Here is a 71837-nt window from a genome sequence, read left to right on the forward strand (position 1 = left end):
TTAATGGCACTATTAAAATCGGAATTTCCTTCAGGGCCTTGAACATTGGGATGTCTCAGTATTGTCCACTCTACACAGAATATAAATCTCACTTCTGAGTTGGCTACTAGGGTGAGAGCACAGTGAACTGGAAATTAAAAGCCTTGACTAAACAGTGACTCAACAGAAGCTACACGCAATTTGTCTTCCTCCAAATGTCCATTGCTATCGAAACAGACCAGTGGAACAGCTCTTGAGCGCTTGCTAATCCCTCTACAACTGTCCACGTTAAACACACTGTGTACCTGGAGGCGGGAATGCCTGGGCATCCTCAGAGGACTTGGCAGGCCTATTTTCTTCTCTCTTTTCTGAGTGAGATTTACGCTGACATCTGCTCTGATTGTTCTCGCAGTTTCATCCATCACGAGAGAAGCCCATGAAAGGGTACAAAAAGGCTTCTCGGCTACAGAGATTCCTGTTTGTGATTTCTTCCCTCTGGAAAGGAAAAATCCCACTTGGAAGACATAAAGCCCTACAAACGTTAAGCAGAGGGCACGGCTCCTTAGGCCAGTTTCCAGACAGGCTCTCAAGTCACCCAGGAGGCTGCATGGAAGGCTCCTGCAAAGCTGGCGAGCGGCAGTAGGTTCTCGGCTCATTGCTTGCTGAAGTGCAGGCTCTGCTCCTGAACCGCGGGCCCCATTCAGGTTTAGACCGACCAAAATGCCTCTTCTCAGAGACACCTTTAAAAACTGCAAGTTAGGTGGCCACAGTGGCTCACATCTTTAATGCCAGCACTCGAAAACAGAGGCAGTAGGATTTCTGTGAGTTTGAAGCCAACCCGGTCATACGGAGCTCCAGGCTGGTCAGGGCTACGTAGCTTTGAGAACCCATCTCAATGAGGCAAATTAGGGGCAAGGGGATGGCTTAGGAGGTAAAGATGCCCACCTGGTGACCACCCACAGGCTGGGAGAAATGGCTCCTACAAATTGTTCTCTGGCCTCTACACAGATGCCCTGCTCTCCACACAAATACAATAGGAATAAACCTGCCCACCTGTCCAGAGCAGTGGTCTGTGCCAGGTGCTGACACAAGCGTTATTGAGCAAGCTGAGAATCAATTGAATCAAAATGTTTAAGGGTAGCCTGAAAAACACAGTGAGACGCCCTTCTCAAAACAAAACAGAAACATCTCAAAGCTGCCAGATCAGTGGTTCTCAACCTTCCTAACGCTGTGACCCTTTAGACAGTTCCTCATGCTGTGGTGACCCTCAACCATAAAATTATTTTGTTGCTACTTCATAACTGTAATTTTGCTACTCTTATGAATCATAATGTAAATTTCTGATATTCGACATTCTCCCCCAAAAGAGGTGAAGACCCACAGGTTGAAAACCACTGTTCTGGATGCATGTGCACTTTTCCACTGAGTTATTTTGTGCTAAAACCTGTCAGAATACCTCAGTGAACCAAGGCAAAGGCTTGTGGTTTCTTCTCATAGAAAAGCAATGAGGCTATACTGGTGCCTTTAATCCCAGCACTTAGGAGGCAGAGGCAGGTAGACCTCTGTGAGTTCAAGACCACCTTGGTCTACAAAATCAGTCCAGGACAGTCAGAACTACACAGAGAAAAACCATGTCTAAAAAAAAAAAAAAGAAAAGGAAGGCAGGTAGGCAAGCAATGTGATCACACAGTCCTTTTTTCTCTCCTATGAAACACTGCAGTCCCAGCACTCAGAAAACAAGTGAAGGCAGGCAGATTAGAGTTCAAAGTCACTCTCAACTAACCGGGAACTCAAGGGCAGCCTGAGCTACCGCAGACCCTACTTTAACCAACAAATAACAGAGAAATCTGAAACAAGGCACTGTGGTGCCAGGCTGAAGGAATTTAGTGAGATCTTGTTTCAACCCCCATCATCAAAACACAGCAAAACAACCCCAAACCAGACAAACTGGAACTGAAACTCTTCTATCGTCGTCATCGTCATCATCATCATCATCATCATCATCATCATCATCATGTTGTTGTTGTTGCTGTTGTTTTTGAGGCAAGGTTTCTTTGTGTAGCCTTGACTGTCCTGGTCTCACTCTGTAGGCTAGGCTGACCTCGAACTCAAAGATCTGACTGCCTCTGCCTCCCAGGGTGCTGGGATTACAGATGTGTGCCACTTCTGGGACTGAAATTCTTAAATCCAATACTATGAAAATTTCATTTTTAACCTTGCACTGTAGTTACTGTTGAAGAGTGTATCAGTTATTATGAGAGGGTCTGATGCTAATTTGATGGTGTCTATGATAGGAAGATGGACCATCACCGGCAATGCCATAAGCTTGGCTGCAGTCACCCCAGGCTCAGTAGTTCCAGAGGCAGAACTGATAGCCCTGGGCTTGGGGGAGGAGGGCTATGATTGTGGACTGGAAGTAGATGCTGCAAGGAGAGAGGGGAAGAACAGCAGGTGTTTTGAAAGCTGACTCCTCAACTAGTTAATCTTGGTTCATTAATGTGGGTAAAGACACTTCTACTCTTTGTGGAATGAATAGAAGGCAGCGGGGAACTTCATTCATTGTGAAAATGTCTTTGATTTTTCTCCTGTGTGGAATCCTCCCCTTGGGCTGTCTGAATGAGGCTCGGTGTGGGAAAGGGCAGGATGAGGGATCCCCATTTTCTGCCAGGCTCTCCCACTTCCTGTCTGGCTCAAGGCTGTCTTTATTGTCCCTTATCTTGCATACCCAGGCGAGCAGTTGGGTCAGGTCTGAGATGTCAGTGTACTGGTTATGAGCCACTGCTTTCTATATTTCCTATAGCGCCTAAGCCAAGACACAGAACTTCCAGAATCCAGTCTGATTCTCTTCAGTTTTTTTTTTTTTTTTAATATTTATTTATTTTAGTCTTACCCACATTCCTGTTTTCGCTGCATGTATGCATGTGTACTGCATGCCTAAGGAGCCTAAAGAGGTGTCAGGTCACCTGGATCAGGTGTCAGTGAGCTGCCAGGCGAGTGCTGGAACCAAACCCAGGTCCTCTGCAAGAGCAGCAAGTGCTCTTAAGAGAGAGAGAGAGAGAGAGAGAGAGAGAGAGAGAGACAGAGAGAGAGAGACAGAGAGAGACAGAGACAGAGAAAGACAGAGACACAGAGAGAGACAGAGACAGAGACACACAGAGAGAGACAGAGACAGACACACACACACACAGAGAGAGAGAGAGAGAGAGAGAGAGACAGACAGACAGACAGACAGACAGACAGACAGACAGACACTGGATATTGTCATGTCGCTCAGATTGGCTTTAACCTCTGGATCCTCCTGTCTCAGTCTCCCAAGTGCTGGGACTGTAGAACTGTACCATCATACCCAGCTCAGACTTTGTAAATATAATGGCCTTAGTGAGCTATATTCCACAATGTGCCCATTTGACGAGGTGAGCTTCACAGTGGATGACTCTTTCCTTGCAACACTGGTTTGCCCCTGCATCGGCTCCTCTCCTGGAGCAGCACTGTGGGGAGGGGAACCCAGAACTGACCAGAGCTGAGCCCAGGAACTTTTCTGATTGGACCACCTGCTGGGAAGGTCGCGAGCACTTGCCCATCATACCAGGAAGTAGGGTTTCTGCAGTGCTTGAAACTGCAGCCACCACAGGCTCGGGAGGGGGGGTAGGGAAGCAGTGCCAACATCTCTGCCAATATGCCAAACATTGAAGTGGTTTTCAGAAAAAGCCCAAATTTCCCCAGATGTCTAATTCCAGCCTTGTTTCCTGTGCCAGTTTAGCACTCAGAGAACAGTATTTAAGCAAACAGCAACTGTCATGTATGCCTTCACCCAGCAGCTACTGACTGCACTCTGGAAAGGAGAACAGCACTGTTCTCCAAGCTGCTAGGGATAAGAACTGGTCCCAGTGTCCCTGCTTGCAGAGGCAGTGCAAGAAATCTGTTGCGAAGACACATGATCACCAAGGAACAGGCAAGTGAGCAAGATGTTCTTTCTTTTTTTTTTGGTTTTTCGAGACAGGGTTTCTCTGTGTAGCCTTGGCCATCCTGGACTCACTTTGAAGACCAGGCTGGCCTCGGACTCACAGCGATCCGCCTGCCTCTGCCTCCTGAGTGCTGGGATTAAAGGCGTGCGCCACCACGCCCGGCACAAGATGATCTTTCAAAGTCTACATTTCAGGTTTGCTGCAGAATTGAGGAGGTACTGCACACATTACAGCCTCCCACATCACCAACATCTCACACCACAGCTTTTCTTTTCTTTTCTTTTTTTGAGACAGTGTTTCTCTTTTGTTATCTGGGCTGTCCTGGACTCTGTTTGTAGACCAGGCTGGCCTGGAGCTCAGTGGGATCTGCCTGCCTCTGCCTCCCGTGTGCTGGGATTAGAGGCGTGCGCCACCACACCTGGTGCTCACAACACAGTTTTTCACAGTTGTGGGCTCTGTGTAGATACACTGTAATCATTACTTCATAGTATAGTTTGTTTGTTTTTGTTTTTAAAGATTTATTTGTTATGTAGTGTTCTACCTGCATGTACACCTGCTGTCCAGAAGAGGGCACCAGATCTCACTGTAGATGGTTGTAAGCCAAGCTATGGTTGCTGGGAATTGAACTCAGGACCTTTGGAAGAGCAGTCAGTGTTCTTAAGCTTTGAGTCCATCTCTTCAACCCCTAAGGTTAATTCTTGATGTCGGACCCTCAATAGGTTGAACAATTTTGTTTTGTTATGATTTTTTTTGCTTGTGGTGTGTGTGTGTGTGTATGCATTACTCATATGTGACTGTAAATGTGTGCATGGAGGCCAGAAATTGGTGGTAAATTAACAGCTGAGCGGGAGCTTTTAAAAGCAGAGAGAATTGCGCTGCAAGCTGTATAGAAAGTAGTGTCCATGAGGCTTTTCCTTTCCAACGCTCTGTCCAGGGTGTCCAGAGTGCTTGAATACAGCACAGGACCCCAATTGTCACAAGCACACCATGTCAGAAAAACAAGTGAACACATTCCTATCTTCCCACAATATCAAAACTCACTGAAGAACAATAAAATCCCAAGGTACATCGGCTCTGCTGCTAATGATTTTGCTGAGATTCCTCATTGCCAGCTGAAAGAAACACAAACTCTTTTTTTCCCCAATTTTAATTACAGAGATCAATTCTCATATCACACATTGCATACACTGCACACAGTAAACATCTCTCTCTGTGTGTATATGTGTAGGTTATGGAATGGCTACAAAGGGTTAAAGTAGCCACAGTAGCAGGAGCTGCAGAGGCCTGGAGAGGTAGAAGCTGGGGTTGTGGGAGCGGTGTGGAAGGAAACTACAGAGGGCTAAGGGAAGCAGATAACAAACCCGTTAGAGATATGTTAGGGCAGCTGCTGCCTCAGGGTCAAGACAAGTTGCAGGAGTCCAGAGTGGGACCATGGAGGTCACAGAGGTAAAGGAAAGGTCAGACCCAGACGGCGGAATGAGCAGAAGGAATCCCAGCAGTTTGTGCCAACTGTGTAGACTGAGCCCAGCTAAGTCCCTGGTGGGGCAGTAGGGAGCCACACACCAGGTGACAGGTGAATGGGTCATATAGGAAGTATTAAATGCACTTTTTTTGTGTTTGTTTGCTTATTTATTATTTATTTATTCTTTCGAGACAGGGATTCTCTATTTAGCCCTGGCTGTCCAGCAACTCATATGGCTGAGCTCCACCTGTCTCTGTCTCCTGAGTGCTGGGATTAAAGGCGTGTCACATGTCCTATTCATGGGTCCAGGTGAGGGTCTTACATCTTTTCCATAAGCTATTATGCTCGATAAGTTCTTGGGCCTGCTTCCATCCTTTTTTCCTCACGTATATAACATGTGTGTACATGTAAATACGTGTATTCATGTGTGTGAGCACAGCCATGTGCCTGTCATAATAAATTCATCAAGGTCCGAGAACCTTCAATGTGCGTCCTCCTCGCTTCCCCCTTGTTTAAAGACAGCCTTACATTTCCTGCCATATATTACAGGTGTCTGTGTTGGGGTCACTATTGCTGCAATGAACCACCATGACCAGAAAGCAAGTGGGGGAGAAAAAGGTTGATTTGGCGTACAGTTCCACAGTACTGTTCATTACTGAAGGAAGTCAGGACAGGAACCCAAACAGGGCACGGACCTGGAGGCAGGGGCTGATGCAGAGGGGCCACAGTGGTGTGTTGCTTACTGGCTTGTTTCACATGACCTGCTCAACTTTCTTTTTTATAGAACCCAGGACCAGCCGGGAGTGGTGGTGCACGCCTTTAATCCCAGCGCTTGGGAAGCAGAGGCACGTGGATCACTGTGAGTTCAAGGCTGGCCTGGTCTACAAAGTGCCTCCAGGACAAGGCCAACACAGAGAGAACCCTGTCTCAAAAAAACAAAAAACAAACAAAAGAACCCAGGACCACCAGCTCAAGGATGGCACCACCCACCACGGGCTGGGCCCTCTGCCATTGACCACTAAGAAAATGACTTACAGCTGGATCTCATGGAGGCATTTATTTGAATGACGTTCCTTTTTCTCTGACAACTCTGGATTGTGTCAAGTTGACACACAAAACCAGCCATTACACCAGGCCAGCTGGCCTGTGAGCGCCCAGCGGGTCTCCTGTCTCAACTCCCAGCTCACCATAGGAACACTGGCATTATGCACAAATACGTCTGGTTTTATGTGGGTTCCAGGGACCCAAACCGAGTTCCTCACACTCACACAGCGAGCACTCTAACCAGCGAGCTACCTTCCTAGTCCCTGATACGATTTGACTATGGTCATATGCTTCCCGCAGTTCCAGCTTAATTGATAAAGTTGGAGAGTGGTACCCGTTCTGCGTGTAGGAAGAAGTCACTCATCAGAAGGCGCCTCATGGAGGTGCTGGGCTGGACAGATGGCACTGATTACCTGCCCACCAAGAAGCAGAATCCACCTGATTCTACATCTGCCCTCAAAATGGAGCCAACAGCTGCTTATGAAACGGAGTCTCTGGGGGCAAGGCATAGCCTGAAAAAACAACAACAACAACAAAACAACTAAACACTATTTTGCATAATATGAAGTTATTTAGGGCAGGGCACAGCGTCCCACTCAACACCAGGGATGCAGGGATTCACACTGAACCCAGCTCTAGCAGTATAAAGAACAGAACTTATCAACTAATGTTTGCCGTTTTCTGTTACTTATTTGTGGGTTGGTACTTTCTTACGGGAATCATACACTTTACACTGACATGACTTATTTGCACCAAGGAAACACACACGAAACGTAATTTTTTCCAATGTCGCGCCCTGAGCTATCTGTTGTCCTCCCGTTATCTATCTCACTTAACACCCACATCACCCTTTTAATATAAGTCTCCTTATCTTCATTTCATGCATGAGAAACTGAGGTTCAAAGGCTAAGGAATCTGTTTCATATCATGTGGCAAATACGTTGAGCAGCCAGCTTCCCACAGAGGATGAACCCAACAACCGTTTTGGACAATCTGAACTTCTGAATGCCGGGACAGACCACCAAGCCCAGTTTATTTGATTCCGGCTTCATGCATGCCAACACTTTACAAATTAAGCTATATCCCCAGTCAGGATTTTGGAGAACGATGTCATGTAGCCCAGGCTGGCCCCAAACCCAAATTCAGCGCACAGGCAAGGCTGTCCTTGAATTCCTGATCCTTGGGCCTATGCCTCTCAAGTGCTGGGATCACAGGGAACTGCCACGGCTCGCTCCCAGGTTTCCTCTTAGAGTTTGAACTAGGGGTGCCTCGGTGAAAAGGCACTGACCGGGATGGCAGAGGCAGGGAAGAATGATGGGTAGAAGGCTGTGATAACAATCTAGAGTCGCTAGAGCAACTCCGGCAGATTCCAGCCACATGTGCCACAAACTTTTGTTAGTCCTCTCTAAAACGGGCTGATAAATTGAGAATTAAAAACCTCCAGTTTCTTTCAAACTCAAATCCTTCCTGATGGTTTTAAATGTTAGTGCATGCCAGGGATTTACATAGGAAGGTCCTGGGTACCATTGACATAGGACTGTCTGTAAGAATGTTTTCTAAACAAATCATACTGAGACAAACCCATCATTTCTACAATTTTCTGTATACCTTGTCTAAGAAAATGATTTGGGTATTGCTGTTGCGGTAGTGGCTAATATTATCACAACCAACTAGGAATACTATATTCAAAACAAGTGAAATGACTTAAACCTATTTTGCCAAGAAATATTATGAAAATATACTTTATGAAGCATAAAATGCATTGTCACCAAATTAATTTGTTTTCTAAGCTCAAATTTAATTTAAAGAGAGAGAGTTCTCTAGCTGCTTCCAACAACAGCAGACTGTAAAGAGATTTTTGCATCGAGAACACAGGAATTAAATATAGTAATGTTCAAGCAAGTAACCAACACAATAGCTATTCTGTTGCTTGTTGCTTTTAGAAAGTATTTTTTAACAACTTCCTGATGAATTGGCTCTTGCTGTCCTATCAAATATATATATATATTCTATGTATAATTTTATATACTATAATATATCATGTTACATACATATGACTAGGACCTGCTAGATACTTTCCTGGGTTTCTCATAACTGGCCTTCATTTTTACAGACAGGAGGTTGGAGATTCTATTCCTGGCTTTGCTCAAAGGGCCTTTTCCTTAGATAACACACAGGGCAGAGCATCTTCCTGAACTAAGGCTTTCATCTAGCCACTGGTGTTATTAAAGCCTCAGGGATCCCATTGCTGATAGCCCAGCATGGACACAGGTCCTGGGACTCCTATTGTTTCAGGCAGGCAAATGCATTAGCTTATTTTACAGTCACTAATCTTTCATATCTGGCACCTGCTACTAGGAACCCTTCGCTCCTTTTGCCAGCTCACCACTGCCAGCACCTCCTTCCATTCCATACTGAATTCACTTCCTTCAGGATGTTTTCCTTGCACAGTAGCTACTTAGCAGATAAATAACTCTTGTTTTTTGAGCTTTTAATCACATCGAGTGCTTAAAAAAAAAAAAATAAACGATCAAAGTCTAGGGATAAACAGCTTACAGAGATTTTTATTCTTTAAGAACCACCCAGGGTGACTTTGTCAGAAACAGAACTCAAATTTGCAGGCGGCTCCGTGTTTTCACTTACATCTAGCTTAGAACCAGAGCAAATGACTCTTTATGGTGACCTCTAGCGGGCACGGTGCAGTCCTACAAAATTACGAAAAGTGGAGGGGAAAGTAAAACCTTTCCCGAGGTACTCCGTGGTCAGAGGACCACATCACACTTCTTCAACCTCCTTATTTATTTATTTTTCTTCCAGTGTTAGTTTTGTATCTAACAGCGTCTCCCTAACATACAACTCACCTGTTTCTTGCCTTTGAAGGGCTGGGCTGCCGGTGTCGGATGTGTGAACTGCTGTTTAAAATAATGCCTGCCAAGTCGAACCCCATTCCCTTGGCTTTGCACAGTGTAGTTGGCTCCACCAAGCCTTAAAACCGTCTCTGCGTTTCGAGGGCCGGTGCAGCAGTTGCATGGGGGTGCAACGGGGAGGGGAGGAGTGGACACCGTGGTAGCACGAAAAGTAGAACGCAAAATCAAGGCGATGAGACATTCTGGTTTTGCTAGTGAAAGAAGATTCTCTCTCCAGACTGCCACCCCACTCCACGGGAGGCACCAAGAGAGCTTGTGTAGGCGCCTTCTCGGGACCCAATGCTGGGAAAGAGGAGGCTAAGGCGGGTCCGCAGGGCTTTGGCATCGCGCGAGGGGTGGGGGGCTGGGTGCACCGCCGCCTTCGGAGCGCACGGCACGTGGGGCGCCCCACACGCGGAGAGGAAGCGCAAAGTCGGCAGGTAAAGCCGTGATTGGGGTGCTTGCTTTGAGATAGCCCTTCGGGCCGCCTTAGAAGCCGACCAGGGTTCCGAACAGTCTGTGGCAAAGGCTCTTCCTGATGCCGTCTGCTCCTTACTTCAAACCCTGCACCTTGGTCCTCACCTCTGCACCCTTCCTTCCCTCCTGTCTCCTCCCTTTGGGAATTGTTTAAAGGCGCCTAGGGGAGGTGTGCCGGTCATCCCGATGGCCCTGGGGCTTCCCGCAGCTCGCATCACGCCCCGCGCACCCCTCCCGGCCACTGCGGGCGGGGGCGCACGGCGTCACGAGGCGGAGAGCCCGAGGTCTGGGGCGGGGCGCCGGGGAATCCCAGCCCGAGCGAGCCGGGAGGTGCAGGCGCGGGCGGGCAGGAGGTGCACGCGGAGGGAGCGGAGCGCGCGGAGCCCGCGGGCGAGGAGGAGGACAGCGAGGGAGGACGGTGAGGGAGGCCCCGCCCCCGCCTCCCAGAGCCTGCTCCCCGCCGCCGCCGTGCCAGCTCACTTTGCCTTTCGCCTCTGGACGGCGGCCGGCCGGACTGCGAGCGCTGGGGACTCTGGAGCCCTACCCACGGCGCCTCGGCTACCGCGCGCCCTCCGGGAGACCGGCGCCACCTGGATCTGCGGCCACCCACCCGGACTCCGAAGGGCGAACCCGGGAGCGAGGGGCGGCGGCGCTGACACCGCGGGGGACGCAGGCGGCGCGGGGCGCGAGCCCCGGGGGAGCGCGGGCCCCGACGGCGCGGCCACCCTGTGCGCTAGGCAGGCAGGCCCCCGGGGCGGCCAGCCATGACCTTCGGGCGCGGCGGGGCGGCCTCGGTGGTGCTGAACGTGGGCGGCGCCCGGTACTCGCTGTCCCGAGAGCTTCTCAAGGACTTCCCGCTGCGCCGCGTGAGCCGGCTGCACGGCTGCCGCTCGGAGCGCGACGTGCTCGAGGTGTGCGACGACTACGACCGGGAGCGCAACGAGTACTTCTTCGACCGGCACTCAGAGGCCTTCGGCTTCATCCTGCTGTACGTGCGCGGCCACGGGAAGCTGCGCTTCGCGCCGCGGATGTGCGAGCTCTCCTTCTACAACGAGATGATCTACTGGGGCTTGGAGGGCGCGCACCTGGAGTACTGCTGCCAGCGCCGCCTAGACGACCGTATGTCCGACACTCACACCTTCCACGCAGCAGAGGAGCTGGGCCGCGAGCAGGCTCGCCCCGCCGGGTCCGAGGCGGCTCCCTCCCGGCGCTGGCTGGAGCGCATGCGGCGGACCTTCGAAGAGCCCACGTCGTCGCTGGCCGCGCAGATTCTGGCCAGCGTGTCCGTGGTGTTCGTGATCGTGTCCATGGTGGTGCTGTGCGCCAGCACGCTACCCGACTGGCGCACGGCGACCGCCGACAACCGCAGCCTGGATGACCGGAGCAGGTACTCCGCCGGCCCTGGGAGGGAGCCCTCCGGGTAGGACGCACTGCTTCTCTGCCCGTCCAGTCCGTCCCGTCCCGTCTATCCGTGCAGTCCGTCCGTCCAGTCTCCGTCCTGTCTGCTTGGCGCTCCAGCCAAGCCCTTTCCTGCCCCAAGAGGCCCATGGCGCTCCAACCTAGGGGAGTGTGGGTCCCCAACCCCGCCCCTTTGCTCCAGGCACAGCTAGCTGGTGTGCTTGGGCCTCACCTTTTAGGGTAACCCCTCCCCCCCCACGCTTTGTAGTTTAGTTCAGACCAAATAGCAAACTGCTAATTAGATTTTCCCCCAAACTTCTATTGCTAATATACAATAATTTGCACGATAATTCAATTTGAGCTAAGAGCTCTTTGAAGTATGTGCCAATACTGGTGGTGTTGGCGAAGATGAAGTCTCATTCCGGTGAAATGTGGTCGGCTGCTGCCCACACCTTCTGCACACCCTGCCCCTGGCATAATGTGTGCTGAGATGGGATTGCCGTATTATAAAAAGGAGGCTAATTTAGTGATAGACTCTGATAATGGATGTCTGTGTCCTTTTCTTCTCTCCTTTGCAACCAATATGGACCTAAGCAAATTCCTGTCCTCTGTGTGGTAAAGGTTTACAGGGTCATTCAGAGGGTCTTCAGTGTGGGGGGAGAAAACAAATACAACTATTACCGTGTGTGTGTGTGTGTGTGTGTGTGTGTGTGTGTGAACAATTGGAACTTCCCCGAACCCAGAAACAGGATTCAGTAGTTGAAGTGTCTCTCTCCCTCCTCCCCCCCCAAAACCCCACCTTTCACTAGGATGGAAGGGAAATACTTTAATCTTTCCTGAGATCATGCTTACCCCTTAGTGGTGATAACACTTCCCTGTTTTTAGAACAAGTGAGTTTATTTTGCATATTTGGTGGGAGGAATAAGCAGACTAAAGTTGGACTTTTGGAGCAGACAGCCATTTTGGGCATAAAACCCAAACTGTGTATTTTCTCTTACCCTTTGTTTGATAACTCTTCTAAGATCCCCCCCCCCCATTCATTTTCTGTTTTAACTTCTTTTTTCTCCATTCACTTTCAAGTCAAGGTTTGCCCTTGTAATCTTTTTTCTGAGGGGCCTGGATATGCTAGGAACCATGGTGGTGTTGGCACAGCAGTGCATCTCTTCCACAGAATAGTCTTGCTGTCAGGAGCAAAGATTTCTGTATGAATCTTAGGAGCAAACACAAGGGACTAGTAGCTCAGAATCCATTACCGGTATGCCATCTTGGGGTGAAATCCAAGATCTATACTTTGAAAAGAAATAAATTAGGAAACTTGTTTTGTTTTGTGTGTTCCGGTTGTGTTTTCACGTCACAGATTGGAATTACTTCCTTGGGGCTCCAGTGATACAATGAAATTAACTTCTTTCTATAAACAAAGTGACTTTTTATTTTTTATTTCTTTAAAGGGGGACATTAAAAAAAATGAGTGACCAGCATTGAGATGACTCATCAACAAATGTAGAATTCCAAGGTTAGGGGCAGATTGAGCTCATTAGCAAAGGGAAGAGGAGGTTAAGTTTTCAGGGAGTTGATTACTCCTAGGCATACGCAGGAACGGGGAACTAAGTGAGTGATAATTTTTGAGGGAAGGAGAGAGTTTGGGGAGAAATATCATTCATGTAAAGCGTTAGGACGAATACTAAATTTAGGTAGAAAGAGAAACTGAAGAAAGGAAAAAAAGGGGCGAGACAGATAAAAGAGAGAGGCTGCAAAGGAAGTGAAGAAGATAGGGCAAGGCTTAATCTGAGTACACGCATCTTAAGTATGAATATAATTATCCAAGTCATACTGTTTCCTAGATACTCACATTTCAGGCAAATGAATTTTTTTTCTTAATGGCCCAGTTTTAAGCTTCTCCCCACCAGCGGGTATATGAAAGCCAGGATCTGTGATCCCAGATAAACTGGAGGATGGCTGAATAATCGGGATGCCGTTGCACTTTGCACAGGAAGCCTTCACTGGCCTGTGTCATCAGAGGGGCCTCCACTGGCATTTAATAGCCTCTCGGTCCCTGCCAGCTTGTGGCAGCTAAAATGAATCCGCATCCTTCTGATCATTTGACTAGGGATGCACTAAATAAACCCAGAGTCTAGGCAAGTGTCCCACTGCGTACTTGTATCCGCAGCCCCACAACTCCCCAGTCTGATTCATCCCATTGCAGTTTGCATCTTTTTTTTTGAGTGTCCACTTGTTCCAGCTGCTGCTGCTGTTCCAAACACTGTAACTCTTTTCTTGTAAAGAAAAAGTTGATGTAGGATGCAGAGGCACACTGGGCCTTCAAGAGTTGAATTATTCCGAGAAAGCCTTCAAGGTCACGGAGGATGGGAACAAGGCATCCTCCGAAGGCTGTGCACTGTCCAACACTGGTGGGGGGGGGGGGCATCGCTTACATAAAGTGGTTTATGCAACCTGCACAATCCTGTGTCTTGCTTGAGAACAAAAAATCGGAGAGTTTTCCAGTTAAGGGAACAGCGTGGGCATAGGCATGAAACTTGTATGTTACGTTTAGGGAGTGGGAATCTGGTGGCAGAGAGGTGGGCTAAGAGCACAGACTGAGTGAGTAAGAGAACAATTCGATTTTGCTCCCGTGGGCTACCTATTGGCTGCACTGTATCATTTGTGCTGAGAAACTTAGGCATAGAAAGTAGAGAATGTGTTGAGTATGTACTGTGATGGGAGAGGGAGGGCACTGGACACAGGAGAAATGGCTGGACATGGAGGCACACGCTGTCCTTCTATCTCTCATGGTCAGTGCAGGAGGTAGTGTGTCCGTCTCTCTCTCTCTCTCTTCTCTCTCTCTCTCTCTCTCTCTCTCTCTCTCTCTCTCTCTCTCTCTCTCTCTCACACACACACACACACACACACACACACACACACTCAGGGCCAGGGGACAGTAGCTCAGTACTAAAGCACTTGTGCAAAAGCAAGCCAGACCCTGCAAAAACAAGAGTTGGAAGAAGTCTTTGTGCAAGGGCTGTGAGCTTGTATTACTTTGTCTCGTGAGAGTAGATGCTAAGTAACAACTGTGGTCCATCCTAGGGATAATGGAAATTCCTCCAGAGCATTATAAGATAGAAGATGTAGGGCTACTCCCAGGAGCTCTGCCTGCAGGCTCCACGTGCCAGCTCACTTGTTCCCAAGACACCTGTGTGGAGCCCATCACTGTGCCTTCCTAAGCTAATGAAATACACCATTCAAGCCCAGCTCAGCTTCTGTTTGAAGCCTTTATGGGCTGCCCCAGTAAATGAGATGTTTCCTCCCAAATTTGAGAGATCATTGGTTTGTACTATTTATACTTGTCATGGGTGTCCTAAATGGCATTTTCTCCTAAACACACTGTAACTCCTGCGATAGATTTGATAAAAAGCTCTTGAAGGCAGGTAAACTCATTTATACCCCTGCCCCATTTTGTTTTGGAGTCAGTCTCCCCCCCCCCCCCCCTTTCCTGAGATAGAATTTCTCTGTGTAGCCCTGGCTGTCCTGAAACTCGCCCTGTAGAACAGGCTGGCCTCAAACTTGGGAGTCTGCCTGCTTTTGCCTTCCAAGTGCTGGGATTAAAGGCATACACCACCACTACCCAGCCTTAACCTGACAGTTTTCCTGCCTCAGCCTCCTTAGCACTGGCATTACAGCTGGAACCACCATGCCAACTCGAAACATACTTTCTTTTTTTGGTGGGGGAGTGGGGGAGAGAGTGCGTAGAGACTGGGTCTCATGGCCCAGGGTGGCTTGAGATTAAGTAAGTATCTGAGTGATTTATTCATTCTCCTACTTACCTTTACCTCTTATGTGCTGAGATTACAAGCTTGTACTACCATGCCTGGTGTGGGAGGTGGAATGTGCACACACAGATAATTGTGTGTGTGCATGCATGTGTGTGCATGTAGAGACCAAAAATTGAAGTCAAGTACCTTTTTAAAAAAAAAAAAAAGACTTATTTATTTACTATTTATACAGTACTCTGCCTGCATATATTCCTTACACCAGAAGAGGGCGCCAGATCTCATCATAGATGGTTGTGACCCACCATATAGTCGCTGGGAATTGAACTCAGGACCTTTGGAAGAACAGCTAGTGTTCTTAACCTCTGAGTCATCGCTCCAGCCCAAAGTTAGCTACCTTTTTATGTCACTGTCTATCCTATTTTTTTGAGACAGGGCCTCTCACTGAAACAAGGGCCAGTGGCTTCCATTAGGCTAGCTGACTGGCCAGTAATCTTTTCTGGACTCGCTTTGTAGACCAGGCTGGCCTCAAACTCAGAGATCCGCCTGTCTCTGCCTCTCAAGTGCTGGGATTAAAGGCGTGCGCCACCACCGCCCAGCAGGTTTTTGGTTTTGTTGTTTATTTTACATATACTTTGCCCTCATGTCTTCACCACATGCGTGTCTGGAGCCCGTGGGAGTCAGAGGAGGACATGGATTCCCTAGAACTGAAGCAGTAGATGGTTTTGAGCTACCAGGTGGGTGCTGGGAATTGAACTCATGCTCTTTAAGAAGTGCTCTTAACCACTGAGCCACCTCTGCAGCCCTTGGAGGGTTTTAAAGGAAATCTATATGTTCTGATGTGCTTGATTTACTTTACCATACATATACTAAATCTCCCCCTCTCCTGCCCAGGGACCTCCTGCAAACACCTGCTAGGCTTTGTCCCCAGCCCTTTGGGGATCAATAACAGGATACTAGAAGCCATGTCAGGCAAAAGAGTGGGCCTTTGGCCGAGGGGCATAGTTGTGGAGAAGGGAAGAGAGTAGCCCAGCTAGTGATGGGTTTCAGGACATCTCCTGTGACAGGTGCAGTAGCTTTCCATCGTGGACAAAATACCTGAGAGGAACACCTTGAAAGGAAAGATGGCTTGTCTTGGTTGATGGCGTCTAGGATTCAGCCCATGCTCTTTTGGTCCTGTCATCTTGGGCCTACAGTAGTGCAGCACACCGTGGCTGGAAGTAAGGCATGAGTCAGTGCTTGCCTCATGTCCAGGAAGCAGAGGGAGAAGGAAGAGGCCAGGGTCCCAATATCCCCCAATATCCTAATTATCCCAGTGGCCTAACTCCTTTCTCGTAGCCCCACCCCCAACCCCCAGCAGTTACCGAGCAGGTCATAGGCTGCGAGCTAGTTCTTCAGTACCTCAGGGACCTTCATTATGCAATGGTGCCCTGGACTAGGAAGGTGTGAGGTGTGACCCGGTGAAGTTGCCCTCGGGCCTACAGGCATTGCACGTCTCTGGCTTGAGGCGCTCGACCATGTTAGCCCATTCCTGAACACTGAATAGAGGTCTCTTCCATGAGGTGTGCTTCCTGTTTGGGGACATTGTGAGGAGGACTCCCCAGAGGGTTGATGAGAAGCGAATCAGAGAGCATTTTTCCATACTGCATGACTGACTGAAGTTACGAGGACTGTGACGTCATCTTGGTAAAGATCTAAAATGAATGCACTCGCGGGCTCCTGGGTAAACACACGTATTAACCAATCAGTCTTTGGGTGAGCATGTTTCTTAACGCTTTACCTGATTGACGAGGCAGTTTTGCCTTCTAGCTGTAGTCTCATTCTGACACCACCTAGACACAAAAGCAGGGAAGACTGCAAACTACAGATCACCCTGCGCTATCTAGTGGGGCCCTATGTCCAAAAAAGGGGCTGGAGAGATGGCTCGATGGTTAATAGCACTTGCTCCTCTTGACGAGGATCTGGGTTCCGTTCCCAGCACCCACACGGTGGCTCACAAACACCTGAAACTCCAGTTTCAGGGGAATCTAATGCCCTCTCTTGGCTTCTGAGGGTACTGCATGCACATGGAGCCCTGGCATGCATGTAGGAAGACCCAGGCCTTTAATCCCAGCACTTCTGTAGGTAGAGGCAGGGGGATCACTGTGAGTTCAAGGCCAGCCTGGTCTACAAGGTGAGTCCAGGACAGCCAAGGCAACACAGAGAAACCCTGTCTCAAAAAATAAGAAAAAAAAAAATGAAATGAAAAAATGACTAAACACAGGTGTCTGTTTTATAAAAATGTAGTCTTTCTTTGCTAGCTGCTGTGACTTCTGGCAGGCCCGTCGGGTATAAATTGTCTGATCTTTTTACCTGTGGACTCGTGGCTACTCGCTCCATCGGTCTCAGTAGGAGTGTTGAGTCGGCATGCAAAGCCTTATGATAATTTTGATCTGTTCTTTAGCAATTCTTTGTTACAGGGATTCGTGCAAGGATTTTGATCTTTAATTTGTATTACTTTGTTGTGGTGGGAAGAATTTGAGGAGATTGTGAAATGTTTAACTTTCTTGTGTTATTTTAAGCCCCTGTCATAAGAAAATTTAAATAATCAAAACGGAGTGCCAAGGTGATGGAAATTTAAAAATCAATTGTGTTATTTCCGTTGCCTTTGTGTTCAATATTACATAAGCCCAGTAGGCTTTGGAGTGTGTTAAACGTAAGAGCAGTGTTTGAAATTGCAGGCGAAAGGTCTACGGGCTTTTACTTGGCAGATAAGGTGGCTATTTGTAGAAGCTGGTAATTAATAGATCTCTGATAAGATTGGGTGGACCTTGGGACCTCAGTTAAACCCAGTTCTTTCACACTGGACTTTTAAGTCTGGATAGGTGTTTTGTTTTGTTTTTGTTTTTATGTTTGCTGTCAGCTTACAGCTCTGTAGAAGGTTTATTTTGTCAGTGCCTTTTTAAAAAAAATAACATTTTTTCCTCATTTTGGTAAGCAAGTCATTTTAAACGCTCTTTTTATTTATCTGTTTTTAATGGAAACTGCACCCACTGGGAGGAGTAGCATGCCCCACTCTCCTCAGGTCCCATGCAGCTTCTGGGTTCTCTGTCTGGCCGCAGATGTGCTGTACAGCTGAGATGACCATGAACTCTTGATCCTTTTGTTTGACTTCTAGTATCCCAGCATTTTTTCAGGAATGTTCATGCACTATAAATATAGACATGCACATATATGTGTGAACACATGCATAGACAAAATTGTGTATTATATAGATGTTAAAAATACATATAACCGGGGTTATTTTGTAATTTTGTTCAGTAGTTTACCTTGACAAAGTGTTTAAACTGTTTGTATGTTTGTGTGTGGGTGTGGGTGTCCAGGTGTGTGTGTCTGTGTGTAGGGTCTGTGGGTGCCCAGGTGTGTGTGTCTGTGTGTGTCTCTGGGTGTCCAGGTGTCTGTATGTGTATGTGTCTCTGGCTGTCCGGGTGTCTGTATCTGGGTGTAGGTATGGGTAAAGGCTTACATCCACAGAGGCCGGAAGCATCAGATCCCCTAGAACTGGAGTAACAGGAGCTTGTGAGCTGCCTGATGTCGCTGCAGGGAATCAAACCCGCGTCCTCTGTGAAAGCAGCGCACACCCTTAGCCTGGGGCTCCTGTTCTCGCTAATATCGGCATAGTAAGGATCCCAGTGCATGCTTAGACCAGGACTCACCTAGAGAGCATATGTCTGAGACTGCTTCATCAAGATGGTTTCAGTCAAGTGGAATGGAAAACGGCCTCTGTTTCTCCTCTCAGCAGCCACTGCCTGGGGTTCTCCCTGCTACACACTTCTCATAGGACCCTAACGTGGGAGGCAGATGTCATGGAAGAGAGTTGTATTCCCTGCTCAGTAAGAGTGGTCGAGCCAGAGGGACCTCGATGCCTGTGGCCTGAGGACAGCTTTCAGTAATAGTAATAGCTATAAGTGTGTGTGTGTGTGTGTGTGTGTGTGTGTGTGTGTGGTGTGTGCTTTCTCGCCAAAGCCTTAAGTAGATTTTAAATTTTCTTGGCTTTATTTTTCCTGGTCTTAGGTCATGTCTTATTGTCTGTCTGTCTGTCTCTCTCTCTCTCTCTCATGCACACACACAAATGGATGACTGAATGATTATATTCTACTGTGAGAATTGAACCCATTCATAGGCAAGTGACAGTCCACATGATTTTTAGGATTTAGTTATTTGTTATTATGTATACAGTGTTCTATATTCATGTACACCTGCGGGCCAGATTAGGGCATCAGATCTTATTATAGATGGTTGTGAGCCACCATGTGGTGGCTGGGAATTGAACTCAGGCCCTCTGGAAGAGCAGTCACTGCTCTTACCCTCCGAGCCATCTCTCCAGCTCCCACTGATTGGATTTTTAAATAGGAAAAAAAAAAAAAAACCCCACAAAAAGCTAGGTCTGTTAGTATATAAACTTGTAAGGTCCGGGCAGGTCCGTTGCCTCAAATAAAAACCCGAAACAATTTTTTAAATGGGCCAAAATGAGACCTTGAAGTATGGCATTCATATTTCAGTATCTGTGTATTAGGGCTTATTGAAAAGCAGCTATGGCAGTTCTCTTACATGGTGTCTGGCAGGTTGAACAGTTGTGTTGTAGTAAGTATGGCCTTCTGCAGGCCATAATGGTGCATGCCTTTAATCCCAGCATGTGGAAGACAAAGGCAGGAGGATCAGGAGGATCAGGAATTCAGATTTGAGGCCAACCTGGTGTACACGAGACTCTGTCTTAAGAAGCAACCCCCAAAAGACAGTGTGCCCCCTCAAAGCCTGGCTGATGGCAGAGGAAGCTTGCCAACCCTTGACCTTCGGGATTGATGGCCTCACTCGGATCTGAGTTCACATGTTTTGGCCATTTCAGGGTGCCTGAACCCATGGGCTTGCCCAGGAGAGGCCCGAGTCCCATCTTGGAGTTGTAAGTCTTTTAAAAACTTTTTGTCTTACCAAGTCTCCTCAGCTGCTCTTGCACTCACTCTGTTGCCACTTGGGATGCTCAGCTGGGGTAACAGGCTTGTACCCCCAGGCCTAAGCCAAGCTTTAACGCTATTATTCCTCTATGTCCAGTGGGGAGTTGTCAGGCTCTTTGCATTTCTGAGCCTGGTCTTCCTCCTTGTAGAGATCAGCACAGTGGTTGCACTACCTTTTTGGGTGCTGGAGAGAATGTTACTGACGGTTGGTTCTAGGGAGTCTGATGTTAGATGCTCCCCTTGGATCCTGCTGAAGAATCTCAACCCACAAATCCTTCTGCCCTCCCCTCCCGAACTTATTATCCAATCAGAGCTGGGAGGACTGAGAACTTCTGTTTACTTGGTAGGGGAAATCAAGTTTTCATAAGCTAACAACTTTCTTATTAATTAAGGGTTTCCTGGTTCACATTTATTCATTCATTCATTCATTCATTTGTTTGTTTTTCTCAAGACAGGCTCTCACTATATAGCCCTGGCCATCCTGGAACTCACAATGTAGACCAGGCTGGCCTCAGCCTCACAGAGATCCACTTGCCTCAGCCTCCAGAGTGCTGAGATTAAAGGTGTGCACCACCACACTTGATCTAACTCACAGTTAACTATTTATTTATTTATTTTTAACTCATTTTTGTTTTATTTTATTTTTTTATTTTTTTGTCATTTTTATTTTATGTTCGCTGGTATTTTGCCTGCATATATGTCTGTGTGAGAGTGTTAGAAGCCCTGGAGCTTGAGTTATAGACAGGTGTGAGTTGTCATGTGTGTGCTGGGAATTCAAACGTGAACCTCTGAAGAGCAGCCTGTGTTCTTTTTTGTTCTGTTTTCTACACAGTGAGACAGGGTTTCTCTGTGTAGCTTTGGCTGTCTTGTCGCTTTACAAAGACCAGGATGGCCTCGAACTCACAGAGATCCACCTTCTCTGCCTCCAGAGTGCTGGGATTACAGGCGTGTGCTACCATGCCTGGCCTTAGCCAATGCTCAAAACCACCGAGCCATCTCTCCAGCCCATTAACTATTTATTAATTTGGTGGCAGCATCAGGGTTTCCCAGAGCCCTGTGCATGCAGGGAAAGAGTTCCACCACTGAGCTCATGTCAGTCTATTTTATTTTTTGAGACAGGGTCTCACCATGCAGTCCTGCCTGTCCTGCAACTTGCTATGTAGAGCAGACTGAACTTGAACTCGCAGAGATCCTCTTGTCTCTGCCTCTCCGTTGCTGTGATTAAAGATGTGTGCAGCTATGCTCAGCTTCATACCAGTCTCTATTGTTTCGGCTTTCAGACAAGGTTTTTCTTAGTTGCCTAGGCTGGCATAGAAGTTTCTATGTAGTGCAGGCAGGCACAAGCTTATAACCCTCCTGCTTCAGGCCTCTGCACCATGGTCAGCTCATTTATAGTTAACTACCCTGTCTCTTACACACACACACACACACACACACACACACACACACACACACACACACCTCTCTCACACACATTCACTTTCAATTACTTTTTATTTAAATATTGAGAATTTTATACGCATACACAAGACATTTGACCATATTCATCCTCTCCCCTTATTTATAGCATTTCTCTGTCTAGCTATTCATGCTTGGTTTCCACCTCAGTCACCCCGGAGGCTCCCTAAGTGTGGGGTGCAGTAGGTGCGGTTAGGAACTGTCTGTTGCTGGGAGGCTGCAGCCTTAGATCAGCAGTCATGTTCAGTGTACTGGTAAATGCCTGTGGTGAGCGGGGAGGGGATGGGCCACCGAACCTGGATTCCTGAGCTAAATCAGAGCCAGACACCCTTCAGCATATCAGGAGTTTATGGTTTTGTATGAGTATTAAGTACGTTGAAGAAACAGGAAATGGAAGCTACTGTGGTGATCCACTCTACAATGTTAGCACTCAGGAGGCCAAGGCAGGAAGATCACGAGTTTGAGGCCAGCTTGGATAAATAGCAAGACTCCTTTCCAGAAAACACCGAAAGGGGCGTTGGTCCATATGTATCAGTACCTACCCAGCTGCCCTTGTGGCATAGGGCGGTCCAGCCTTGGTCCTCAGCATCTTTTCAGGAGGTAGAAGAGCTGAAGGGTCAGTGATAAGATGGTGCCGCTATGGGCAGGGACACTGGAGGGGGCAGAGCTGGGACTGCAGAGGGGCATCGGCATCAACCAGGATTTTCCAGTGCCAGGCACACAGACACTGTGAAGGTGGCGGCATTACCAACCACGCTGTGCCAGGTGTTGTATTCTGTACCACCGTGGACTCGGTGACACCAGCCCTGGTGTGTGCTTTTCAATAGTCTGTGTGAAGATATGGAAGATTGAAGAAAGCATTTCTGTGTGGTGATGTGACTGTCTCAAAGGAGAGTACTTTGCAGGTGGCTGGGGTTGGGTCCTGAACTAACACCCCCCACCCAACACAACACTACTGATAATCTAATATTCCACATTTACTTAGAGTGGAAGGCAGAGCAAATTAAGTTCTCTGAAATGCATCAGGTAAGTCGGCTTAAGGAGGGCAGTGGACAGCATTTGCTGCTATTGATAAAATTCAACCGTGAAGGCAAAAATGAATAACTCTACAGACGTCCTGGCCACGGTGATATGAGCCTGTGGTGCCAGCACTCAGGAGGCTGAGGGGTTGAGAATTTGAGGTCAGCCTAGGCTACCCAGTGAGTTCCAGGCCAGCCTCAGTTATAGCACCAAAGACCTTCATACAGTCCTGTCTATGTTTTATAATCTGCATCACTTAGCACATTGGTATATCCTAAGGGACCAATCCCAGATGTCACAAAATTGTGCTGCAAACGAACTCATTAGGAGTATCAAAGATACCAGTGCACTCAACATCTCAGACAGTTCAGAGGCAGGTGCTCTCCCAGAGGCTACCTTACCTCTGAAAAGCTGTCACCTTCTGAGTTTTGGTATAGTGTCAAAGGAAAATTCCTAAAGTTATATAAAGGCTAGGAGAATTTCTTTTCCTTGAATTCTTTTTTATTAAAGATTTTTTTTTTAACGAGCGTGGTAGCACACACCTTTAATCCCAGCACTCTGGGAGGCAAAGGCACTCTACAAAACAAGTCTAGACAGCCAGGGCTACATGGAGAAACCCTGTCTTGAAAAACAACAACAACGACAACAAAAACAAACAAACAAACAAGCCAAAAGATAACCAGGCATGGTGGTACCCACCTGTAATCCCAGCATCCAGGGAGGCAGAGGCAGGTGGATCTCTGAGTTTTAGGCCTCTCCATGGGCACATGTACTCATGTGCACACAAATACACAAATAGTTAAAAATAAAAAAAAATTAAATGATAGGCATTTGTGTGTGTGTGTCTCTGGGTAGATGCATGTGAGTGAGGGTGCCTGTGGGGGCCAGAGGAGGGTGTCAGATGTCCTCAGTTTTAGTATGGACATCCAAGCTCACCTTCTGGAAGCTATGAGAGGTTCTTGCTCTTGTCCTTTTCCAGTTGCTTTTTCTAACAAGTGCTCTGTTCATCCTTCCCAAGTTACAAATATTTCTTTGTGATACTGGAGAGATGGCTCAGAAGGTAAGAGCACTTGCTGCTATTGCAGAGGACCCGGGTTCGGTTCCCAGCACCACCCACATGGAGGCTCACAACCATCTGTAATTCCGTTTCTAGGAGTTCTGATGCCCTCTTCTGACTTCCGCAGGAACCAGGGATGCACATGGTATGCACACATGCATGCAGGCAAAACAACTCATGCACATAAAATAATATAAATAAATCTTACAGAAAAATAAAAAATAAAAACTTTATTTGTGCTGGATGTATTGACCCACTCCTTTAATCTTGGCACTCAGGAGGCAGAGGCAGGTGGATCTCTGTGAATTCCAGGCCAGCCAGGACCATATACAGTGAGACCTTGTCTCAGAGTGTCTGTCTGTCTGTCTGTCTGTCTGTCTCTCTCTCTCTCTCTCTGAGTGTGTGTGTGTAAGTTAGAGATCAATAATTATCTGCCTGTCTGCCTGCGTGCCTGCCTATCTATCTATCTATCTATCTATCTATCTATCTATCTATCTATCTATCTGTCTATGTATCTATCTGTCTTGAGACAGAGTTTCTTACTAACCCTGGAACATACTAATTGGCTAGACTGGCTAGCCAGCAAACCCAGGATTCTCTTGTCTCTGCTTCCCAGAATGGACAACTCCTCGCCTGGCTTTTTATGTGGGTGTTGCAGATCCAAACTTGGTTCCTCGTCCTTGGGTAGGAAGTGCTTTCCCCACCAAACCTTTCTCCCAGTGGTCTGGAGCCTGGAACTTGGGGTGTAGGCAGGCTGGCCTTGAAGTCCTAGTGATCCTCCTCCCTCTGCCTCCCGAGTGCTGAGTGCCGAGGGTACAGACATGTCTCCATGTCGACTTCAAGCTGGCACCTCTAAGCAGAAAAGCACAGCATGTGGCTGTCACTGTAAGTTTTGGTTTACATAGTTTTTTATGAAGTGCATCCTACAAAGTGAGAAACGAAAGGTCCTAGTGATCTGCAGCAAATCCTCCTGCAAGTTAGACGATGGCCAGTTCTTTGATTTCAACACAACTGAAGAATGAAATTGATTTGACAGAAGATATCACTAGAGTCCATTGTTTTCCTTTTAAAGGTTTTTAATGTAGGGTGGGGCAAATGCTGAGAGCATTTGCCTGACTTCTGGGAGGCCCTGGCTTGATTCTCAGAACTGTAAAACCTGTCCTAAAGTACAAATAATAATTGCATTTATAGGGTACGGTTGACCTTGTATGTGCTCACATGATGGAATCTGTTTGGTTTTGAGGCAGGATCTCCCTGTGTACTCCTGGCTGGCCTGGAGCTCATTGTGTAGACCAGGCTGCCCTCCAACCTGCAGAGATCCACCTGTCCTTTCCTCTGAAGTGCTGGAGATCCAGGCTACACCACCACGCCCAGGCTACATAGTGGGACCATTAAAAATCAGGCTAACACACCTGTCACCTCATGTACTTGTCATTTCTTTGTGGTGAGAACTCGGATGCTCAGTTTAATCTCTGTCCACTAATAAGCAATCCTTTTTAAGTTTTTGAGGTTAGGTTTTAATGCATTTCACCATGGCCTTGAACTTGCTATGTAGCTTGTGATTTCCTTGAACTCCTGAACCGCCTGGTGTAATCTCAAGAGTTCCTGGTTTATTTGGTGCTGGGGATGAAAGCCCAGCTTCGTGAATGCAAGGCGAGCACTGTCGGTTGAGCTGCACCCCAGACCTTCATCAGTTCAGATACGGATGTTTTGTGTTTACACTATGTCATAATTTATGTACTTTGCAACTATTTTAATGGGGGGAAAAAGTGTCAGGTTGGGGAGGTGGCTCAGTCCATAAGAGCATTTGCCATGTACACACGAGGGCCTGAGTTCAGATCTCCACCACCCAGGTCAAACCAGGCGTGGTTGTGAACATCAGGAACTCCGGTCTGCTGAGATGTCGGGAGAGTCTCTGGCTGGCTGGTTAGCCAACCTAGCTACTCCTCCATCCCCCACCCTTGCCTCCCCCTCCCCACCCTGAGACAGGGTTTCTCTGTGTAGCCTTGGCTGTCCTGCACTCACTTTGTAGACCAGGCTGGCCTCGAACTCACAGAGATGTGCTTGCCTCTGCTTCCCTGAGTGCTGGGATTACAGGCGTGTGCAACCACATACCCGGCTTTAACCAGTCTAGCTTTTTTTTTTTTTTTTTTTTTTTTTTTTTTTTTTTTTAAAGAGGCAAATTTTAGGTTTAGTGAAGGATCCTATCATTTTTAAAATTTTTATTTATTTATTTGGTTTTTCGTGCACCACCACGTCCAGCTGAAAGACCCTGTCTCAAGGGGATAAAGCAGAGAGTGGTAGAGCGGGACCTCAGCGACCTTCTCTGGCCTGTCCTCCACACGTGTACAGGGAAGAGCATTTTGCTGCCTGTTGGATCCAGTTTTCATGGGTATAGAGGGTCTGTGGCAGGCGTAGCCTTCGGTTTCCTCACCAGAAAGGCTGAGAAGCTGCTGGTGCCCCTTTTGAGAGGCGCTTGCACAGATCAGACAGCTTAGGGCCAGCTTCAGGCTTGATCCAGGCAGAAGGCGGGGCCTCTATAGCAACTCGAGACTCCTAGCTGTAGGTGCAGGGCTTGAGTGAGTTAAAACCAAGTCAAGGGTTAAGCGGCCAATAAATGAAGTTTGGCCTTTTCCCAGAATATGAAACACATAGCAACAATCAAGTAGTTAAACATAAACTGACATAAACTGACAGACATGGACAGACTGGTAAAGAGTTAAAAATTATAACGAGAAAAATGGCGCCAAAAATCAGAAGAAACACAAAAGACCGATACCAACAACACCCAGTATCAAAGAAGGGGTGCATCGACACCCACACCCCTTTACCAGGCAAAGACTTGGAACGCCGTCTTCGTCTCCTGACTGGAAAGAACATAGCCGCATCCTGCTTCCCTTTCCAGAGTCATAAAGGATCTAGACCGTGCAAGAAAAACCAAGAAAGGAAAACTTACGTCCTTACGGAGGAGCCAGCTGTTTTGGTGGCGTTCATTCATCAAACTGAGGGTATGGGCCCATCTCGCTGGGACCTCCAGATGTTACAGCCCATGAACTGCCACACTTGAGCATCAATCAATCACAGGGAGATATTGAAGGTTTGTTAGAACGCTGTATGCCAACCAAGACTGACCATGGCCAGCGTCACAGTGGACTCGGGAGCCCGACTGGGATGTTCGTTGGTCTGCTTCTAAGGCAGGCTTTTTAATACGGAGAACTGTAACCAGGTAACCAGGTGGGAAGCAAGGGGCGGGGGCAGCGATACATCATTTTGACCAGTTAAACAGAAGAAGAACCAATTTTGTTCTGAGCACAACGCATTTTAAGCTGATTGGCTGGGATTTAGGGTAGGAGAGCTCTTGGGGGCTTTCCAGCTCTCTGGGAGGAAGGAACATAGCAGCAGGTTGTGGGGTTTTTTTGTTTTTGTTTTTGTTTTTTGAGACAGGGTTTCTCTATATTGTCTTGGCTGTCCTGGACTCGCTTTGTAGACCAGGCTGGCCTCAAACTCACAGCGATCCGCCTGCCTCTGCCTCTGCCTCCCGAGTGCTGGGATTAAATGCATGTGCCACCGTGTCCGGCTCCATGTTGTGGTCTTAACTCTAATAGAACATACAATTATCTTTAACACAAGCAGAACATACATTTATCTAATCTATTGTTTTATCCTAAGCGTCAAGCATTGAACCTTCCTGGTCTCACGCACGGGAGGGCCTGAGCACTTGAACTTCATTTCATCTTATAATCAAAATGGCTTCTGATAGGCTACAGTGGGTGTTAACAGAGAAGCCACAGTTGTGTTAGGGACTAGAGTAGGTCTTAACAGAGGGGCTATAGAATTTAAGCAGTTAAGCAGGTTACAACAACATAGTTTTTCTAAGTTCTTTTAAGGGTGAGCAGTTTTGAAAGCACCATCCTTTTTTAAAAAATATATTTTATTAATTTATTCATATTATATCTCAATTGTTATCCCATCCCTTGTATCCTCCCATTCCTCCCTCCTTCCCATTTTCCCCTTACTCCCCTCCCCTATGACTGTGACTGAGGGGGACTTCCTCCCCCTGTATATGCTCATAGGGTATCAAGTCTCTTCTTGGTAGCCTGTTATCCTTCCTCTGAGTGCCACCAGGCCTCCCCACCCAGGGGACATGGTCAAATATGGGGCACCAGAGTTCGTGTGAAAGTCAGACCCCACTCTCCACTCAACTGTGGAGACTGTCCTGTCCATTGGCTAGATCTGGGTAGGGGTTCGAAGTTTACTGCATGTATTGTCCTTGGCTGGTTCCATAGTTTGAACAGGACCCCTGGGCCCAGATCTGCCAATCATAATGTTCTTCTTGTAGGTTTCTAGGATCCTCTGGATCCTTCTACTTTGCTATTCTCCCATGCTTCTCTCATCTAGAGTCCCAATAGGATGTCCTCACCTCTGCCTCACTTTCCTGGTAAGTGAAGGCTTTCGTGGGACATGCCCCCTTGGGCTAGTGTCCAGATATAAGTGAGTGTATACCATTTGACTCTTTCTGCTTCTGGGTTAACTCACTCATTATGATATTTCGAGTTCAATCCATTTGTCCACAAGTTCCGGGAATTCCTTGCTTTTAATAGCTGAGTAGTATTCCATAGTGTAAATGTACCACAGTTTCTTTATCCATTCTTCTACTGAGGGACACTTAGGCTGTTTCCATGTTCTGGCTATTATGAATAAGGCTGCTATGAACATGGTTGAGCAAATGTTCTTGTTGTGGAGAGCACCATTCTTTAGCTCAGTAGGGCCCAACAAGAGCTGTGGGACAGTTTAGGGACTGTGTTGTTGTAGGTTAGTAAGTCACCATAGTGTCACAAGTGTCAGGAGATGAGGCGGCGATGGCCCATCGAGGGCATCAAGTCAGACGATGTTCACCAAGGGCATTGAGTAACCGGCTTTGCAGGTAGGGACACTGGCAAGGCAGAGGGAAGCCTGTGACACCACTGACAAGCCCAGAGGATGGACACCAGGCTTTTACTTTTCATCGGAATCTCATCCCTTGTCCATTGGCTTACAGTATGTGGCCACAGCTGTTCACCAAGGCCTGGTTGTGACATTGTATGTGACACACTGCAGTCAAACCTACAGGTCTGTTTTTTGTCATGTCGCCATACGAACACCTTTGCTCCGTGGACCTCGTGTGTGGGGGGGGGGGGTGGGGGGGGCAGGCAGAGCGAGCCAAGTAAATGTGGTAGCACTTCCCTTAACGTACCCAGCAATGGCATGAATCATCATAGGTTCCCCCCCTTCCAAATATTCTGAGGTAATGAGTGTCTTCAGGTCTTCAGTTCAGGGGAGACAGTGGGGAAGTCAGTGCCGTTGGTGAGGTGGTGGGGGAGGGGTTGGGGACACCAGCTCCTGGCCCCAGACTGTGCTCAGCTGGAGCTCCAGTTCTTTCTGCACAGTACCCTCTGTCTTTGGTTGTATAAATGATGCACGAGGGATTTTGACTCATACTACAAAAGCCAAATTAAAGACCAAATTGAACCTAATTGATAGTTATTGTTATATATGTCACTTAAGAACTAAGTTCAATGAAAAAGATTTTTTTTTCAGTCCCTAGAAAGATAGAAATTAAATTTTACTAGTTAACAGTACAATATACAATGGGTCTTTAAAACAAATCGTTCCAATTTCCCGATTAACCTGTATAACTTAGTTAAATGTTGGTAGTGAGTAATTATAGTAAATCTGAAGACTTTTTCTTAAATATGGCAGACTTTTTGTTTTGATTTTGATTTTGGGAGACAGGGCTTCTCTGTGTAACCCTGGCTGTCCTGGACTCATTTATGTAGACCAAGCTGACCTCCAACTCACAGAGATCCAGCTGCCTCTGCCTCTGAGTGCTGGGATTAAAGGCGTGCATGCCACCACGTTTGGCCAGGCTTTTTTCTTTTTTAATGAAGGATTTCTATGCTAATCAAAATGTATTTCCATTGAATAATAGTTACCAGACTTGAAACAGAACAAATAGGTTTGCGAAATAAAAAACATGCTTTACAAAGGGTATGGCAGTGCAGGTCTGTAGTCCCAGTACTCCGGAGGTGGAGACGAGAGGGTCAGGAGTTCAAGGCCATCCTCACTTATACATCCGTAGTGAGTTTGGGACCAGCTTGTGCTACTTGGGATCCTTTCTCAAAAGAAGTGGAGCAAGTCCGGGAGGGGAGGAGGAAACAAGCTTTAAAAAAAAAAGTTGGAAGCCTGGGGCGTGGGGGCGCAGAGCTTTAATCCCAGCACCCGGGAGGCGGAGGCAGGTGGATCTCTGTGAGTCTGAGGCCAGCCAGGGCCGCAAGTTGAGTCTAGGACAGCCTGGGCTTTTACACAGAGAATCTTTGGAGCATGTGATTATACACAGATTATAGAGTTGCTGTGGGGATTCGAGCATGTTGTCCTAGCTCTTCAGAGACTGAATTACCTCAGGTTCAAAGCCAGCCTGATCTACATGTTGAGTTCCAGGACAGCCAGCAATGCATCGAAAGATTCCCTGCTTCAAACGAGAGTATAGATTATAGGCTAGTGAACAGGCATGCACCGAAATCCGTCCCTTACCCACAGCATAGCATCCTTCTGATTTTGATCTTCTTATCTCTGTGCATTAAAAATAATGTTTAAGGATTGGGCAGGTGGCTCAGTGAGCAGGGCTGGGCAGTTGGCTCACTGGGCAGGGCTGGGGAGGTGGCTCAGTGGGCAGTGCTGGGCAGGTGGCTCAGTGGGCAGGGCTGGGAAGGTGGCTCAGTGGGCAGGGCTGGGCAGGTGGCTCAGTGGGCAGGGCTGGGAAGGGGGCTCAGTGGGCAGGGCTGGGGAGGTGGCTCAGTGGGCAGGCCTGGGGAGGTGGCTCAGTGGGCAGGGCTGGGGAGGGGGCTCAGTGGGCAGGGCTGGGCAGGTAGCTCAGTGGACAGGGCTGGGGAGGGGGCTCAGTGGACTGGCCTGGGGAGGTGGCTCAGTGGGCAGGGCTGGGGAGGTGGCTCAGTGGGCAGGGCTGGGCAGGTGGCTCAGTGGGCAGGGCTGGGGAGGTGGCTCAGTGGGCAGGGCTGGGGAGGTGGCTTGGTAGGCAAAGGCACTTGCTGTTGAGTTCCATCCCTGGAATGTGGAACCCATATGGTGGAAGGAGAGAACTGACTCCCACAAGTGACCTTCTGAGCTGCACACAGGTCTCAGGGCACGTGTGTGTCTTTTCATATATACAGATAAGTAAAATGTGAGAGTATATATGAGTGTGTGTGTGTGTGTGTGTGTGTGTGTGTGTGATGATACATGCCTGTAATTCCAGCACTTGGTAGGCTGAGGTAGAAGGATTGCCATCAATTCAAGTCTAGTCTGGGCTATACACATGATTGAGGCAAGCCTGGGCTACATAGTAAGATGAAAATAATACTATTACTGTGTGTATGCACACACATATGTGCTTGTCCCTATTAGCTTTTCGTTGCTATGATAAATATCTGAGGCAATCAGCTTACAGAGTCAGCGTTTGGGAGGTTTTGGGACTGTGCCTGGTTGGTCTTGTCTCCTGTGTCCGTGAGACAGTAAATTACAGTAGCAGCTCACGATGGAGTGAAATTGCTCACCCCAAAGCTCGGAGACAAAAAGGAAGAGGAAGAGATGAGTCCTGCTCCTGCTTTTCACTTCCAGGTCATGCCCTCCGGCACCTGAAGACCTCCCATTAGGCGCCACCTGGTAAAGTTCCCAATACCTCCCAATAATAGTACCAAGTGGCAGACTGCTCCTTTAATGGGGGTGTTTGGGGGACACCCACACTCAGCCTGCAGTGGTGTTTCTAGAGCTGTGAGGAATGGCATGCGAGCCCAGGCTGTTGATTCTCATAGCTGCAGTCCTTTCATTGTAACACTGTCTGTGAAAATACCTTCCATTATGGTGGCGCTGCGGTGAATAGCTTTGTTCGCATCTCAGCGCGGAGATAGGAAAATGTCTTTAATTTATCTACCTAGGGCTGACGTGTGTATGGGAGGATCTGCACATTTCTCCGGGCAGCTCTGGTGCTGGCGCACTGATTTACGCTCTCACCAGCAGGGAATAAGAGTCTCTGTGCTCAGTGTCCTGGCTGGCTCTGGTTGTCAGATACATGGTGCTGACTCGGTGTACATGAAATATCTTTTCTTTTAAGGTCACAGTCATTGAGATATCATGTATGTAATATACAGTGTTTTCATGTATACAGTCTGGTGACATCAGACAAATCCGCTTGGAGAGGGACACTGGGGAGAACCCAACTAGGATTCGTGAGATGCCTCTGTGGTCTGGGGGAGCAAATTTCCCCATCTTTACCCCGGCGGCGATCCCAGCACTCAGAGGTGAAGGCTGGAGGATAAGTTGCTAAAGGTCATCCACTAGTTACTGAGTTGAACTCCAGCCTAGGCTATGTGAAATCCTGTCTCAGAACACCAAAAACAGACTTTTTTTCCCCCTCTACCATGCCTCCAATAAAAGCAGCAAGCTCAGCCAGGACACACCTTCCCCGCTTCCCTCCCTCAAGGCGTGCAGCCTCCTGGCTCCACCCTAAGTGCTGGGATTACACATTGCAACGCCATACTGGACACTTCCTTGTTGATCGCTTACTGTGTATTAATTGTTTCATTACTTCAAGTTTCCTTTCTCTGTCCATTGCTTCTGGTCTCTAAGCTCTGCACAACGAGGTCCTAGAACAAAGACAAACTTCAGATGTTGAGTCTGTTGGTCATTTTCTATGTCCTGGCCACAGCAGAAGTCCACAGAGGCAGCAGCTGAGAGGACACCTAGTTTGAGTTTGGTCCTTGGCCCCAGAAATCCAAGTCTATACACACACATTGCTGACCACGTGGAGGGCCTTGAGTGTCTCTGAACAGTTGCACTCTTACGTTGTGGGGAGCTTCAGTGCCTCGCATTTGCCAATACCAGCTGTATTAGTTTTTGTTACTCTAAGTGGTAGTGGCTCAATCTTTTCATTTCTCTTTGTCTTTTTCTTTCTTTCTTTCTTTCTTTCTTTCTTTCTTTCTTTCTTTCTTTCTTTTTTTTTTTGAGACAGAGTCTCTCTGTGTATCCCTGGCTGTCCTGGACTCGCTTTGTAGACCAGGCTGGCCTGGAACTCACAGAGATCTGCCTGCCTCTGCCTCCCAAGAGCTGAGATTAAAGGCGTGCGCCACAACTGCCCGGCTTAATTTTAGTTTTCTTGATGATAAGAGAGCTAATCATAGCCAGGGGTGGTATCACATATCTTTGATCCCAGCACTTGGAAGACGAGTTTGAAGCCAGTCTGGTCTGCAAAGTGAGTCCAGGACAATGAAAGCTACACAGGGAAATCTTTGTCTTGGAAAATCCAAAGAAACATATTTGCTTGTCCAAATATGTACCCTGCTTTTTAACAATACATATTTATTTCTATTTTATGTGTATGGTGATTTTGGCTACATGTGTATCTCTATGTGCAGTGCTTGAAGAGGCCAGAAGAAGGCATTAGTTCTCCTAAAACTGGAGTTACAGACAGTTGTGAGCTGCCATGTGGGTGCTGGGAATTGAACCCAGGTCCTCAGGAAGAGCAGCCAATGCTCTTAACTACTGAGCCATCTCTACAGCCCCATTAAAGCTCCCCCACCTCCTGAGACAGGGTTTTTCCTTGTAGCCTAGGCTGTCCTGGAACTCACTTTGTAGACCTGGCTGGCCTTGAACTCAGAGGTCCATCCATCTGCCTCTGCCTCCCAGGTACTGGGATTAAAGGCATGTGCCACCACCACCCAGCTTTTAACCTATTTTTGAAATTGGTATATTTGTGTTTATTACTGAGTCTTAGAAGTTTTACATACATTTTGTGAGCATTCATGTGGTTGCTGGGAATTGAACTCAGGACCTTTGGAACAGCAGCCAGTGCTCTTAACCGCTAAGCCATGTCTCCAGCCCCTTCTCATACATTTTGGATGCTAACACTTTGTCAGAGGCCTTGTAAATTCTTCTCGTCTCTGTTACAGACTTATCTATAGATGTCGTGTGTGTGTGTGTGTGTGTGTGTGTGTGTGTGTGTGTGTGTGTGTGTGAGCGCACGCGCGTCTATATACAGGTGTGCGGGTATATGTGTGTGCAAGCATGTGTGGAGGTAAAAGGTCAACCATGGACACCTCCCTACAGAGCTTTCTGCCTCGCTTTGTTTTGGGGGAGGAGTTGAAACCCTCCTGCTCTTTGGAGTCTGTCCCTGGGACCTAGGGCTCATTGACAAGGCTAGGATGCTGACCACTGAGCTCCAGGGACCACCTTGGTCCCCAAGTGTCTGGCTGAGGTCAAGTTTAGGTTGTTGTGCTCATTGTGCTGCAGGGGGTTTCCTCACCGATCTCGGCCCTATGGTTTACTTGTTTTCTAAAACGTTTTTTGTTTGAGACAGAGGTTTGCTGTGTTTCCCTGGATGGCCTGTCACATAGCCTGGCTATGTAGCTCAGGCTAGCCTGAAAGCTAATACTTCTGCCTCCCATGTGATCTTAGCTTCTGATTCTTTTTTTTTTTTTTTAAGATTTATTTATATGTATGAGTGTTTTCCCTGCATGTATGTATACTGTGTACACACCTGGTGCTCATAGAGTGTGGAAGAGGGTGTCAGATCCCTGGAATTGGAGTTACAGATGGTTGGGAGACACCACATAGGTGCTAGGAACAAAGCCTGGGTCCTGTGCGAGAGCAGCGCAGGCTCTAAGCTGCTGAGCCAGCGCTCCAGCGCCCCACCCCCCCCCCCTGGCCAGCTGTATCCTTAATTAACACCGAAATCCCCAAAATTCTTTTCATTTCTTCCTAAGTATTTCACTAGATTGATAAAACAGCTAGATTCACAAGTGACAGAATTTCTCACAGCATTAACGTATTTTATTGTGAGGCTTTTGCTGATCCCACCTGAGGTTTAATTAAGACTGGAGACATCTATATAATCTAAAGCTGTTGGCCTTCTGCTGGGGCAGTCTGTCAGCTTTTTAACCTGACTACCTCCAGGATTGTGTCTTTCCCCGTGCCTGCTTCCCAGCTACTGTCCACTCTCTCTTCTGCCTTCTGTCTGCATCCACTGCTGCCAGGAAGTCCCGCCATACTTCCTGTTCCAGCTCCAGCTCTACCTGCCAGGAAGTCCCGCCATACTTCCTGTTCCAGCTCCAGCTCTACCTGCCAGGAAGTCCCGCCATACTTCCTGTTCCAGCTCCAGCTCTACCGCCAGTTCTTTATTATGCAAAAAGCTATGTTCCAGTCTGAACCAATCAGCAGCAGGACAGAGCCTGGCCATCTCTTTGGGTTGCCCTTTGCCTTGAGGGCTGTGTGACCTTCACCTCGGCAGCATGCTTTTACTTTTAAAAGACAGGTGAGCAAGTGACATTTACACATCCTGCCAGCCAGGCATAGCCACCTTCAAATAACAATTACAAAGACAGTTTTTAATAGCCAGGAACACAATATTTGTGGGTCATCCCACGGTATTTAAACATGTTGCTAAATGCCATTTTAAGACAGTGTAGTGCTGGGTGTGGTGACACATACTTTTTCAGTGTCATCCCAGCACTTGGGAGACAGAGACATACAGATCTCTGATTTTGAGGTTAGCCTGGTCTATGGGGCAAGTTTCAGGACAGCCAGGGCTACACAAAGAACCACAACCGCCACCAACAAAAAAAACACAAGCAAACACAAAAAGGAGTGAGTTTCTTTTAAAAAGAAGCAAGGGGGGGGGAGGTGGAGATTAATGGCTGAAGGACACGTGTTCTTGCGGGGAACCTGAGTTTGGTTTCCAGCATCTTACAGCACTAAGCAGCCATGTCGTTGGGCAGCTTGCAACTCCAGCTCCATGGCATGTGAAGCACTTTTCTGGCTTCCTCGGGTACTTGAATTCACAAACACATGCCCACAGACAGACAGACAGACAGTCTCTCTCTCTCTCTCTCTTAAAAATAAAAGAAGCAGTTGCTGCCTCCAGTGGGAACAGGCAACACAACTGCTGCCTGCCGACACAGATGGAACATGCTGGGGGCTGCGATAACAGCGGTAAGACTTTCCAGGGGGTCGTGTATGAGACCTGAAAGCCTGATGGATGTGTGTGCAAAGACAGGAGGCTTGAGATGACAGAGACTGCTCCGCTTTGTGCTTGCTGGGACAGACAGACCGTGGCGGGGCCTGTGTGACATACCGTGATGTTAGCTTTTACCTGGTGACAGCTGGGCATCAGCGCTACCTCGGTACTCATAGTGGATCTTGCTACTTCTGAGTGCTGTGATTTTGGCTGCGGTTTCAGAAGATCCACCCTTGGTTGCTTTAGTCTGGTTGCTCGGGACCTATGGTTGGGCAGAACCTCCCGCAGGGAGCACGTGGGCAGGTAGCATGTTACTGAGTCTCAAATGACCCTCACCGCCCACCCCTCTTAGGCTTGTGTGTTTGGACACTTGGTCCCCAGGTGATGATGCTCATTTCGGGGGCAGCTGTAGACCTTTAGGAGGTCGAGCCTTCCTGGAGGAAATGGGTCACTCGGGGGTGGGTCCTTGGGAGTGTGTTACCCCTGCCTTTCTCTCATGTGCCACAATACCTGGTCTGTCAAATTGACTAAGGAGCCGCCTCCTCACGACCCTGCTGCTATGAGCTTGGCCATGGCTTCTACGCACGGCGTATGACCTTCCTCAGAAAGCAAGCCAGCGCGAGCTCTTCTCCCCTGAGCTGTCTTTAGCTCCTGTGTTATTACAGCAGTGAGAAAAATAACTAATATAGAGCTTGAGTGATGGATTTTTTTTTTTTTTTTTTTTTTTTTTTAAATCAGGGCCTATCTTCCTAGCCCAGACTATTTGGGAACTCACTATGTAACCCTGGCTAGGCTCAGGCTTACAGATCACGTGACACATGTAATTACCATGCTGTGTTTAAACTGATTTTATATGTATATTGGAAACTGTGTTTGCGGAAGTGTCCCCCTCCCTAGCCCCTGAATATTATTGCTGTCTTATTGTTTGTAGTGAGTACCTAATATACAGAAGTTAAATGAAAATAATCTGAGTTGAACTCTAGATGTATTATTTATCTGTAGTTAGAAAATGGCACATGATCCCAGCCCAAATGACTTCACTTTTTAAAAAAATTACGCATTTGAAGTTTATTTTCTACATTTATACCTACACGATTTATAGCTACATATGTATCCTATGGTTGCTCTGCAGAGTATAAAGCTATAGTTGAAATCAAAATGGTAAATGTTATTAAAGAAAAGGATTGGTATCGGTTTTTATAGGATCTTGTTTGAAGAGGGGGGTGGGTGAGGTCCCTTCCTGTCTGACGATTCTTTTATTTTGTTTGTTTGTTTCTTTTCAAATGTCTCATGATTCTTTTAGGAATGAATTACCATTTAGATGAAAAGGGCACCGACCCACACACTGGGCACTGCGTGGAAGGGGAGTAGGGCCAGGCTTTGTTTAAGGGGCCCCTTGTAGCATCCTTGAGGTTAATTCCTGGACATGGAGCAGCTTTAGAGGAACCATGGGGTTGCTGTAGAAAGCTGAGAGAGGACCCTGAGGGAACGGAGAATGGGGCTGGGAGGGCATGCTCTGGTGGTCTGGCCCTTTGTGGCTCTCTAGGAATCCTTTTAGAGCTGTAGACTTTGGGTTGTGCTCCGTGGGTGCCCACTGAGAGCACAGTGGCCTTCTGAATCCCAGGCTATGGCTTTGGTGAAATGCTGCCCCCAATTCTTGGCCTGTCAGAGAGGCTCAGCGTTCTTGATTCCTAGGCATCACCCCAGAGCTCGGGACAAAACAACCCAAGGTCTCCTGGAGACAGTGGTGAGCTGGCCAATGGATGGGATTGATGACATCCCTGAGTTAGTTCTGCTCCCAGAAATGATTACTGCTCTTCCAGCTGTTAAGAAAGTCCAGGAGGGCTGGCGAGATGGCTTAATGGCTAAAGTGCGTGCTGTGCAAGCCAGACATCCTGTGTTTGATTCCCAGGACCCACATAAAGGCAGAAGGAGGGAAACAACTCCAAAGTCGAGAGAATGATCCAGGTGGTCATGTCATGTGAGAGTCTAAGTGGTTTTTGTTTTCCTCACTTGCTTTTCAGGTTAGAGAAAGCCTTGGGGGGCTCTGCCTGGCTCCTTTCCACCCTCATCACTTCATAAGCCATCCAAGACACACACACACACACACACACACACACACACACACACACACACACACCAAAACAAAACAAAAAAACAACAAAAAACCAAACTAGTTCATTCTCTGCCCATACGTGCTGTGCGACTGGCTCACTTCCCCACCGCCATGACTGTACTGTGCATGGGCAGCCCGGGGTGGGGTCTTGTCGGAGGCTCCTGGGTGGCCCCTTTGTTTTACTTTATTTCTTGTCTAGCATCTGCCAGTTGGGTCTTGCATTTCCCTAGCAAGCCTTGGCGCTTCATGGTTAACCCCACCTCCAGCCACCCCGTCAACGGTCCCCACCCCCACCCTGGATGTTCCCACAACCCACTTGCATCCTGCCTCACAGGCCTGAGACTGGGGCTGGCCATTAGTAACTTACTGAAGAAACACTGAGTGAGTGCCTGGGATCCACCTACTGTCAAATCTTGAATGGTTCCTTTGCCTTTAAGGCTGCAACTTGACCTTCAAATCCCTTTGCTTTCTTCTTTTTGTGCATCTTACTTGGCCACCGAGGACTCGGGAGTGCCCTGAGGTGCTCCCTTCATAACTCCCCCACCTTTCATTTTCCCACAGTCATCCCATGCTTTGGAGGCTTTAAAAAAAAAATATTGTGCTACTTCCCAACTAGCCGTTCTTCAAGCAGAAGTGTCCATGACACAGCACCCCAGCTATGCCTGGGGCTGTTGCCGTTTCCTCATCTAGAAAATAGGGATGATACCATGGCAACAAGAACTAGAGGACCCTAAAGGTTGACAGTAACATATACCTAAAGGCCTGGTTTATTTACTTTTTAAAAACTTAGTGGGGTGTTGTGTGTGTGTGTGTATGTGTGTGTGCACGCGCACACACACACACACTCATAAGTGCACATATGTGAAGGTGAGAGAACAGTTTGTTGTTGGTTCTTTCCTTCCATGGTGTGGTTCTTGAGAATAAATTTCGGTTGTCAGGCTTGGCAGCAAGTGCCTTTGCCTACTGAGCTATCTTGCCAGCCCTAAACATTATTTTAAAAGATGAAATAGTCCGGACCGGCAAGATGGCCCTGTGGGTAAATGCATTTGCAATCCAGATGACCTGATTTTGAGCCCAAAGTGAAAGGAGAGAACCAACTCCCAAAAGTTGTCTTCTGACCTCCACACTTGTGCACACACGTACACACAAATAATAAGCAAAATTTATATTTACAGTCAGTACTGTATGTTCCAATTATGAAAGTTCAGCTTTTCACAAACAGAGTGAAAGGTAGATTCCTAACCTTAACTTTTACAGTCCTCTACCTACCAGCCCCGTATATGGTAACCCCACAGTCTTAGCATTCTGCTTCTGTGAAGAGACACCATGACCACAGCAACTCTTATAAAGGAGAGCATTTAACTGGGGCTGGCTGACAGATTTAGGTCATTGTCATCTTGGTAGGGAGCTTGGCAGCACGCAGGCCGGCATGGTGCTGGAGAAATAACTGAGAGTTCTGAGTCTGGATCCACAGCAGCAGGAAGAGACGCCAGGCCTAGCTAAGGCTTTTGAAACCTGAAATCTCATCCTCAGTGACACACTTCCTCCAACAAGGCCACACCTCCTAACCCTTTCAAATAGTGCCACCTCCCTGGTGACCAAGTATTCAAATCTGTGAGCAGGTGGGGGTCATTTTTATTCAATCCACCATACCCTGCCACTTCAGTGAGTGGTCCCCATTATTGCGACTAACTTTCCCTTTCTGTCTTTATTACCCGTTACCTCTCCTAGGAATTTTGCTTTATTATTATTATTATTATTATTATTATTATTATTATTATTATTATTATTATCATTATTTTATTTTATTTTATTTTACAAGTGTTATTACATCACTTCTCCAGGTATATCCAGCTCTTCCCTGATTTTGCTCGCTCTGTCCCCCCAGGCCAAATTAAATTGCATCCTTTTCAAAGAAGCTTCTGTAATTGCCCAAGTGAAGGAAAACGTACTATTTTCTGAACTTAAGTATGACCATGACTACATCGATCAGTTCTGTATCTATTGTCTCCCTTATTTTTTATTTTATTGGTAAGGGGCTTTATCTCTTAGGATGGCACAGAGGTAAAGAGTTCTAAGGAGAATTACGTTAACTAGGTGAGAGCATGTTTCATTCAGATTGTAAGTCTGTCCCAGTGTGGCAGCCAAATCCATCCTTAACACCTTCACCCCTGCACGCCTGACGCTTGTCCAGAAGCCACCAGGCTTTCTGGGAGCAAGCACAGTTCCTTCATAGACAGCGAATGGAAGGTCCAGGACAAAATTGTGCCACCAAATGCCCGAATACCAAACTGCTACACTCCTGAACCTTTTTACTGTCTGTTCTTCAGGAAGAGCCTTGTCGCTTGGGACAGAAGCACTTTCTGTTTTTTCTTCAGTTTATGTGCCCGGACTTGTTCACTATTCTGCAGGTTCTTTTTGGGTTTTTGCGACAGGGTTTCTCTGTGTAGCCTTGGCTGTCCTAGACTCACTCTGTACACCAGGCTGGCCTCGAACTCACAGCAATCCACCTGCCTCTGCCTTCCGAATGCTGGGATTACAGGCTGCACCACCACCGCTCGGCTTTTGCAGATTCCTTCAGGCTGAGTTTTCTCTTTATTTTTAAGAATGCATTTGTTGTCATTTTATGTGTATTCGTGTTTGCCCACAATTTATCTGTATGCACCATGCACATGCCTAGTGCTGGCAAAGCCAGAACACGGTGTTGGGTTTCCTGAAACTGTGAGTCTGGGAACTGAACCCTGGTCTTCTGCAAGAGCGGCCAGTGCTCTTTACTGCTGAGCCATATTTCCTGCCCCATCTTCTTTGTTTTTAAAACATTTTTTTAGATCAAGTGAGATAGGTAGAGGCGCTTGCTGTCAAACCTGACCTGAGCTCATTTCCTGGGCCCTGCACTGTGGAAGGAGAGAGCTGACTCCTGAAAGATGCTCTCTGACTTCAGTGGGTGTGCACACACCTACACCTCCTCCAGTTAATAAATAAGTGTAATAAAAAAGTAAAATACTGGGCTAGAGAGATGGTTCAGAGATTAAGAGCACGGCCTGCTCTTCAAAGGTCCTGAGTTCAGTTCCCAGCAACCACATGGTGGTTCATAGCCATCTATAACGAGATCTGGTGCCCTCTTCTGGCCTGTAGGTGTACATGCAGGCAGAACAATGTATACATAATAAATTAAAAAATGTTTAAAAAAAAAAAAAAAAGTAAAATGCCAGGCTAGAGAGACGTCTTAGTGGCTAAGAGCGCTTGTTGCTCTTCCAGAGGACCTAAGTTCTGTTCCCAACACCCACGTCCAGTGACTCACAACTCCCTGTTATCCCTGGCTTGTCTCAGGAGACTAAACCAATGAGCATTTCCTTTGTGAGCACTTGATTAACCTGCCAGGCCAGGAGAGTGAGAAAGGGTGCTGGGACAATTGCCCACTTGTTGTAGTAGTTTGAGTCTCGACTGTCCATCCCCCAAAGGTGTGTTGTTGAAAGTGCAGCCATTAGCCTGTGGTGCTGTGAGAAGCGGAGAGGGACAAGGAGTTGGCCTTGTAGGAGAGTAGATCCTTGGAGCATGCTCTTGAAACAGACTCTGGCCTTTTCCTCCTCTGCCCCCCTCCTCCTCTCTCTCTCTCTCTGAAGGGGGGAGGAGGAAGGAAGGTTGGGCTTCCTACTTCTCTTCCACATATTCATGCCCCATACTTCCACGGAATAATAATATTCTCACAGGTGGGAGTTTACTTCAAAATAATACATAAAGAGGGAAATGGATGGAGAGGTATGAGGCAACACTGGATGTAGTTTGGGGGTTAATGGGACTGGGCATTTGGAGAGTCACAATACCATTCTTCCTTTTTTGTTGTGTGTTGAGTAATTTCTCCACTTCAAAGCTTGGAGAAATGCCATGAGAGAAGGGAAGCCACTTCTTTCTGAAGCACTGAGTCCATAGCTCCACCAAGTCACATTAGCAGGACAGGGTCTCCAACAAGAAACCACCTCGGTAATGTCGCTGTGCACCCAAGTCATATATTTGGGTTGACAATGGAATTATTTATCCCAAAGGAAGTCAGAGGAGGTGAGGGTTGTTAGTAGCAGTTGCCTGCAGTCTTTCACACAAACACTCTTTGATGGGGGTTGGTGTTGGGTGTGTGGCTCTGCTCTGTCAGGGCTGAGATTTTTGGATCTGTAGGCAGGAACTTGGCTGTTCCTTTGCAGAGGGCCATCAGCCCCGGTTTGCCAATAGAGTGTGGCTCCAGTGTTTATGTTGTCAAAACAGGACAGGGGAATCTGCAGTTGGGAGGTGGAGCCTAGCTCCCCTGGGGAAACAAGGGCAGCAATGGGGGTGGATATAAGGAGGAAGAGATCTGGCCCCTTACGCCTCTGCACAAGGAGCCCCATCTCCACAGCCGGTTAAGAACACTGGCTGCCCTACCAGAGGACCTGGGTTGGATTCCCAGCACTCACACGGCAGCTCACAACCATCTGTCACTCCAGTTCCAGGGCATCCAACATCCTCTTCTCAACTCACAGAGTACCAGATGCCCAGACACAGAGGCAGACAAAACACATAAAATAAAATATAACTTTAAAAAAAAAAAAAAAAACCAAGCAACAAAGAAAACACAAATACTCAAGAAGACACAGTATACAACTTTTTTTTTTTTTTTTTTTTTTTTTTTTTTTTTTTTTTTTTGGTTTTTCAAGACAGGGTTTCTCTGTGTTATCTCGGCTGTCCTGGACTCTCTTTGTAGACCAGGCTGTCCTCGAACTCACAGTGATCTGCCTGCCTCTGCCTCCCGAGTGCTGGGATCAAAGGCATGCGCCACCACGTCCGGCTTGTCGATGACATTCTTCATGAGGTCCTGGTGATTTGTTTGTGGCGGAACAAGTGACTTCCCTTTGCTGGCGTATTCTCATTTCTGTGTGGGGATAATAACTAAAGCTGTCGAATACATCTGCTGTTAGGATTCAATGAACTAATATGTGTGCCCTTAGAGAAAATGGTTGCTCTCCTTTAGGACAGTGCTCAACATCTATTTATCGTATTCCCATCAGTGTGGGTCTGGAGGTAACTGATACAGATGTCTAATTTGACTTTTTTTGTGTAAGGAGTTTGTATGTAAAAACAGACCTATCTTTCCCCCGGTTAACTGACTGTTACAGAGAAAATACTTAAAAAGTACAAGAGAGAGAGAGACACTAGGTAATATGGTGGATACTGGTGAGCTGTTGGTTGGATTTTTTTTTTTATTACACTGTGTGGTATTACACTGCATCTGCCTGTTAGAAATGTGATTGGAGCTGGGTGCGGTGGTGCACCCCTTTAATTCTAGTACAGAGCTCTGAGTTAGAGGCCACACTCCACAGAGTTAGTTCCAGGACAGCCAGGGCAACACAGAGAAACACACAAAAACAAAACAAAACAAACCACAAAAACACCAAACCAACCAAACAAACAAGAAGTAATTGGAAATTGTGAATAGCTCACACGTTATTCGAGTCTGAAAGCTTGGATGGGTGAGGTAACCTTTCCTTTTGTGGCTCTCCCGGGATTGTCTCGGGTGATTCCATCTGCTGACAACTTGATTGCAATGATTGCCTTTTTTTTTTTTAACTTGGCCATGCTTTTTCACTTTTAAAAGCGTTTTTAAATTGGAAAAATGATGTGTGCACCTGGTAAAGCATTTAGTGGTACAAAGGGGAATAGAGTGAGTTTGCACCCTGCGTCAGGCTTGAGGACTGCCCTTCGGGGTACGGTTGTTACAATGTTCCCTCCTCTTCTTTCTTGAGGCTGGGTCTCAAACTCACCAGCCTGCGGCTTCAGGCCTCCAGGGTGCTTGGATCACTGGCATGTGCCACCACGCCTGGCTTCAAAGTTTCTTGAGTATATTTCCAGTATCTGCACACAATTGCAGTGTGTTATGCACGCTGCTCTGCGCCTCGCATAACTCTGCATCTTGAAGAATATCCTACGTCAGCCTACAGCAATGGATCTTTCTCCTCCTGGTGACTACATGAGAAGGCAAGACGCCTTCTCATGGCTGCACGATATAAAACTGGGTATTTGTTTGATAATTTCACACAGTTGGAACCAATAATAACTTGTAGAAATACACTTACATAATCCATCTCCTGCGGGTAGACATTTATATATTCTTTATCCTTGGGTATTGTAAGTAATGGCTCTCATCATACATGTTCTTGGAGGTGTGTGGGTGCATGTGGGTGGCTGGTGCTTCTGTGCAGCGCTCAGCTTGATAGATCTTGCCAATTCCTCTTGTAAGTCATTTGAACAATTTATGCTGCAACTATCGGTGTGTAAGAATATATGCAAAAAGCCTCCAAAGAATTCTTGGTCTGCCTTGCGATGCTGTCGCATGAGACCGTGGATTAGGTCATTCATAATGAGCAAAAAGACTTTAGCTTCCAATGCTGGAGCCTGGGAAGTCAAGATTGCGGGGTCCGCGTGTGGTCAGGGCGTTTGTTCGCGCTGCACTTCCCCACCGGGCACTGTGAGGCAGGAAGAAGGGCAAAGAGAGAACAGAGTGTCTTTCCAGAGAGTGGAACCCACAGCCTTGAGGTGTGTGTGTGCAGGAAGAGGAGGTGTGCAGGAAGAGGAGGTGTGCAGGAAGACGAGGTGTGCAGGTGCACATCCCTCCTGTGTGTCGAGGCCAGAGGCTAACATCAGATCTTCCTCCACCATTCTCCACCTTCTCCTGCCGCTATTGGTATTAACCCATCCATGACGGTAAAGCCTTAATGACATAGGTCCCTCCTAAGGGATCCATCTCCTGAGACTGTCATCGTAGTGCCATTTCAACTTCAGGTTGAGCTTCAGACACTGAAGCCGTGGCCTCTTCTGTTTGCACTCAGTAAAAAATTAAAACCATCTCCCTTTATGAGTGTGTGAGGAGAAGACTGTGAGTAGCCAAGGGACAATAATAGCAGGAGTTACAACGATAAGTCTATGATAGTCACAATTTATTGAGCATTTATTATGTGCTAAATGTTCTAGGCTCTTTTTTTTTGCAGGCTTGCTGTCTTGTGAGTGTTAGGAAGTCGTCCAATTTTTCAAGCTGTCTTTGTCATACTGAGTTTTATTAGGGTTCTGCTTGTTCACAAAAATAATCACCTTTTTTTTGAGGTAATGGAGTATAAACTAACTAATGGCAAGCCGAACACCATTTTTTGTCTTGATCTGGAGGGTGCCGTGGCTCAGCAGTAAGAAGTGCCTGGTTAAGGCTCCAGGTTACGTGTCAAGGATGTGGGCTTGAATCCCATTACTGCCCATATATTTTTTTTAATTGTGGTTTTAAAAGCCCACATATCAAATTTTACTTTTTAAAAGATAATTTTAAGTGTACAGTTGAGTGGTGCTAAGTAGTCTCTTTGTTATAAAATAGACTTTCGGCACTTTATCAACCTGTAAATCTGAAACTATATACCTATCAAACAGTCCCCCAGCCTCTGCTACCCACAATTCTACTTTCTGTTTTAGACTAACTATTTAGATTCCTCATATCAACAGAATTGCATAGCATTTATTTTTGTGGGGTTGCCTTATTTTCACTTAGCTTAGAGCACCAAAGGTTTACACATGGAATAGCTGGCGTGTAATAGGATTTTCTTTCCCTTTAAAAGCAGGACAAGGCTAGAGTGGTGGCTCAATCAATAGGTGAAGAGCTTGCCGTGCAAGCATGAGAACACAGATCTCCACACCCATGTAAGAGCTGAGCACAGTGGTGTGTGTCTGTGACCCCAGCACTTGGCACAGGGCCGGGACAGGCAGATGCTGGAGCCTTCTGGTCTGCAGGTGCCCATGAAATGGCAATGGGGGTTCAGTGAGAGACTCTGCCTCCAAAACTAAGGTGGATGTGTAATACAGGAAGGCCTGACGCTGACCTCTGGCTTCTGCGTGTGTGTGCACAGGTGTGAGCACACCTGTGCACACAAGGCTGAGCGGTATGCCAGTGTCTGTGAGCATCCCTCTTTATCCTTTCACAGACGTGAACTTGATGATACTTTAAAAAAAATTTTCCAGGAGTAAACACACTCTCACCTAGCCGATGCCCCGTTTTACAGTCCCACCGCCGCTGTGGAGTAGCCACGCTGGGCCTTCCTGTCCATCACTGTCTTGTCTCTTGTGCTGGACAAGCCCCTGTTGTGTGCTCGCTGTGTCTGATCGACGTGGGGAAGGAGGGCAGGAGACAAAAGGAAGAGTTGAGCAGTGAGCTCTGGGCAATGTGCAAGCTTTTCCCTGACGGGGGTTAGGCTAAACGTTTGTCAGAGCTCAGTGAATGTAGCTTAAGATGTGGACATTTCACTGCATGGAGTTTATAGCAGGAGAAAAAAAAATTAAACAGATACTAACTCCAGTACACTGTGGTTTTAGAGGGAAGTGAATGGATGGTTGCAATTGAACTGCATTAAAAATGAGATTAATGAATAGTTAAAGAGAATTGGTGATAAGCAGCTTCAACATTTTTTAAAAAAGATCTATTTATTTATTTATTATGTATACAGCACCCTGCCTGTATGTCAGAAGAGGGCATCAGATCACATTGTAGATGCTTGTGAGGCACCATGTGGTTGCTGGGAATTGAACTCAGGACCTTTGGAAGAGCAGCCAGTGCTCTTAACCTCTGAGCCATCTCTCCAACCCACAACTTCAACATAACAAAGACAGCCATTAAACCTTGAGCTTAGCGTTAGAATGCTTGCCTAGCATATTCAGGGTCCAGCACTGCCAAAATAAATACACAAATACATAAGTAAAATATTGGTGAAATCTGCCTGAATTTTGGACATTTGAAAGTCTTGGTAATAAAGTATTGTGGGGAACAGATGAAGAGAGCACCTGTAGGCCTCGGCCTTCCACCACACCAGCAAAGTCCGTGCTCGTTGTGCCCTAGCCATTAAGATGGAGACAGACACTGGTTCGCTCTAAGGAGCATTTTCTTCCCTTAAGAGAGCTTCTGAGTCACTCCCAGAAGTGCCTTCTGTCATGAAGGATCGGCCAGCAACTAGTAATGGCTGGCGTTTGCAGGCAGCGGTTAAGGTCCTCCAGGACCAGAGAGAGGAAGACTTTTTATGTTGTACCTGTGGAAATCCATTTTCTACTGCTGTTACAGAGGACCAGACAGAGGTTTACCTGGCTCATTATCTTTCAGCAGGGAAGTCCAAAAACACAGCACTGATGGGTCGGAGGCCTTCAGGCTTCCTCACAGCTTAGTAGAGGCCAAGACGGAAAGTTGGCCCATTCTTACCCTTGCATCAGGCCCCAGTCCTGAGGTAATAAACTACTGATGAGCTTAGAAGCCATGTGTACTGGCTGGTTTTGTGTGTCAACTTAACACGAGCTAGAGTCATCAGAAAGGGAGGAGCCTCAGATGAGGAAATGCCTTCATGAGATGTCGCTGTAAGGCATTTCTCAACTACTGATCAATGAGGAGAGATCCCTGCGATGGTGGTCCTGGGTGCTACAAGAAAGCAGGCTGAGGCCTGGAAAGATGGCTCGGTGGTTAAGAGCACTGACTACTCTTCCAGAGGTCCTGAGTTCAATTCCCAGCAATCACATGGTGGCTCACAACTATCTATAATGTGATCTGATGCCCTCTTCTTGTGTGCAAGTATACATGCAGGCAGAGCACTGTATACATAATAATAAATAAATAAATCTTGAAAGAAAGAGAAAGTAAGTAAGTAAGCAAATAAGCAAGTAAGTGCCAGGCGTGGTGGCGCACGTCTTTAATCCCAGCACTCGGGAGGCAGAGGCTCAAGGATTGTTATGAGTTCAAGGACAGCCTGGTCTACAAAGTAAGTCCAGGACAACCATAGCTACACAGAGAAACACTGTCTTGGAAAGAAAGGAAGAAAGGAAGAAAGAAAGGAAGAAAGCAGACTGAGCAAGGCCATGGGGAGCAAGCCAGTAAGCAGCACCCCTCCATGGCCTCTGCATCAGCTCCTGCCTCCAGATTCCTGCCCTGCTTGAGTTCCTGTCCAGACCTCCTTTGATGAACAGTGCTGTGGAAGTGTAAGTCAAAGAAACCCTTTCCTCCCCAACTTGCTTTTTGGTCATGGTGTTTCGTCGCAGCTATAGCAACCTTAACTAAAACACCGTGGAAATGAACATATAGAGACAAACCATTTAATAGTAACAGTGGACACTGTCATGAAAATCACTTGGTGGTATCAACTCTAAAGGCTGTGGGTCTGGGCTTTGTTACCTGTGCCTCTGCGGTCCTGATGGTGTGATGTAAGAAAAGATGGGTCTTGGCTTTGTCATCTACAATAGAGATATGAGGAGAAGCACACACTTCCTAGAATTCTGGAAAAGGTTACTTGAGATGTCGTCTGTACAGGGCTTAGCACAGTACCCAACGGAAAGGCCTCAGTAAGCTGGCAACTTTCTTTCTCTTTAGCAGTGCAATAGAACAGCCTTCCTAGTGCTCCATTGGCGCAGTCGGTTAGCGCGGGGCATTTATAGAGTAGCCTCCCAAGGCGTATGCTTCCCCGGTGTCATCCTGGTCCTCCTGTTTGGGTTTGATGGGCGTAGCCTTCAGAGGCGCGTCATTGTTTGCCACCATGCTCAGCAAACAGTGCCGACTTTGCCCACAGTTGGTGCGTTGGTGAGAGCTGTTCAGAAGCCGGGGGATCTTGGCAGGCGTCAGGTGTTTGTTGATGGAGGTTGCCTTGGCGTAGTCCTAGGTGGAAGCAGTGCTTGGAGTTCGTGGCTGATCAGTCCCTTCAACGGGAATCTAGAGAGACCTCACCTGACTTGGGGGGAGCAGGCACTGACGCCCCCAGGACCTTATTACAGACAAGCTCGCGCCTCTTTGAATTTCCTTACTGGGAGATTATTCCACGTCGTTGGAATTTCCTCCTCTTTAATCTAAACGACTTTGGCTGCTGGTGGAAATAATTAGTCAGAAAATTTTCTGGTATTTTGGGCACAATTAAGAATTTTCCTCTTCTGAAAGTAATAGATCTTAGGATTTTAGAGTTGACAAGGCTCTAGGAACAGGCACACACTGGTACTTGGGAGATGCGTCTCACCCATCAAAGGAGGAGAACGTGGGCTTCTTGCTGTCAAAGTGTGGCGCCCTTCTGATATCTGCCTGGAGAAGACACGCGGCCCATTAGTTAGAAAGCAGGTGCATTTTATCCCAAAGCAAGTCCAGGACCTGAAATTGTTACAGGTTGTCTATCCTTTCTACAAAATGCTCAAGGCCAGAAGTTCTCAAGATTTTCAGGTGTCTCCTTCCTCTTCAGATTTTGGAATATTTCCATACATGTAATAGATTGTCCAAGGGTAACTCAAAACTCACCGTGTTTCCTGCATATCTTTTTGTTTGTTTGTTTTTTTGAGACAGAGTTTCTCTGTGTCGCCTTGGCTGTCCTGGACTAGCTTTGTGGATCAGGCTGGCCTTGAACTCACAGTGATCTGCCTGCCGCCTCTGCCTCCCAAGTGCTGGGATTAAAGGCTAGCACCACCACACCCGGCCTTCCTGTATATCTCATACACATAGCCTGGAGAGGATTTTTTTTCCTCTTTGAAACAGGGTTTCTCTGTGTAGCCCTGGCTGTCCTGAAACTCTGACTGTAGACCAGGCTGGCCTCGAACCCAGAGATTCACCTCCTCTGCCTCCTGAGTGCTGGGCTTACAGGGTGTACCACCACACCTGGAACCTGGAGGTGATCGTGTGTTTTATCTGTGACGTGTTGCATGAGGTCAGACGTGGGGTTTTTCCATGCAGAACATCATGTCAAAGCTCCAACAGTTTCAGATGCTTGAGCATTTCTGGTTTCTGGTCCTCAGATTTAGATGTCTTCCCGCGGATCCTTCTGAGTGCGCCCGGTTTACTGCTTTTTAGAATCACCGATTTATCACCGACCTAGAATGTCAAACAAGGTTGAGGCCCCAGAGGCTCAGCCCAGCCAAGGTTTAGTTATTGGTCCTGTGCCTTGTCCAATCTGGGTCAGGGTGGGAAGCGTCCATGCTCCACAGTGCACAGTGAGTGAGAGTAGAGCTGGTGGAGGTTAGGTTCCGCCATACTTCACGGGGCTTTTCAGTGTATACATACGGTTTCCAGGCTACCACACTAGAGCAGCAATACACATCCACACTTCTGTACTCTGTCCTCATGGCCCGTTGGTTAGATAGAACAGGTCACATGACCTTGCCCAGGCTCAAGATGTCTAGAAATGTGGAGAACAAGTGGGATATTTGACCAATGTAGTCGGGTAGAAGTGATGCTTGTTAAAACAGTATCTTTGCAGGAAGCCCATTCAGGATATGCGGCTCCCTACCCCCCTCCCCTGCCCCTCCTCCTCGTCCCACCCAACCCCTCCCCCGCCCCTCCTCGTCTCCCGCCCACCCCCCACCCCGCCTCTGTCATTGCTTGTACCTTTTGTGTTCTTCGCCTCCCTCTTAGACATTTATTTTACGTCTCCTTTGGTTCACGGAATGACTCCTCGGTTTACACCATTGCCTCCTCCAGCAAAAAGGTCGGTGTTATTTGTGGCTGATGGCCTGAGAGCGGAGGCTCTTTCTGAATTAGATGAGGACAGAATTCTAGAGCGCTTTTTATTAGGTAAGGATGCCAACAGGTTCAAGGCATGTCTTAGAGCTGTGAGCGTGGGTTAAAAAAAAAAAAAAAAGCATTATACTCTGAACTGACGAACATGAAGATACAGCTGATAATCTTTAAAGTTTTTTGTTTTTTTTTTTAAGTTTTTGTTTTGTTTTGTTTTTAGACAAGCTGAAAGAGGGAACCAAGTCAAGCTGGACACACCTGATGATCTTTCTTTCACGTGCCTGATGGTTTTCATACACACTGGCCAGGTGTCAGGGTGCTACACAACTTACAACTGGCCTTTCATTTACAATGGTAACAATAAACATTGTTTAGCAGGCTGGAGAGATGGCTCAGTGGTTAAGAGCACCACCTGCTCTTCCAGAGGTCCTGAGTTAAATTCTCAGCAACCATTTGGTGGCTCACAGCCATCTATAATGTGACAATAAATAAAATAAAACAACAACAACAACAACAACAACAAAAAATCCTTGTTTAGCAACTTGATGATACTGAAATAAAATATATGTTAAAGTATACCAAACAAAAAGAAAGAGTTCAATTAGGACTGCTAAACTATAATAAATTGAGTTACCTACTAAACAATTAAAAATTTCCAAAGGAACACAGGAAAAAAAAGGTACTAAAAATTAGGCTCAGTCACAGGAGATCCTGAATAACACAGACAATATCATCCAGGCCATTCTTGGTTTTCCACACAATACTGTTTCTACTCCTAGAATTTATGTTTATTAAATTACTTACAATGGTAAATTTCTGTGAGTTGATTTTTTTTTTAACTTTTGTAATCAGCTTAGGAGTTTGCCTGACTCTTTTTTCCAGACAGTGTGTGTGTGTGTGCGTGTGCGTGTACGTGTGTGTGTGTGTGTGTGTGTGTGTGTGTGTGTGTGTGTGTGTGTGTGTGTGTCCTGGCTGTCCTGGACTCATTTTGTAAACCAGGCTGGCTTCAAACTTGCAGAGATCTGTCTGCCTCTGCGTCCCGAGTGCTGGGATTAAAGGCGTGCACCACCATGCCCAGCTTTGCCTGACTGTTTGGTTTTTGTTTTTCGAGACAGAGTTTCTCTGGGTAGCCTTGGCTATCCTAGATTCACTTTGTAGACCAGGCTGGCCTCAAACTCACAGCAATCCGCCTGCCTCTGCCTCCTGAGTGCTGGGATTAAAGGCGTACGCCAACATGCCCGGCTGCCTGACTCTCTTAAGTAGCAACAAACTGAGCAGAAAATATGCATTCTATCCGTTTTGCTGAGTAACACACAAGAAGTTATATTTCGTCTGTGCTTCAGAAATTTCTTAAATAAACTTTATTTCTCTGAATTAAAAATAAACCCAAGCACTGTCTTTGAAACCTGTACCTTGGGATTCCCCATCTCTTCCAAGATTTGTGACCCGCCCAATTTTCTGAGCCCCAAAGCCTTCAGAACACCAGTTCCCAGTAGTCTGGTGAGGACGTGGACGCTCCTGTCAGTCAAACAGGCTATGAGTAAGAGCAGTAGATCCTCAGCAGGGAAATGGCAGCGCCAGCTGTGATGCCATCTGCTCAGCCACCTCTCCAGGACATTGGGTTAGTTTTACTGTTCTCCTGGTGACTGTTTGTAATGGGTCAGAAATGCTGCCTTTCACCCCAAAAGAGAAACCAAGGCCCTAATAACCTGGTTGGGGCCTTACCGAGCCAGCTTAGTTTTGTCATGGCCGCACAACACGGCCGTTGTAACATGAAAAGAACAGCAAGGAGATGTGGACTAGTTTGGCTGTGTTTCGTGAGACTGTGACCCTGGAAATCGCAGTTTTCTCTAATCAATATGTGTCATGGAATCTAATTCTTTTTCTTTGATTTCTTTTTCCTCCAGCCATTCAAAACTGTCAAACCAAAGTGCGGGGAGAGACAGAGAGAGGTGGGGGGCAGAGAAAGAGAGACAGGGAGACAGAGACACAGAGAGAGCCAGAGACACAGAGCCAGAGAAGAAAAAGACTATCAGGATTTAGACTGGAGGATGTAGCTTGTCTCCTATGACACATTTATAGGCAAAGCCTGTGGGCAGTTTCCCAAGACCGAGAAGCAGACTTGACCTGACACCGCATGCCCTGTGGTAGCTCCATTGTGCGTGCGAGTAGATGAAAGGCCTGGAGCAAGTGGCATGGGTCATGGAAGAGACCCATGCATGAAAATATTCTCGGCACCCTTCCAAGCAGGACCATCGCTTCTGTCTGTCAGGTGGCAGACATCTCTGGGTTCCATGCTGCGTCGCTTTGGGGTGCCGTGGACGCTGCTGGTGTTGGCGGGGGCGGGGGGGGTAGGTTAGTGTAACCTCTGTGGGAATAGCTGGGCAAGAGTTTCTCCCAAGTCTAAGATTTAACCTATACGTTTTACAAAAATGTGAAGTGATGTAGAAGCAAAAATACTCAGCTGTTCCTCGTAGCCTATGGTTGTCAGCCCTGAACCGAGGAGACCAAGACAAGGCTACTACTGTAAGTTTGAAGGCAGCTGGTGAGAGGTTGTCTAAACTCAACACTAATGTCCAAGCAAACTGCCCAAGTGAGTCATATACAAGCATTCAGGCAAGCTGTGGAAGGAACCATGTTTAAAAAGTAAAGACACTTAAACATTTTTTTTCATTTGTTTTGCTTTTAAGATAGGTAAACCTTGGGCTCCTTCCTCAGCCTTCTGCCTCCCGGTTGCTGCTATTACTGTGCCCGGCTGGCCGAGTGTGCGCCCTCCCTCCCCTCCCCACCTGTCTGTCTGTCTGTCTGTCTCTTCCTCCTCCCGACCTTCTTTCTTCCACTTATTTATTTATTTTATTTCATTTTGGAGGCAAGGGCTCAACATGTATTTCATGCACTTGCCATCACACCTGACAGTAATTGAGAAGGCTCAGGTGCTGGGGAGATGGTTTTGGCACAGCGGTTCTCAGCCGTCTGAACCATGTGACCCTTCAAGACAATCATCCCGCTGTGGTGACCTCCCCCACACCATAAAATTATTTTCATTGCTACTTTATAACAAATGTTGCTACTGTTACGGATCGTAATGTAAATATCTGATATGCAGGATATCTGCTTTGAGACCCCAGCCACGGGTTGGGGACGGTTGGTTTAGTGGTAAGAGCATTTGCTGTGAAGCACAGGGCTAGTTCAGAAACCCAACACACATGTAAAAAGCTGATCGCAGCTGTGCACACACTTATAATTCTAGTGCTGGGGTGTAGGCAGAAACAGGAGGATGGAGGGGGCTTGCTGGCCTCTGGCCTAGATCTAGGTTCATCAAGAGATGCTGTCTCAAGGGAATATAGGTTAAGAGTAATACCTATGTACACATGACCCCCTCCATGCGTACATATGCTCTACCCATCCCCCCATTGGGAAAACTTTCTGTTCACTCATCTGATCTGAAGGAAATGATCTCCAAGAGATGCTGGGATCAGGCTGGAGAGATGGCTCAGAGTTTAAGAGCACTGGCTGCTCTTCCAAAGGTCGTGAGTTCAATTCCCAGCAACCACATGGTGGCTCACAACCATCTATAGTGAGATCTGGTGCCCTCTTCTGGTGTGCAGGCATACATGCAGGCAAAACACTTGAATACACAATAAATAAATAAAATCTTAAAAAAAAAAAAAAAAAAAAGATGCCAAGATCACACTTTTTTTTTTTTTTGCCTCCAGGGAGAGTAACTGGGTGGCTTGGGGAAGGATGAGAGTGAGACAGTCTGTCTGTCTGCCTGTCTTTTTAGAGCCTCCCTATGGCTGGTCCCTGACTTGTGAGCTGTCAGTGACCCTCCTTCAGCCCCCAAGCTTCGGGTGTAGAAACACACATCACCATACCTGGCTGAGATTTTTCCTTCCTGCAGTCTCTTTTTGTTTTGGGGGCTTTATGGTTCTATGAATGCCAAGGTGGCCTCTAACTTGTTATGTGGCAGAAGCTCGCCCTGAATTCTCCATCCTCTTGCCCCCACCCAACAAGTGCTGAGACTGCAGGCCTGTGCTACCACCCATAGCCAGATTGGTAGTTTTGAACCTTGTGAAACAGTCTTTACAGGTGAGAACTCTCAACTCCAGAGGGCTGCAGTCACCTTGACGGTGCTCTGGATGACAAAGATCTTGAGGATGCTCCTGATGACGAGGATATTCTGGGTGATTAAGCTTGCCCGGCACTTCATTGGTCTGCAGACGCTGGGTTTGACTCTCAAGAAATAAGTGAAAATTCATAAAGTTAATTTTTATGGTTCTGGAAAGTATCAGACTAAAGCAAAACTTGGTCACTTGTATTTACTTGTTTTCACGTGATACCCAGGGTACCTTGGGTTCTGTGCAATGGACTTAGAGTAATTCTTCTCACAATGAGGTTTGCCTACTTCCAGCCACTTACTTGATTATGTATGAAAAGCAAATAATGGTAACTTTAACTTGGAATTCCAATGTTTAAGTCAGCTTACAGTTACCTCCGGATTAGCTGCCCTCCAGGTCGGGCTTCCTGACCAGCATGCTGTTTGGATTTCTGTAGCCTTCGAGTGCAGATTGGAGGTGAGGGGGTGCCTAAGAAGCCTGTTCCTTAGCTCTAGGACGCTCTGCAAATACTAGTGTCAACATGAGCGGTGGTATGGGATGTTTAAGAAATAATGGCCCTGGACAAAGCAGTTTGTATTTTTAAACTATGCTACAGAGGCTGGGGAGATGGCTGGGTGCTAAGAGCACTGGCTACACTTCTAGAGAACTCCGGTTGGATTCCTAGCATCCACATGGCAGCTCCTAACTGTCTATAACTTCAGTTCCTGGGGATCTGATGACCTCTTCTGGACTATATGGGTACTGCACACATGTGGTGCACATATATACACGCAGACAAACACCCATACCATAAAATACAAATAAATCTTAATTCTACACACTGCATAAAAATCATTATGAAAGTATCAAACCATGTGGTTGTGGTCTTTGGGGGACCTTCTTGGTAATGGTTTGGCCCAGCCCAGGAGTGTTTAGCCTGTGTTCCAGGTTGAGGGAAGTGGGCCTAGCCCTTGTCCTGCAGTGAGCACCAACGCCATCCCTAACAACTCCCCGAGCCTCAGTGTCTCCCATACAGCTCTACTGGAAAATAAAAGTCACAATTTAGAACAATTTTTACTTTCTGGGGACAAAACCCTTCTGCTAAACCCATAGTCGGGAACCATTGTCCTCAGAGAGTATGTGACATCTCACATTGTGGTCAGATCAGCTTCAGCCAAGTTCACCCCACCAAATATAAGAGAGGTTTTTTTGTTGTTGTTCCTGTTTTTGTTTTTTAAAGAGCTAATGATGGGGGCGTTTTAGTGGTATTTCATGTAGGCTAATGTATAAGAACTTTTTGAAATTCAATCATTATCTGAATCGAAGTACTTACTGTCCCGTTGCGTCCTGTGGCAGCGATGATGTTAACATTGTCTGTTCTTCATGTTTTCTGGAAATGTGACTGAATCAATATGTCATGTAGTACTATCTGAAGAATCTGAAGCCATTGTGATCAATTCCCCCTTTGTTCTCTTGACAGGATAATTGAAGCTATCTGCATAGGCTGGTTCACCGCAGAGTGCATTGTGAGGTTCATCGTCTCCAAAAACAAATGTGAGTTTGTCAGGAGACCCCTGAACATCATCGACTTACTGGCAATCACGCCCTATTACATCTCTGTGCTAATGACAGTCTTTACAGGGGAGAACTCTCAACTCCAGAGGGCTGGAGTCACCTTGAGGGTGCTCCGGATGATGAGGATCTTCTGGGTGATAAAGCTTGCCCGGCACTTCATTGGTCTGCAGACGCTGGGTTTGACTCTCAAGCGATGCTACCGAGAGATGGTTATGTTACTTGTCTTCATCTGTGTTGCCATGGCAATCTTTAGTGCACTTTCTCAGCTTCTTGAACATGGGTTGGACCTGGAAACATCCAACAAGGACTTCGCCAGCATCCCTGCTGCCTGCTGGTGGGTGATTATCTCTATGACTACAGTTGGCTATGGAGATATGTATCCTATCACAGTGCCTGGAAGAATTCTTGGAGGAGTCTGTGTTGTCAGTGGGATCGTTCTGTTGGCATTACCTATCACTTTCATCTACCATAGCTTTGTGCAGTGTTATCACGAGCTCAAGTTTAGATCAGCTAGATATAGCAGGAGCCTCTCGGCTGAATTCCTGAATTAATGTATTGCAAATCAACCCTCGTGCACACTTCACTTGATAGAGTTAACGCTGCTTCTTCTTATTCGTATGTGTCTCCCTGGGCAAGCCCTGCAATGGCAATTGTCCCTGTTGGCAAGGCGACATTATCCTTACCAGCTTAAGGGATAAAGCAGTTTACTTACGGAGTAAGCAGGACTCGGACCTCACACAAAAGGACGGTGACACCTAGAGTAACCAACCGTGAGGACCTGATGTTATTTGGTCCTGTGTCTGCCTTGCCTCGCCCAGTGGCGTTGTTGTGGGATGTTGTTAAGCACATTATTTGAACACTTTAAACCAGAAAGGCACTCTTTTCCAAATGCTCTTCCGTCTTAACGAATTCAGAAGAAGCTTGGAACTTGCAGTGTTATTTTTGAGACTAACATTTTCATTTCTAAATGTTTTATAATTTCTCATATCAATGTCAGAAGTATCCTAGAAACATATGTCACATGTGGGAACTGTTGAACAAATACTTTAAAAAGTTGGCCCAAATTTAAACTGTATCATGGAGCTAGAGACAAGCAAAAATATTATTTGAAAATCTTTGCACACGTCTATCCTCGGCTTAATTTTTGTGCCTCTTTCTTCTCTTATCTGACACCTTCATGGAACATTAAGTGTGTTTTCTCTTTCCACTTAGGTTCCTCACATTACTGAAGTAACTTCCAGAGAGTATGTGATAACAGAGAGAGCTTGGGTTCTTCAGTGTTTTGTTGGGTGATATTAGAATCCATTGCCGAGACTCAGCAACAAGAGTCCTAGCATTCAGAGAGCCAAGAACATTTCTAACAAAAAATGAAGGAAAAAGATATTTATTTAGCCTTTTGGCACAACAGCCATATTTACGTGTTGTCACTCGGTTGTCATAAAAGGAGAAATGCTGTTGTCTTAGTTCAGTGTCACTAAGTCAATTCTGAGCCAGCTGTAAGCGACTTATTAGGTCTGGCTGCCCGTCGTGAATCAAGTCACACTAAAACTCCTTGTAAGGGCATCAGGCAGCACACCACGGTGCTCTGTCTTGATTGCTAGTGTTAGACTGTGCAAAAGTGATGGCTGTTCAGTGCGAAGTTTTCACAGTATGAATTAGAATATTGTCTATTCAATAAACTGTAATAAAGAAATTGTGAGTGTACACACACACACACACACACACAAGTCTCTGATTCAGGAATCATTTAGTTTGCATACCGTGATCATCGGGGCAGGGGGGGGGAGGGAAATGGGTTGTAGCCAGGGTTTTACTTTTCAAAGAAGTGCCAGAAATGTTCATTAAAGGAGTATGAGCCATCAGTTCAGCTTTCACCATTACGGGTAGAAAAACCAAGGCAAGGGAGCTTATAATGACTAAGGAGTTGGGGCTGGAACCTTTATGGCCTGGAACCGGGTCCAGCAGTTTACTCTGCACACAGCTCTAGGCTCAGCAGAAGCTGTCATAAGGCAACGCTTCGTTTCCATTGCCACCATCAGGTAATAATAGAAAAAAACATTTCTTTTTCCCTACTTCCCTTTTCTGAAGTCATGTGATACTGGCCATTAAAAAAAAATCCCTCTTTCTTTGCCGCTGCCTTCACTGGTGTGCTAACTTTACACGCTAATAAATTGTTATTTACGTGTTTTTGTTGCGTTTTAACCGAACATAAGGCATAGTTTTATTTATTTTTAAGCTTTTTGACTTATGCAAATCATATGCAGATGATAGATCGTCTGTATTATTAGTAAGAATACGGTAACCTTTCATTTTACTAGCCATGGGATACTTTGTGTGACTATGTATTACATCTCTAAGCAACTTAGTACGGTTGTGAGCTGGGACCCTCAAGGGCGTGCACATTGCCACATCCTCACAGTGTGTATCACAGGTGGCCGGTGTGTGGTAGAAACCGTGTGAAGAGACAAGGAGATGTACGTTCCCGGACATGCTCATGGGCATCCACACCTGGGCTCTGAGTTGCTTTCAGGAAGTGAGGGGTGATGCTGGACTTTGCATGGGGGGCTGGCTTCCATCAAGAAGCTCCTAGGATGACACTAACATCAGTTCAGCGGGATGAGACGCAATAAACTGGTTCATCCGTAAATGAGAAAATACAGAGTGGTTTTGTCCTTCGGGATGTTGGACCTTCTTAGAAACAGATTTTCTTGCAGCTTTCTTGAATGTTACTAATTTTTGTCTCATCTTACTTACTTGTTTATATTGGGGTTTTTTTTTCGGCGGGGGGGGGGGAGTAGAGGGGGTAGGGTCTCTGCTATTTAGGTAAGGCTGACCGTAAACTTGTGACAACCCTCCTGCCTCTGCCTCTCAAGTGCTAGAATTTCAGGTGCATGCCACAACACCCAGCTGCTTCAGAAAACAAAACGCCAAGGCAGATGGCTCAGTGAACTACAGCAGAAGACTGGAGTCCAGTTCCTAGCACCCACATTGCAGCTGACAGCTGTCTGACACTCCAGTTCCTGGGGATGTGACTTCTTCTGGTCTCTGTGAGCTTCTGTACCACTTACAGGCAGGGACACACACAAACACACACACACACACACACACACACACACACACACACACACACACCTTTTAAAAATAAATAAGACAGTTTTTTAAATTGCTCCTTCATGGATGTGCTTTTAGCATTCTTCACCGTTTGATTTTCATGGCAGAAACGCCTTCATGAGGACCCACTCCCCCACCTCAAGAAGTCAGATAATGTCAGTTAGAACACTGAAGAGGGCTGGATGCCCGAGTCTTTATTTTGAGCTGACTTTGAGCATTATGTGATCGCTCTTACGTGTAACTTGATTTGTATGCCCTGAAACAAGAGAGTAGGAAGATTAGGAAAACAAAATTAGGGAGTCTTTGTAAAACTGAGCATATAGCTCAATATAAGTCTCTTATTTTGTTGTTCAAAACAGGGATTCTCTGTGTTGGCCTGGCTGTCCTGGTCTCACTCCGTAGACCAGACTGGCCTCGAACTCACAGAGATCCACCTATCTCTGTTCCCCAGGTGCTGGGATTAAAGGAGTACACCAGCACGCCCAGATCTTTCTCTTTAATTTTTTTTTTTATTATTGTTGTTGAGTTGCTAGTTCAAACACTTCCATTTATCCTTGAGTCTAGTAGTTACAGGTGACTACACAATTGTAAACTTTAAATTTTTATTTTTATTTATTTATTTATTTTTAGATTTTTTTTTTTTTTTTTTTTAGAGACAGTGTTTCTTTGTGTAACAGCCCTGGCTGTCCTCGACTCACTTTGTAGACCAGGCTAGCCTCAAACTCACGGAGATCTGCCTGCCTCTGCCTCCCGAGTGCAGGGATTAAAGGCGTGCACCACCGTGCCCAGCTCGTCTGTTAAGTTCTGATTTTAAAATGTTAAAATCTGTTCATCTATAGTGACTATTAGCATGTCAAAATAATCTTGTAAAAGTACATTTATTCTGTGTGTGTATTACATATGTGGACATGTGTGCATGTGTGTGAGTGTGTGTGCATGTCTAGGTCAGAGGACAACTTATAGGGGTCAGTTCTCTATATCCATCATGTGGTTTCTGGGGCTTGAACTCGGTCCATCTGGCTTCGCAGCAATCACCTTTACCTGCTGAGCCATCTCATCAGCCATTTTAAATCTCTGTGTGCTGTCTTGCCTCCATCTCTTGTGATCCTGCAGAGTGGGGATGGGATAAAGCTGAATGCTGCTATAGGGAGAAATTTCTTAGCTGGTTTGATATTTTTCTAGAAGCTTGTTTTTCCTTTTTGAGGGACATGAAAATAAAGAACTGAAAACTAGTTCGGCTGATAAAGCTAAGCTTTGTAACTTCAACTTAACACACAGTGGCAGAGTATTCCCCTCTGGCCTGACAGAGGTGTGTGTTCTTTCTATAATACAGCACACTAATCACCCAGCCAAGCCTGCAGTAGTAGTATCTACAGGGTCATAGGAAGTCAGGACTAAGCAGATGTGGAAGGCCTTCTGGTCTACCTCACCCTACCAACAGCTAAAGTTGGCTCTACCTGGTTGTGAGTTGGGAATGGGCATACTTCTGTCAGGTCAGGATAGGCAACGGAAAGTTGATTCCAGACTGCTAGTTCTTTTATCTACTCCTTCCTTCCCATTTAATTTTTTTTTAAACTTTGCAAAGTTAATGGAAGATTACCTTTAAAAATATTTTCTTCTTTGGGGGCTTGAGAGATGACTCATTGGTTAAGAGCACTAGCTATTCTTACCAATGGCCTGGGCTCAGTTCCCTAGCGTCCACTTAGTGGCCCACAACCCTTCCTAACTCTAGTTCCAGGAGACCCAATGCTGCCTCTGGCCTCCAAGGGCAGTAGCCACATACACATGATGTACATACATACATACATACATACATACATACATACATACATACATGAACTTGGGATTGTGCAATGCCTTAGGGAATTAAGGTTTTTAATTTTATTTTGTTTGGAATTTATGAATTAGGATTCTTCATATCCTAGACACTCTCACTCTCTCTCTCTCTCTCTCTCTCTCTCTCTCTCTCTCTCTCTCTCTCTCTCATTCAGCAAGGTCTCATTTATATAGCACTGGCTGTCCTCAAAGTTGGCCTTGGATTCAGAGAGATCTGCCTGTCTCTGCCTCCCAGCCCCAGGCTGGTCTTGAACTAGTGACTCTCTGGTCTTTACCTCCAAAATGCTCAGATTACAGGCATACTTTTAAGAGATGTTTTGTTTTTGCAGTTCTTCTTTCTCATGATCTCTCATCCCAGTGCTAATCCTAGTGCTAGAAATTGAATTTAGACAGACTGAGCAAGCACTCTTAGCGCTGAGCCACACTCCTGGGCCTTTAGTAGAATTTTCCAAAAAAACCTTGTCTGTGTGTGTGTGTAGGAAGTTGGTTGTTATTGTGTTGTTTAGGAGAGCCATAGTTGCGTTGGAAACTTTAATTCGGAACACTGGACAGGCTTCATTGGCCCAGGTTGCACACACCGCTCTGTTTGTTCAGCAAGCACTCATATGGTGTTTGCTTCCTGCCTCTCAGGAACCCATCTGCACATGTGGGAATGTGCACAACAGTTCTTTTTCAGAAAGAAAAAAATACTGTTTTACTGTCCCATTTGCTGTGGAGCCCTCCGTTGACTCCTGAAGTGTCACTAAGTATGGTGACAGTGCTCCACTGGATGACAGCTTACACGTACACTTTTTGATTTCCCAAGGAACACTTTAATCCCCCCCCCTTTTTTTTTCATATTGGGGTTTGAACCTAGGACCTCAAGCACGTTGGTCAAGCACACTACCACTGTGCTGCATTTCCCAACAGGCACTTTAACTTTTGACCTTTTAAAATGGCGGCTTAATGGCCAGTTGAGGGATGGAATGTGATAATCTGCATTTATGCTGCATTTCACTTTATTGTCTTTGGGACAGAGTCTTGCTGTGTAGCCCAGGCTGGCCTCAGCTGTGCAGCAGTCCTCCTGCTTAGCCTCCCAACTGCTTGGATTTATACATGCAGCACCACACCCAGTTCTTTTTTTTTTTAATTTATTTTTTTTTATTAATTTATTCTTGTTACATCTCAATGTTTATCCCATCCCTTGTATCCTCCCATTCCTCCCCCCCCCCCCCACACACACCCAGTTCTTATCTCAACTTTAATTTAGTAGCACTGGTGAGAATTTTAAAATATCATCATGAATCCAGTTCCATAATCCAAGTGAAAGCATAAGCTACAGTGAGTGAGTAAAAGCAATATTATTTGAGGTTCACCTAGAAGATAGGACATCATTATGTCTGAGATAAGACAATGGTGTCCTCATTCTGTTAAACGAGGTGCCCATTTCGTTAAAACTAAAACTCCCCATAATTTTGTCATGGAGAAATATTCCTTCAGTTACTAGTACTGTTTTCAATATCTGTAATTCTACCCATGACAGAGTAGAGGCATTTGTATGCTATGAACGTTAAGGTGCTTATTCGTGACATAAGAAAGAAAAAGTCTTAGTTAGGCTTTCTGTTGCTGCAACAAAATACCATGACCAAAAAGCAAGTTGGGGAGGAAAGGGTTTATTTGGCTTTCATTTCCACAGCACTGTGCATCATCAGAGAAAGTCAGGACAGGAACTCACACAGGACAGGAACCTGGAGGCAGGAGCTGATGCAGAGGCCATGGACAGGTGCTGCTTACTGGCTTGTTCTGTATGACTTGCTCAGTCTGATCTCCTGTAGAACCCAGGACCAGCAGCAGTCCAGGGATGGCGACACCCAACATGGCCTGGGCCCTCCCCATTTGAGAAAACTACAACTGGATCTCAAGGAGGCTCCTTCCCCTCTGATGACTCTAGCCTTGTGTCAGGTTGACACAAACCAGCCAGTACAGGAAGCATAGTGACAGGTTTCTTTTGTATACTAATATACAGTGAGTTAGTAAACACATTTTTGTCTGTGTCCTACGTACCTGTCATCCCAATGACAAAGTCTACTTCTTCCTGTATGAGCCAGTTGGCTGGAGAATTTCACTTCCATACGGAAAAAGTAATATTCCCGCTTTCAAATGCTGATTTCAATGCCAGCCAAGTGTTTGACTTTCTTTTCTTACTGTATTTTAGTTTGCAGTACACTCTTTCCATTGATTTCCATGGCAGAGCCATACAGAAGATAACAGCTTTTAGTAAATTTGGAAATCAGGACAAATGCATTTTCTCGAGAATTTTGGCTGTTCGTGGTCTCTTGCGTTTCTATATGAACTTTAGAGATTCTGTGGGCCTTTTTTATCTTAAATTTAATTTATTAGTTTGGGGGGGGCGGGTACATGTGTGTGCGTCTGGGCAGCCGTTGGAAGTCAGATCTCTCTTTCCATTGTAGGATCTTGGTATGGAAGGCAAGCACTTTGCCCCATTCAGCAGTCCCACTGGCCCAGCTTATCATTTTCTCTTCGTGAAAAACAATTGGGATTCTTCTTTGTTAAAACACTTTTTTGGGGGGGGGCTGGAGAGATGGCTCAGAGGTTAGGAGCACTATCTGCTCTTCCAAAGGTCCCGAGTTCAATTCCCAGCACCCACATGGTGGCTTACAACCACCTGTAAATGAAATCTGGTGCCTTCTTGTGGTGGGCAGGCACATGTATGGACAGAATACTGTTTAAATAATAAATAAATATTTTTTTAAAAAACACTTTTTTTTTTAACATTATCTAACTAGCCTAGGGTGGACTTGAACTTGCTGCATAGCCCAAGCTGGTTTTGAACTTAGTCCTCTCTTTACTCAGTGTCAGGGGTGTTGGGGTTACAGGAATTACAGGAACGCACCACCACATGCCAATGCTGATAGTTCAGATTTTGGCATGGGATGCATCTCATCAAATCTGTAAATCAGTTGAGATAGTATTGCTGTCTTAATGGCACTAAGTGTTCCAATCCATAAACATGGGCTATCTTTCCATTTGTTTCTTAGAGCAGAGAGTCCTACCTTTCCGTGTGCACTTCCTTGGTTTAATGCATTCTACGTATTTTGTTACTTTTGATGCTATTTAAATGGAATCCCCACCCTCTTGTCTTTTAGATAAGGTCTCACTGTCTAACTCTGGCTGGCCTGGAACTCACTGTGTAGACGAAGCTGGCCTTGAACTTACAGAGCTCCATCTGCCTCTGCCTCTCATGCCAGGCTTAAAGGTATGTGCCATCACACCCAGCTGTTGCTGTTCTCTTGGGCACTCGTCACCAGGGTGCAATGATCCTGATTGTTTTATATTGATCTTTCATCCTCTAGTTTAGCTGAATTCAACTATCAGCTCTGTGAAAGGATTTGGGGATTTTTTTTTTCCCCTGTAATTGTGGTCACAGCATCCTCGATGAGATTTTTACTTCTTTCTTTCCAATCTAGATACTTTCTAATTCATCCTCTTGCCTAATTGCCTCTGCTGGGACTTCCAGTACAGTGTCACGTATAAGTGGCTAGTGTGACATCCTGTCCTTATTCCTGGTCCCAGAGGGAAGTTTCCACTCTTCACTGTTAGTGTAATGCTGGCCTTGGATCTCTTCAGGCTGGGAAATTTCCTTTGTATTCCTAGATGAACGGTGTTTTTTATTGTGGTAGGATATTAGTTCCTATCAGTGTCTTTTCATGAATAGATGGGAAGGCTCTATGGTGTGTTGCGTTGTACTGCCTGTGTCAGGAAACATATTTTGCTGATGTGTCTCTGTGTCCCTTACAAGGTACTAATCAAGCTGAAGACATAGAAGTGCTCGCTAATGGTTTTTAAACGGCTCCTGAATTGATATACAGTGAGTGCTTTCTGAGTCTCTTAAGCTGACTGTCTTCATTAACCCGAGTTAATCTGAGTTTGTGTTCCCTTGCCTAGAGATACAGAGACACTTGGACATAGAAGATACAAGAAGATTTGTTTCTATTAGTTAGTTCCTTTGAATGGTTCTTTTTTTTACCTACCTTGGATTCTCACCGGGCCGTGGTGGCGCACGCCTTTAATCCCAGTACTTGGGAGGCAGAGGCAGCTGGATCTCTGTGAGTTCCAGGCCAGCCTGATCTATAAAGTGAGTCCAGGCCAGCCATAGCTACACAAGCTAGGTGCCTCTGTTATCCTGACAGGTCAGTGGTAGTGAGATCACCCCACCTCTACCTGTCTCCCTTTCTCTTCCTCCTTTCCTCCCGCTTTCCCCCTCTCTGCATGTTTTAGGGATGCCTCCATAGAAAAGCTTGAGAATTGACTTCTTGGCACAACTGACATCTGCGTTTATCTGCAGTAGATTTCTACAAGGCAACATGTTGCTAAGTTCTAAGAGGCATGTCTCATAGTTAACCTGCCTCAGGAAAAATAAGCTAAATGTGGTTACAGGTACCTGGCGACTTTTTTTTTTTTAATTGTATGCTCATAGTAGGAACATTAGCTTAATGGGTGTTATTTCCATATGCAGCTGTTATATGCTATAATCCCAACACTCAAAAGACTAAGGCAGTGGTGCACACCTTTAATCCCAGCACTCAGGAGGCAGAGGCTGGTGGATTGCTATGAGTTCGAGGCCAGCCTGGTCTACAAAGTGAATCCAGGACAGCCAAGGCTACACAGAGAGACCCTATGTCGAAAAAACAAAAAACAAACAAACAAAAAAGACTAAGGCAGGAGGATTCCAAATTTGAGAACAACCTGGTCTACATAGACAGCCTTCGTCTCAAGCCGTGAAAAGCGTAGCCACAGTTGCACAAAGATGACTATTGGCTGCCCTCGCCCCAGCAGATACTGCCTGAGAAGGCTTCGGACCTTGAAAAGCCCTCTTCCTGTTTTAGTCTAGAGATCCTTTCTGGGGGCTGGAGAGATGGCTCAGTGGTTAAGACTATGCACTGCAGAGGACCCGAGTTGGGTTCCCACCCCCACATCACGAGGGTCACAACCACCTGTAACTCCAGCTCCAGAGAATCTGACACCCTTTTCTGGCTTCTGTGGGCACCTCCACTCACATGCCCAGGCCACCCCCATAGTTAATTTTTTATCTTACATTTATAAAGATCTGTTCGTTGGCTTGAGGCTCCTTTATATAAGCGCTAGGTCTAGATTTTTTTTTTTTAAATTGCAGCCATTCATCATGAATACAATCATCCTGAAATCCCTTCAGGAAAGAAGCGAAGGAAAAGTTTTCTGCTATCTGTGAGTAACATATTCAAATGCTCGAAGAAGGAGTGCAGGTGCTCTCGTGTGACTGACTTCTAGGGGGTAGATCCCCACTGGCGTTCCTTGTGAGTAATGTGGCTAGTGTCATATGTGGCTGAACACTTAACATTTCTCTAAGTTCGCACATATGACTTGAAGGGCTTGGCCTAATGGCTATATTTTAAATAAATCTATGAGTGTGCTGAACAGATGGTACTGATCTTCAGTACAAACATGGACTGCAAGCCTAGTGGAGTCTTGAACCTGAATGTTGGTCACACTGACGTGTAGTATGTTTATAAAAAATGCTTTGAGGGAAAAGCTTTCAAAGAGATACCCTTTGCTGCAGCTGTCAGATAAATGTATTCAGTACTATTTATAACACTTGTTCATGAAATCAGTAGGCTCCTCAATTTTTAGTTATCAAATGCTTGACTAATGGCTACTAGCATTAGAGCATTAGGGGGTAATGAAAATTATAGCAACTTTTAAAAATAAAATAATGTACTGATATTTTATTGTTTAATATTTATAAGTATTCTGAAAACAAATCTCTGACTCTAGTTATTACTCTAATAAAATTTGTTTAGAGAAAAGATTATTCTAGCCAGAATTCTTAGAAACACATCTTCTGGGGGCTGGAGAGATGGCTGTAGTTAAGAGCACTAGCTGCTCTTCCAGAGGACCAGGGCTTGAACTTAGCACCCAGAGAGCTCCACACAGCTGCCTGCATGTAACTCCAGCTCCAGGGGATCCAACACCCTTTTCCAGGCATTGCATGATCGTAGTACACAGACACACATAAAGGCAAAACATCCACATACACAAGAAACAAGAATAAATAAATATTAGAGACGTAGCTTTTGCGTTGGGGTTTAGCTCTGCTGTAGAGCTCACAAGAATGCCTGCCGATTGTGCACAAGTTCCTCGGCTAGATCTGTCTCCCTAGTTTTGTTTTGGAGACACAGCCTCAAATCTGAGGTTATATAGCTCAGTCTGCCCTTGCACTTGAAATCCTCTTGTTTTAGCCTCCCAAATGCTGAGGTTTCAGGCAAATGCTACTTATGCCACGGTGTGCGGGTGTCATACGTGCGTGCATGCATGCAAGCTGAATGACAATATCCATATCCCTATATTCATGACTCATTTGTCCCGGGGGGGGGCGGGGCACAGAGGGTGCCCAGGGCTATAGCTGTTAGTATAAGAGCTTAGAGCAGCCTCCTGGCTGAGTGCGGTGATCCCAGTGTCTTCCCACCCTCCTCTCAGGGTCAGGGCTGGTATGATCCTGGCCCACATGGCTTCTTTGCTCCTGTTGTAGTCTCTTCACTCCTTGGATTCTACTAGTTGATTCTCTTTGCACTTTTCTTGTTCAAAGGCTTTAGTGGCATCAACTCGGCCATTACCTAGGCTGGGGAAGAGGTTTTCCAAAGGCCGGGCCCCTGATTAAGGGGAGCAGTCTTTTGGGGATGAGAAAGTCACCATGGATGGTTTCCTTTACAAGGATGTGTTGGGAGCACCATAATACGGCCCCTGGAGACACTGAGCAGGCCTGTACACTGGCCACCACACTGATGACACACGGTCACTGGGCACAGTAAACAGGAAATAGCAAGTTACTGAGATGTCATAACAGTTGACCCACCTGCCATATCCAAGAGTAGAAAGCGTGTTTTATTCAGATCTCTTAATTGCTCTCCTGATACAGTTACAAGAAGAACGAATCATTCTGTGGGCAGAAGGTGTGGCTGGTTGGTTTCTGTGTCTAGAGGCACCAGTGTGCTTGAATTGGAGTTGGGGGTATGTTTATTTAATACTAAATAAGCAGACATCAGATCTCTCCTAACTAAAGGAACATCTACTTTAATTGGCCTCGCCCACCTTCACCCCAACCGTCGGCACATTTCAGCTTTGGAACAGCTCTGTGACTGGCACCAGTGATACCCAAGGAAGGTTTTATATCTGCCCTCACCAGAACTAGCAGACATCACAGCCTGATGGCACCTGGCATCCTGGGAGATGGGAGTTTGTGTTGTGACTCTCTGTCCTCTACAGTTACTCAGTGTGCAGCTCTTATTTTGTGTTTGCTGACACCACCACCATCATCATCACCACCACCATCACAACCATCACCACCACCAGTATCACCACCACCACCATCATCATCACCACCACCATCACAACCATCACCACCACCACCATCACCACCACCACCACCACCATCATCATCACCACCACCACCACCACCACCACCATCATCATCACCACCACCACCATCATAACCATCACCACCACCACCACCACCATCATCATCATCACCACCATCACCACCACCACCATCACCACCATCACCATCACAACCATCATCTTTATATGTCCAGTTAGGTAGTCTTAATTTTTTTTGAATCCTATTTTGTTTCTTTTTATTTTAGTCTAATTTGGAAACTTAATAAGCGATTCCTGCCATACTTACCCTTAAAATAACATTTTTCTATAGAACTTGATTAAAAGTGGGCAAAAATAACTAGAATTCTTTCTCTTAATGTCACTGAGAGTTTGGTAAAAAAAAAAAAAAAATAAGTACAGTAACTATCCAGCTTTTTAAAAAAACAAAAATCTCCCTTACCATTAGTTTGTTATTTTCTTAATACCTTATCTTTGTATTCGGGCGTTGTGGGGCTGTTTCCATGTTGAGAAAATCATTTTGAATGTAGTTGGTAATTGAATTTATTTTTACTGAAAAATATTTCATCAGCCTGTTTGGTAATTAAAAATACATAGACTCTCTAAGTCTTTGAGTTAGAGCAGAAATCTCACTTTTCCCTCTGCATCATGTAGCGTCAGTCACTTTGTGCTTCTAAGGCTCCAGGTTGATGGCTTACACACGAGTGCACCAAATGGCCTGTGGCTCAAGTTGGTGTTAGATTTCATTTTAGAACGCCATCGACTGGAAATCCCCAAAGAGAAACCATTAGGCCTTTCCTAATGTGAAAGTAAAGACTAGATTCATTTCTGTAAAGTTCACATAATACAGATTTTTAAAAAAATTGTAACCTACATATTATAGACTATGTTCTATTTGAATTGTGTATGTAAAGGTAAAGTGTGTGTCTGTTTTGCATTAAAATGCTTTATATATTTGGCCGTTTGCATCATGATAGTTCAGTTTTACGCTTAAAAATAAGAAACATTTAATTATATGTATTTTACTTTTGATTTTGGATTAAGTATAGTTTTACTTTATGAACAAATACCCCTGCCATCCCTTATAAGACCAAGGCCTCTCTCTTTAGTTCAGAATAGCTTGAGTTTTGGTGAGCATTTTGTTATTTTCAGAAATTCTGTCAAAGTAACCTTACAGTAAAGGTAGCCTTACATGGAAAGCCTTATTGCAAAGATGCTGGAGAATTTAACTTAAAGTATTTTTTCTAGACTTCAGACTTGGGTATTTGGGGGCATGTAGGAACATTTGGGAAAGATCTCCTTTAGTTAGGTGTGGGATATGGCCATGAATGTCTCTACAGTCTATGTCTGTATTTATGTTGAGTGTGTTGTACCTCAGTTTATTAGTTGGCACTGTCATGTGATAAAGCCCACCAGTGGATGGATGAATTGCTCGTGTGTGTGTGTGTGTGTGTGTGTGTGTGTGTGTGTGTGTGAGAGAGAGAGAGAGAGAGAGAGAGAGAGAGAGAGAGAGAGAGAGAGAGAGAGAGAATTTGCCTTAAAATAGAGCCTCATATGGTCAAATAGACTTGCTGTGACTCATCTTTCTGTGTGCCTCATGAGTCAGGCCCGACAGAATCCACGCATGCAGAAACAAATACTTTGTCTTACTGTGGCTAACCTAAACCTGAGTTAAGTATTTTGCCATGGAAAGGTTTTTATGAAGGAGGCAGCCTGAGTATCCTTTTGAATTTTATTGTTAAAAGACGGCAAGTGATCAAGCAGGTATTGGTTTTAACCATTCTTTTTATCGATCCTTTTCTTAATGGGCGTAGTTAGGCAAAATGCACGTGTGGTCAGTCTTGCTATTTCCACTGCTGACAGTCACTGCATACATCACAGAGGGGTCACATGTGCCTTGCCACCCAAGTTACAAGACAACATGGAGATTCAGCAGTATGTCATAGTCTGGGATTTACAGTAATTACATCGAATGGTTGAAGATCAGCGGTATGTCATAGTCTGGGATTTACGGTAATGACATCGCCTGGTTGAGTCTTAGAGAAATGATGGTTTACAGTCATAGCTTTTATCATCTAATAAAAGAGTCCTCGAGTCAGCTTAGTCTGTGTGATGTAGTCTTGTTTTCTACCTTAGTACAGATGTAGTTAGGTGTGTGATCCTTTGGGTCACAGCTCTTCTTGGCTGTGCTACATATCTATGTCAGACTTTTGGCAGTACCTATAAATGTACATCGCATATATTTAAAGTCATGGTTGAAGCCTTTTGGCCTCTTTGGTCCTTAAAGGAGATGCTATTTTATTAAACATCAACTTTGTTATAATGTAAACATGTTGTACGCACATCCGCAAAGCAAAACTTGTGTAGCTTGAACATACGAAGCATCAATAAACCTTGACTTTGAGACCCAGCTCTTGTTTGGTACGGAATGCACGCTTCCCTGTTGAGCTGACATAATTGCTTTCTGTCCCTTCTTCTGAGCCTCTGCTGCCTTCTGCACTAAAGGACTGGTGATAAAGCACTCCCTACCCCCCGCCCCTCCCCCCAGTCCTGGGGATGGACCGACAGCCTCGCACAGGCAGCGTCAACACTCTGCAGCTGAGCCACGATTCCCAGAGTTGTCTGCTGCCTCTGATAGCGCCTCTGTTGCTGGGTAGCCGTGAACCAATCATGTGGTTCCTCTGGCCCATGGTGCTCTCTTTCTTTTAACTACTGCTCTGTGGAAAGAACGTGGTCAGTATTAGATTCCACTAATGATAATGGATGCGCACAGGCACGGACTGTGTGTGTGTGAACTGCAACCCGAAGTCTTGCTAATTATACTTCCCAGTGTTGCTGGTGTGCAGTCTGTTCTCAGTGGCAGAAATGCCTGCCAGGCCCCTTCAGTTCTAACAAGCTACAAGACTCTCCCCCTCTTGACCCCTAATCACCTCATTGCTACAAAGCCGCCACCCTCCACTTGAACACAGATTCCTTCCCAGGGTCTCACCATCATGGCGGACGCATCCAGTGGCCAATGGCACCAGGCACTGCTTCCCTGAGGGCAGAGGCTGTGCTTGCCTCAGCTGTCATCAGCGGGTACTGGTGATGGGCTTCACAGTGGCTTTATTTTTTTTTTATTTATTTTTTTTTAAAGATTTATTCATTTGTTATGTATACAGGTTTCATTATAGATGGTTGTGAGCCAACATGTGGTCGCTGGGAATTGAACTCATGACCTTTGGAAGAGCAGTCAGTGCTCTTACCCTCTGAGCCATCTCTCCAGCCCCATTTTTTTTTTTTTTTTTTTTTTTTTGTTTTTTTTTCGAGACAGGGTTTCTCTGTGTAGCCTTGACCATCCTGGACTCACTTTGTAGACCAGGCTGGCCTCGAACTCACAGCGATCCGCCTGCCTCTGCCTCCCGAGTGCTGGGATTAAAGGTGTGCGCCACCACGCCCGGCTCTTCGCAGTGGCTTTAGAGGGCCTAGAAATACCATCCCGAAACTCTCTGAGCCAACAGGGGCCAGCATCCGTTCTAGGGGCTCCCTGCCTGAGACACGAAAGTCTGCGTATATGCCAGAAGAGCTTTCCTGTCACTTATTGCTATTAAAGT

The 71837-nt window shown here is 46.2% G+C and overlaps 1 protein-coding gene across 2 annotated transcripts; it reads left to right on the forward strand.

The window, feature by feature from the left end:
- The first annotated feature begins 10597 nt into the window (after positions 1-10597).
- On the forward strand, positions 10598-56477 carry Kcng3 (potassium voltage-gated channel modifier subfamily G member 3). Of its 2 annotated transcripts, none has more exons than XM_051153196.1 (2): positions 10598-11253; positions 55775-56477. In XM_051153196.1, the coding sequence occupies exons 1-2, from the start codon at positions 10598-10600 to the stop codon at positions 56418-56420; spliced, it is 1302 nt and encodes a 433-aa protein (XP_051009153.1). In that variant the 3' UTR covers positions 56421-56477. The 2 variants fall into 2 exon arrangements, with proteins under 2 accessions (XP_051009153.1, XP_051009161.1); XM_051153204.1 differs by having other exon boundaries at positions 10598-11220.
- The last annotated feature ends 15360 nt before the right edge of the window (positions 56478-71837 follow it).

The sequence above is a fragment of the Acomys russatus genome, chromosome 1 (assembly GCF_903995435.1).
Source record: "Acomys russatus chromosome 1, mAcoRus1.1, whole genome shotgun sequence".
Classification (NCBI taxonomy): Eukaryota; Metazoa; Chordata; class Mammalia; order Rodentia; family Muridae; genus Acomys; species Acomys russatus.

What these genes read in the sequence shown, in the direction of transcription:
- Kcng3 (XM_051153196.1), top strand. Translation starts at nt 10,598, where the DNA reads ATGACCTTCGGGCGCGGCGGGGCGGCCTCGGTGGTGCTGAACGTGGGC. An exon ending in CCTGGGAGGGAGCCCTCCGG is followed by an intron (nt 11,254 to 55,774) that starts GTAGGACGCACT and finishes TTCTCTTGACAG; the next exon opens with GATAATTGAAGCTATCTGCA.